Source organism: Psammomys obesus, unplaced genomic scaffold (assembly GCF_907164565.1).
Source record: "Psammomys obesus unplaced genomic scaffold, mPsaObe1.curated_primary_1811, whole genome shotgun sequence".
In the NCBI taxonomy this organism is placed as follows: domain Eukaryota; kingdom Metazoa; phylum Chordata; class Mammalia; order Rodentia; family Muridae; genus Psammomys; species Psammomys obesus.
The window spans coordinates 15,830,239-15,893,859 of NW_026596039.1; the positions used below are offsets into that span (position 1 = coordinate 15,830,239).

The following is a 63,621-nucleotide window of genomic DNA, read 5'->3' on the forward strand; positions in this document are numbered from 1 at the left end:
CCCCACACAGAGATGCCCTTGGAGCATGTGAGGACAGTGAAGGAGCTGGCTGAGGCAGGCTGGCCCACGAGAAGGAGGGGAAGAGTGGGACAGGACATCTTTTCCCTTGTGATTTGGGTCTGGAATGTTCCCTAAGGCTCATGTCTCACCCTTACTCCTTGGGACTAGATGGGAGGTGCCTAATGAAAGGACATTAGTTCTTGGGGACTGTGATATTGAACAGCATATTGGGTTTCAGCTTCTGCTTCTTCTCCACCCTGCCACCATGAGATGAACAGCTTTGCTCTACCACACCTCTTGTTAAAAGTGCTGCCTGTTACAAACCCAAAGGCCACAAAGGAAGGTGACCTGAAATTATGCGTCAACATAAATCTTGGGGTTCTTTGTCTTGTTTTGTTTTGTTTTATTTTTGTTTTTCAAGACAGGGTTTCTCTGTGCAGCCTTGGCTGTCCTGGACTCACTTTGTAGACCAGGCTGGCCTCAAACACACAACAATCTGCCTGCCTCTGCCTCCCTGAGGGCTGGGATCACAGGGGTGCACCACCACACCCAGCTGCCAGTATAAACCATTGCTCTGCTTTTGACCTCAGGCATTTCACCTCAGTGAGGGGAAGCTGACTGCACACTCTTTGTGAGCAGAAAGAGGGCAGACAGCGAGAACACAACAGTATTTTAGGGAAATCCCTCATTGGGTGAATAAAGAATGCAGAATGGGCCAGGCATGGCGATGCTCACCTGTAATCCCAGCACTCAGGGAGGCAGAGGCAGTAGGATCTCTGTGAGTTCAAGGCTAGCCTGGTCGACAAATCGAATCCAGGACAGCCAGGGCTATACAGAGAAATCCTGTCTCGAAAAACAAAAACAACAACAAAGTAGAAAACCTCAACAGAGAAACTGATATACACCGAGCCACAGGGTAAACGTATAGAAGTACGGAATACTCATGTGCTTCTGACTTGTGCGGTTGGATTGGAGGGACCACGAGGAAGGATTGTGCAAGGCAAACAGCGTTTTATAAGGAAAGGGGGAAAGTATTAAGACTATTGGTGGTTTTGCTGTTTTCCCACGTCTGGGTGTTAGCAAAATGGTCACAACTTACTCAGTGCTTTCAACCTTAGAGTCTTGCCTTGTTGGGTATTAACGCTGTGACTCCGTTTGCTTTGTTTATCTGGTATCTTTTTATCCCCTCCTTTACCGATTTTCAACTTTCATTTTGATTTTGTTTTCTGAAAACAGGGTCATGGTGCGCCATCCTGGCTAGCTGGAAAACCAATTACGTAGACAAGACTGATTTCCAGTTTCCAGTGGTCCTCCTGCCTCTGCCTCCCACGTGCTGCCATTACAAAGCTGTAGCACCACGCAGACAGATATTTCTCCTTCTGTCTCAGAGTTCATTAACTCTCCCATCCCACATGGCCATTGTGTTTATTTGTTAGGCTTCTCTATGTTGTTTTTCTCGTTCACTTGAGGTCTCAGCTCTATTTTTCAGTTCCTGCTCCTTGTTTGTCACTCATAATAAAACTCATAGGATTAGTTCATTATGTGAAGATAAAAAACCATCGCCCACATCCTCTGTTCACTCTTGCTTTTCCACTGGCACTTCCCACTTTCACCCAACAACAGGAGAAACCTGTGGAAAACTTACAGTGCCCCTCTGCTAACTTAGCATTTTTAGTTCCAGCCTATTGCTAACATTTTCCTTTAAATATTCCTCTTCTAGTTTTAGTGCCTGTACGTTACACATCATTATCCATCTAAATCTAGCAAAGTCCTTCCTCACTGCTTCCCCCATCTTTTCACCCTCCATCCCAAAGCACATAAGATAATTATTGTCTGGTTAGCGCTTACCTTAACATTTTTTCCCTCTGATGGAAGACGTGGTAAGTTATCCTTTTTCTTGCTTGTTTTTTTGTCTTATTTAGTTTTTAGAGATTGGATCTCATGTACCCCAAACTGGCTTCAGGTTCACTGTGTAGCCAAGGATGACCTTGAACTCTTCACCCTCCTGCTTCCATCTCCCAAGTCCTGGGAATACAGGCTTGGGCCACCATGTCTGCTTTGTGGTTTGTGCTTTGCAAGCTTTCATATCCTCGGACATGTTCCTTTCGGAGATGGCGTCTTGCTACAGGATCCTCATGATGCAGTGCATGATGCAGTCTCCACACAGCCAATCTTCTCTGTTTTAAGTGAAAAAACAAAAACAAAAACAAAAAAACCCACCGATGTTCTGTGAGCCTTCTCTCTTGTGAGCAGTTTGTGTTTTCCTTCGGGAAGACTGAAGGATTTTCTTTTTAACTTTATGATTTCAGGAATTGCCAACCTGTAAATCATTTTTTCTGTCCAAAACATACCAAAACCTTCCGATGAGTATTCAGGACTCTCTTTAGTCTGCGGAGTTGTCCATTGCTCCTTTTTCTTTCTTCTACTGAACTTGTGTGCAGGTTTTATCTTCAGGGTCCAGGAAAACAAAACAAAACACTTAGTACTCCATAAGAAAGTAAGCATTGATGTCATTATTCCCAACCTTTTGAAGTTATGTTTTTAAACTTGGTGCTGTTCTTTACTGCCTCACTTTCACACAAGTGTCTTCTAAGGGTGATGCTATGCCCAGAGAAAGGGTGCCAAGTCTTTCTATTCTCTATGCTCATAGCCAGCGGCTGGAATAGAGACTCACAAGACTCTCTCTACTCTCCTGCCCTCTATTCATCTCCTGGCCTCAGCATGCTTCTACAATACCATCCTCATCCAGCTGGGCTGCTTTGTCAGGGCACCTACCAGTACCCAGGACTTTGGGGGCAAAGCCCAAGCTCTGGAAGCTCAGCCACCTACCCTGGTATGCCAATTATAGAATAAAAGTAAAAAAGCAAGAAAAAATAAGGTGGTTTATTTAATGTGGCCATACTGGAAATAGGAACAGATAGAGGGGTCCAATGATCCCAAGTCCATTGGAGAGTACTAACATAAACTTTGATTATAAACACAGGACATGCTAGGGCAGCCGGGCAAGAAGCATACATAAATTAAGAAACCCCTTCCTTACTGCAGACAGACAGAAGAGAAAGTAAACACCACCCTAGCCACAAAACCTTTGATCTGCAGTCTGTCCTGCCTGCTAAATATACTAGGGCAATGATGGCACGCTGCCATCATATGGGAGTAACCAACTAATCTCTGAGTTAGCACAGAGACTTCTATCTGTCTTGAGAATCAGTAATTGTTTTGAGTGTTCAGCCGCAGATGGGACTCTGGCAGGGCGGGGAGGGTGTGTGTGTGTGTGCAGTCTGTCAACCTTCCCACAGCCCACGTTAAGGAAACATGGCAGAAGGACCGGTGGGAAGAATGTAAGAGCTGGAGGGTGGCGAGTTCTCTCCAACTCTGTCTTCATGGCTGTTGCATACATGAAATGAGGGCAGTTGTGGGTATCACCTCTACAAGACTTTCACAGTTTCAAGCCAGTCAAAACGCCAGCATGGATAGGGAGGGGCCACCAAGAAACCCCTCACCAAAAAGTTATCAGTAGTTGATAGCTGCTGGGGGAAAGAGAGTTACTCTCCTTTGCAATGTGCCATTGGTAGGTTAGCCGTGCCCCAGTGAAAGGTCACACACCCATTCATACACAGGCAGCGTCAACTGGACTCAACAGACATGAATGAGGGATGTGTTGGAGGAACCCAGAGAGGGTCTGAGCGAGGAAGGGGGTGAGTATGATCAAGATATATTGAATAAGCCAGGCGGTGGTGGCTCAGGCCTGTAATCCCAGCACTTGGGGAGGCAGAGGCAGGTGGAACTCTGTGAGTTTCAAGGCCAGCCTGGTCTACAAATAGAGTCCAGGACAGTCAAGGCCACACAGAAAAACCCTGTCTTGAAAAACTAAACCAAACCAAACACATTAAATACACGTACATTTTTAAAAGATAAAGTTTAAAAAAATATATATTTTTTTTTAATTAAGAAGTCCTGGTCTGGTAAGATGGATCAAAGGGTAAAAATACTTGCCAACCAGCCTGATAGCCTGAATTGTATTCCTTGGTAGAAAGGAATGTTATACTCACCTGGTAGAAAGTTGTCCTCTGACCTCTGCACTTGGGCTGTGGCAGTTGCACACGCACGCACACACACACACGTTCACAAATATAGCTAGCTAGGTAGGTAGGTAGCTAGCTAGCTAGGTAGGTAGGTAGATAAAAATATTTTTAAACAAATCCCTATCAAGGTGCGGTCTACTTGGTCATTGCCTAGATTCTTGTTTTGCAAGGTGGTTCAGAAAAATCCTTGTGACTTGATGGGACAAGGTGATTTTCAAGAGATAGTTGCCTCTGCTCCTAGGTTCAGCCTCACCCTCAAGGATAACTGGTTTTATCTAGTGGAGGGTTTGTTTGTGTCTTGCTGGAATTCAAACTGACTAGAGGTTTTGGACAATGACTTCATCTTTCTGCCATCAGCCAAAGTGAAGGAGACAGGGCTGGCCAGACGGCTCAGGGAGTGAAGGTACTTGCCACCAACTCTTGACAATCTGAGTTTGATCCCAGCTAGCTACACATCGAGAGAGCCAGTGCCTGCAACCGCTGTGTCATACACCCCTCTAAAAGGTGTCAATTTTTAAAATTAAAAAAAGCACACACAAAATGAAGGCAAAGGCTTTAACCTTGTAGGCACAAGTAAGGAGCTGATGCTTGTCAGTAAAAGCAGCTTTTCAGTATTGCTCTATAATTTCAGCACTGGGGGCAGGGTTTGGAGACAGATACTCACTCTCACAGCTTTCAGACAGTGTCCGAAAGTTCAGGGCATCTCAGCTCATCTCAGTTCAGGGCACATGATTGGAGCTGAGCTTTTTCTGAGGGAAGGAGAAGCCTTTTTTGGGTGGGGCCTTTCTTCCAAGTTGCATTCTCTGGGCTCTGCCATCCTCTCCGGGCTTATCGCTGCCTGGAACTCCTTGGTACTTCTGCCCACTCTCTGAAGGGCTGAAGTCCATTTTGCTTGTCACTCTGGATTCCAAACTCAGCAAGGAAAGGTCTTGTACTCTTACAGGTCTCAAATGCGTCTTTCCTCCATATTCATGATGAGCTATAGTGACAGCAGCTTCCTCACCTGGCCTCAAAGTAAATCATGTCCTTGTATCATTATCTCTCCATACCCTTCATAAAATGCTAAGTCAGAACCTGGTTCCTTCTCTCATCTGGCTTGTACATGCAACAGTATTCAGTGTTCGCCTGGCTTTCGTCTTCCACTTTTGGAGCCTTTTTCTATCTCACACACCTGAAATCTCCCAGAACCCTGTTCTCTTACTTCTTCCTCATTACCTCAGTACCTCCAGCTCTGGACCTACGTGGAGCAGGTGTGTGTGTGAATGTTTTTAACTTCTTGACTGTGGATGCGTAGCCTTCCTTGAGCCTTGGAGTCTTCATCTGTGGAACTGTATAGGATTCACCCTCGAGGCTAGGCACATCGCTCAGTGGTAACATGCTCAGTACGTGCAAGGCCCTAGATTCCTTCCCTAGGACCACATTAAAAGATTCTTAAAGACCTGCCCCCTCCACAAGCCTTTTACAGGACTCAAATGACACAGGAAAGACCTTGAAAATGAAAGTGCCCTTAATCCATCTCAGGCTTTGTCTATTTTGGTTTTGTTGTCGCTGCTGTTGTTTTTAAATTTATTTTGTTTTATATGTATGTGTATGCCTGAGCGTATGTGTGTGTACCACTTGTGGGCATGAGCCCGCAGAGGGCAGAAAAGGGTGTCAGGTCCCCTGGAACTGAAGTTGTAGGTTTGGGTGAGCCTGGATCCCTGTGTGTATGTGCGTCCTGGTGAGGCTTTGTTTTATCCTTTCAAAAACAGTAGCTCAAGTTCCAGAAGCGGAGCTCTGCAGTATTAACTCACACCCTCGGATTTAGCAGTTTCAGATTCACAGTAATCCTCACAGTCTCACAGAACCCATGCCTACAGCTTCATATTCTAATTGCTTCAGAGCGCAACTCCTGTTCTTCACTGGAAAGCCACATCTGCGCATGAAAAAGGAAAAAGGCTCATCTCTAAGTCAGACCTGGTCATAATTCAGTCTCCAGTGGAATTGGCAGCCCTGTGCCCCACACAAATAGGGCAGTGGATACAATAGATATAGAGGATGTCCCAGGTTCATTCCCCTTCAGGAAGAATCGTGCTTTTCCTGTTTTCAGTGTTAAGGTTAGGATCTGCTTCAGCTGCAGAAAGCCACCTAGCCCAAGGTCTCACCCATCTGAGGACAGCCTGCCTCTTGCCCTGTGACCAAGTAGAACAAGGGTGAGAACCCAGCCAGCCATTCCGGCCTGACACAGGAAACTTTCTTTTGGATGCACAGTCTTATACCCTGGCTGACCTGAAACTCACTGTGTAGCCCAAACAAGTCTGATGAGAGTCGCCGGGCCTCAGCCTCCTAACTGCTGGGATTACAGGTGTGAGCTGCCATACCTGGCATACCACAGTTCCCTGCTCTCTGGTGGGCTGGATAGTTTTGCAGGGTTGAACTGAGTCAGACTTACATGCTAAATGCCAGTTCCCTCAGTCTCTCCTTCACAGGTGCCGATTGCTAAGAAACACCTTGGACCTTGAATGTCACCTCAGTATTGCTTTAGAGAGCTAAGCCTATGACAGTTCGGTGAGCTTTGCTGGGGTTCGGGCAGAGGTTATGTCTGTCATAGAAAAGTAAAGGACAAAGCAGGAGATGGTGGGGAGGTTGAGACGGCCACAGCTACAACCATGGGCAGCTTTGCACCTAACAGTAAACAGACAGCTCAAAGGACTCAGACACTCACCTGCTTGCTGGGGGAGAATCTGTGGGTCCCTGCCCAACTCAGATTCAGATGCCCCAAGGAAGGAAAACCACCAAGTCTTACTCCTAACTCCAGAGACACCATGATTTAATGCTGTCACTTTGAAGTTCCAAAGCTGATTTCTAAGAAAATGGAAGGCATGGTACATTTTATGAAAAACTGCACAAGAAAACAGGGTATGATCGTCCATGCCCAGAATGCCAGCACTTGGGAGGCTGGCACACAAGAGTTGCAAAGACTTTGAGGCTAAAGCGGGGCTACATTGCAAGGACCAGACCAGCTAGAGCTGTATAACAGAATAAACAAAATTAATTAACTACTTCTATTAATTAGTGAATAGAAGCACTGGGTGTTCAGCTGAGGTTGAGCAAAGGCTACGCACATGGCAGCCTCCAACAGGACTCCTTAGTTACGGACCAGGGGGAAGGCAGCTGGGTATGGAGAAACAATGCACAGAAGTCACAGGATAAGGCCAATTCTTATCACACAAGATCAAGGCGCCTTATCCTAAATAAAAGCATTCACTTCACAATCGGGGAAACACGCTACGGGATGAGCTGGAGACTATTCCTCAGTCTGATTTTATTCTCCAGAGCCCAGGACGCATTTTAGCGACTACTATTTAACCTCTGGGGGGAAAAGTATCTGTTTTTTTAATGGAAAAATTGTTCCTCATTGTAAAGGCAGCACATCGTATTCTTGGCTTCTTCGGTCTGGAATAGAGGGAATTTGTGTATCTCTTTGTACCTCTACCGTATCTTGAATCTCCTATGTCAACAAAGCAAGGCCAGACTGATAGCTAAATTTTTTTGAAATTAATAAGTAGAAAGTTCCAGTCCATGAAGTAGAACACCAGTCAGGTCATGGCGTGTAAGCACATCTGCCTTGCAAGGAAGCTCAAGAGGCTTAGGAACTGTGAAGGGCCTCACAGACCCAACCTCAGAGCCAGAGTACCACAGGCCAAAGCTCAAGTTTTTAAAGTTTTTGAAGCACTCACAGTTAGGTCAGCAGTGCATCTCAGGGCAAAGGCACTTGCCATGAGGCCTGGCAACCCGAGTTCCATTCCTGGGACCCACATGCTGGAAGAAAAGAACAGGTCTGGCAAGCTGTCCCCTGGCTTCGATATGCACGCTGTGACAACAGTGCCCTCACACACACATGCACAAAATAAATACAATTAAAATGATATGGATTTTAAATGTGTAGTTCTCAGAAAGCATTAACATATTCCTAATTAGCACAAATCTGAGCTGTGAGGGGCAAAGTGATGTGGATTCCCTACCAAGACCAGCACCGTAATGCAACTAAAAGACTGTGACCCAGTTCAACAGCAGAGAGGCCCGGTCCGTGAGCTCACGTAGCCCACAGCAACAGAGCTAAGCAGAAGTTGCCACAAGCCGAGGACTTCAGAAGCCCTTTCTCACGAAATCTTAACAGTTACAGCCTCTTTAGAGAAGTTCAGTTAAGATGCCTAAAGCCACAGTTCAAAAGTAGTTTCAAGGTCATTTCTATCGTCACCAAAGCCCATGTAGAGGGTCACTGAACCAGTGAGGCTTGCAGAGGTCAGGGAGAGGGGACGCGCGGGCTTGGGAGAGGACTAGCCTTGATGAGGGAACGGCAGCATGGAACAGGTTGGACAAGGAGTAAGGTGCTGCTGTGGTGATCTGCTGCTAGGAGAGTCAGAGGCAGGAGACAGAGGGAAAATATGAAAGAGAACAGGGAAAGGCAGTTGGTTAGAGGAACCATGAGTTAGGAGATAACTGAGCATTGAGCAGAGCTCTCTGGCTCTCCTTTTCGCGGAGTGCCTGCATGGAAAGACTGAGAAAGTGTCTCATGGGAAGGCGTCAGCCTTTGCTTCACCCTTCTTCCACCTCTCTTGGCTCCTGTGCAATAGCCCAGGAACCCCATCCACCGGTCCTATTAGGTGGCCATGCCACAAGTGTCTTCTTTTTGGTTTTCGTTTTGTCTTTCGAGACAGGATTTCTCTGTGTAGCCTTGGCTGTCCTGGACTTGCTTTGTAGACCAGGCTGGCCTCGAACTCACAGTGATTGGTCTGGCTCTGCCTTCCTGAGTGCTAGCGCCTCTACGCCCGGCTTGAGGAGCAGCTTTTTGACTTAAGGATTCTAGCGGATTCTCACCTCCATTCTGTCTCTAGCTGTGGTCCTGACTTAAAAGGAAAAAAAAAATACATTTCAGGCTAACACCACACTTCCAAACATTGGAAACGAGCCTTGCAAAAAAGGTGAAGGCCAGCTCCAAGGCATATGAACATGCCACGGTCATGTGAAAGGCCACGGTGAAGTGCCACCAGCATCACACATACCTGTTCTCCTTAGAAATGTCATCCACAAACCTTTCACTCATTTATTCATTCACCAGTTCATCCCGTAGATAATTGTTAAATATCCATTCTGACTACCTTACCTGATGGGAATGACAAGGTGCAATAAACATGTCGCCTGACCAATGGAGCCCTATATTGTGCTGCTGATGGTGGTAACGGTGGTCCATAATAGCTATAATGGATGTTAGGATAAGGAGAAGCTCAGAAGCAGCCATGGTGTTCCCACTGGTTGCCTTGTTCACACCTGTGTCTTCAATGTCCATCACAGAGGCCGGCACACAGTAAGGGCCCAATGAAGGGTTACTGAGTTAAACAGAGAACCTGGGGTACTGAGCCCCAACTTTGTCTCTCTGTAGCTCAATCCCTTCCTGCTTTCTAAATGCCATCTTGTGTAGCTGCTCTTCTAAGAATACTCAAGTTGGTTGAGGTTTCTATTGAAGCCCAGGGCTAACCCTGGACTCGCGGTTGTAGTTAAGATGGAGCTCCAGTTGTCTTGTGCATGTCCAAAGGCTCTGCCATAGTTTACCCTGAAGATAAGTCTGATCCCGCTGCGTATCCGCTCTTCTGGCAGGAAGACCAGCAGCAGCATGAACTTGATGGTTATAGAGGCAGTCACAAAGCTCCACTGTTCCCTTGTCCTCTTGCCCCACCCTCTATCATCCTACTGTTCTTCCCCCAGGACTGACTCAAATAGCCTTGGCTCTCAGGCTGGAAGGGCTGGAAGAGTCCTTCTCCTTGACTACTGCAGATGAGCTGATGGCAGAGAGCCACTGCCTCTCTGGGCTTTCTGACTGTGGAGGCAGCAATGTTGGCCTCCACTCAAGTCTTCCCCTATGACCAGGGTTCCCAGAAAGTCCTAGATTTCTAGAAAAGTGGTGCCATTCTGAGAGAAGCTGACAAAGCCTTAAGGTCTTCTCAAGAGGCTGTGAAGTGACTCAATTCAAGAGACAGTGTTTTGGAGACAGGGCTCCCATTATTAATGTGTTATCCCATCTGGCCTCAAACTTAGGCTGCTGCTGCTGCTTCAGCCTCCATGTGCACTGCGCGCTGCCATACCTGGCGTGGAACAGTGACTCTTGAGGCACGCCACGCGCCGAGCTTAGAGTAGGTAAGGTTATTGTAAAAAGGCAGGTGTAGTTTAAGTTCCCAGTCCTGACCAGTCTCTCCAGGCCTTCAGCCAGAAAGAACTTCAGTATGTTTCCAGGAATGTGCTTAGAATATTCCAGGTAGGGACTAGAGAAATGGATCAGTGGTTCAAAGCACTGGCTGCTCTTTCAGAGTACCTAAGTTTGAGTCCCAGCACCTACATGGGGGCTCACAGCCCCTTCTGGCCTCTGTGAGCATTAGGCACACACCTAGACAAAACGCCCCGACACATAACCTAAAACAATAAATACATAAAATGGAAGACATGCCTGCAATCCTAGCACTCAAGGGGTTGAAGCAGGAGCGAGTTCTAGACCAGCCTGAGCTATGTAGTGAAATCTGTGTGGCTCAGAACTAGGGCTCTGGCTCCTGCCTAGCAATTGCAAAACCCTGGCTTTGATCTCCAGCGGGGAGGGAGGGGCGGGGGGGGGGACGACGACACAGGACCACACCACTCCCAGATGTCTGGCATTGGCCGCTGGCTTTGGAGCCAGGTCTCCAAAAACTTTTTTTTTTTTTTCATCATCATTGCTGCCTCCCAGGTTTGAGACTGGTGGGAAAGTTCTTAACTCGGTCCTAGCAGTCGCCTTGCGGATGGCCTCTGCTTGCTAAGTGCACCTGGCTTCTCTGTTTTTAATGGGTGGCTTTTTACCCTTCCCTGTCTCTCACCGTCTCTGTTCTGGGAGAGATCTCTTAGAGTCCTCCGTGGCCACACGGCGGCCTTGAGGAGTGATGGGCACCTTGAACCTGAGCCCAAGCAGCAGACCTCCCAAGAACAGTGTGTTTGGGAATGCTTATGGTTTTCTCCAAAGATGACTGCAGGAAGGAGGGGGTGGAATCTAGAAACTTCTCAGGCTTTAAGAATTCCTGCCCTCCTCCTCAGTCTGACCCCGACTATGCCTGTCTGGGCCCTGGCAATGCCCACGGGTAGGACAGCAAGAAAAAGAGGGGAGGCCTGTTTGCTATTTGCCCCTCCTCCGCACTTCTCTCTTCTGGCTTCTCACCCCCTTACTGCCCGCTTGTCCCTCTGGGCTTCTGGGGCGCCACCACTACTGTCCCCAACCCGCTTCGCCAGACGGGTCTAAAGGCAGCTTTGACTCACGGCTCTGCCACCAGTCCACGGCTCGCGCAAGGCTACAAAACCTGCCCCTGCGGGAGAAGGCCCAGTGCTGCCCCGAGTTGTCCAGCCTGAGGACGCAGACATGACCCGAGCCGCAGAGCGAGGCCACGGGGCTGCAGGCTGGGGGCTGCGCGGCGCCTTGGTGGCCGTAGCGCTGCTGTCTGCGCTGAACGCCGCGGGCACCGTGTTCGTGCTGTGCCAGTGGCGAGGGCTGAGCGCGGCGCTGCGGGCGCTGGAGGCGCAACGCGGCCGGGAGCAGCACGAGGACAGCGCCCTACGCGCCTTTCTGGCGGAACTGAGTCGTGCATCTGGCCGGGTCCCCGAACCACCCCAGGACCCCACGAGCGCAGCGCGCAACAAGCGCAGCCACAGCGGAGAGCCTGCGTCACACATCCGCGCCGAGAGCCAGGACATGATGATGATGATGACCTACTCCATGGTGCCGGTAGGCAGGGGCCCGTCCCCGTGCCGCCCCCTTCAGGCTGGGCCGCGGGAGGTGATGGGAGCTAGGGTCTTCTGGCCAAGGCCCTGGAGGGACCCTTGCGTGTAGATGGCTAGCTTCTTAACCCTTTTGAGACCAGCCTCTTCATCTGCTGGGTCTAGGCATGGGCAAGCCTTCACTTCTGACATCTTTTGAGTCTGAAAGTAAATGAGGGCGTGAGCAGTATCAAGAGCCTTTCCCAACTTTTGACAAAAGTTTTCTGGGTGTGAACTGAGCCCCAGCAGCAGCTCCCGGTGGCCGTGTCTCTGAAAGCAGAGAGGTGACTTTTGCCTGGCACAGTCTGGTGGGTTAGGCTTTCCATCTGGCCTGGCACATCCCCGTGAGATTGCGACCAGACTGCCCAGCTAGATGCTGGAAGTTGTTCCTGGCTCTCAAGCTGTTCCAAATGGGAGGACTCCGTGTAATGTAACTTTTATGAGCGTGCGAAAAAGCACTGGCAAAACCAGGGTCCTTGATGTGGCGTCTGTGCGTTGCTTCACAAGCTCAGGAGAGTGGAGAGCCAGATTGTTGGTGTGTTAGAAGTACAAACTTGTACTTCTAGGAAAGGTTCCAGCATTAATCTTTTCTTTTTTTCAATCACTTTGCTTGCCTTTCTTTCTTCCCTCCCTCCCTCCCTCCCTCCCTTCCTTTCTTCCTTCCTTCCTTCCTTTGACAGTTTCATGTAACTGTCTTCAACTGGCTGCATAGCCAAGGGTGACCTTGGACTCCAGATCTTCCAGCATCTTGATGCCAGGATTACAGGCATGTGCCACAACACACCTGGGCCTCTTGACAGCTTCTAAGTCATCCTTTGCACATTCCTTTCCTGAGACTTAAGAAACACTTCCCTAAAGGAAAGACTTTTAAAGAAAAAAAACATCCTTTATTCCAGATTTCAGGTGTTTTGCTTTTGTTGATTCGAATCCAAAGGCACTTTGAAGGGAGCACTTAGCCACTCCTGTTTCCCTTTCCATTTCCCATCCCCCTTTCATTCACTGCAAATACCTATGGTCTTATTTCACTTCACAATTAGAAAATTTTCAGTTGCCACCCCGAGTCCAGTGAGCTATGCTTTGGAATCCTACATGTTGGGAGAGAAATCTACTTAAAACATTTGCTGTTATTAGAGGAGCTTTACAGATATCATGTGTGAGCTTAAAGGCTTTTAAAACTGCAAATACGACACACTTCAAATACATAGCTGGAGAAAGGTCGAGCTTTCCATTTCTGGCTTCACATTTTCACTCAAGTAAACATTTAAAAAATCAAGTCTAAGCAAAAATTTCAAAAAATACAACCTCTGAAGATGAAGCGGAGTGGCTGGGGATTCTAGAGCACTCTCTTGGCTCTACATTCTGCATTTTAAGAGTTGTGGTTTTTTTGTTTGTTTTTTATTTTAACCTTCAGAGAGAAATCCATCTGAGAGCCAACACTTTATATCTTTAATCCTGCTTTTAAGGTAGACAATTTGGATCCAAATTGCAGCCCATTCAGTCACACATAAGAGAATGAGCTCATTTCCATGTCACTCTGAAGCCAGATTTAGCTCCAGGTGACCTGGCAGTGCAGCTGCTGTTACAGATTAGCCCAGAAACTGTGGCGAGCAGGACCCACGGCTCTCACATCTGCAGTGCATGTGTTGGGACCTTTCTGAGTCACCGAGGGAGGTGCAGCAAGACCAGAAGGCATCGGTCACCCTGACGAGCGTTGTCTTCATACATGTCTTCGTGGATGCATAGTCTAAGAACACCGCAGCTCTGCCTTGCACATAGTATCTTGGGGTTGTTGTGCAACGAAGGTTTGGATTCAGATGGTCTAAGACAGTGGCTCTCAACCCCTTCAGGACAGTTCTGAATGTGGTGGTGACACCCACCCCCAACGTAAATTGTTTCACTGCCACTTCATAACTATAATTTTCCTATGGTTATGAATCATAATGTAAACATCTGACAGGCAGTCATGACCCCCAGGTTGAGAACCAATGGACTAAGGTAGGAAAGTTTGCATGGCTAACAAGTTCCCACCCTCACCACTGCTGCAGGTCTGTAGGCTGCATTTTGAGTACTAGAACACAAGTCGTCAGAGAAACCTAAAAACTTATCAATGCCTGAATCCACCCTAGATATCATCCCAAATGGACCGGGCTTTTTTTATAGCGTCAGATCCTGAATAAGTCTAAAATCCTTGGACCAGCCCACAGCCTCATGCTGACACTCTCTGTTGGAGATCTAAGAACAAAGAAGCAAGCTCGATGCAGGTTAATGTCAGCGTTTAAAAACAAAACAAAACAAAACAACCTCCAGAATAGTCTGTTTATCCTTGTGGCTTGTTTCTGTGCTTTTGGCTAAAAAAAAAAAAAAAAAAAAGTAAGTCAGTAGCATAGAGATTCTGAACAGCGCACTCTGGTTGTTAGCTGTACGTGACTTTGTTTAGAAAGAATCTATACTATTGCTGAAGTTCAGTTAATTTGACATAGACAAGCATATTAAAGAATTTAAAAAGCAAGTGAATGTTTTGGAGAAAAAGCGTTGAGCGGGACAGTGGCCAAAGCTTGGGGAGCAACTGGCCTGGCCGAAAGGGGACAAGACATCCGTAAAGCCATGGGGAGGAGGAAAGCGTTGATCTACCTCCTCCCTTCCCGTAGGGCAAACTGCTTCTCTTGTTTCTCTTTCCCACAACCTCTCCCGGCAGAATCAATCTGACCCCCCCCCCTCAGCACACATCCCCTCTCCTCCTGCCCCTCCCTCTCTCTCTATCTTCCCTTTATGGACACTCTGACAGTTTTCTCTGCTATCTTTTCTGAGCCCAAATCTAGAGCATCCAGAAGAACTTTCATAAAAAATCAAAGTAGCATAAAAAACCTGCAGTGCACAAGGCCTGGTGACTATATCTCCATAGTGATTGTTCGCCCTGGATGCCACGCACACTGCTACACTTGAGATATCATTTGAAAGTCTGGACATCTCTCTAAGAGGAAAGTCACTTTTTTTCTTTTTTAAGATTTATGTATTTATTTATTTATTTATTTTACATGAATGCTCTATCTGCATGTACACCTGCATTCCAGCAGAGGGCATTGGATCTCATTATAGATGCTTGTGAGAAACCACATGGTTGCTGGGAATTGAACTCAGCACCTCTGGAAGAGCAGCCAGTGCTCTTAACATCTAAGCCATCTCTCCAGCTTCCAAGAAAGTCGCTTTTTAAAAGTAAATCCAGATAATTTTTCAAGAAAGACAACCATGATTAAACAGCTTTCAGATACTACAAAGGACATTTGATAGAGTTTAAGACCTACACCAGATTGTTATTTTAGACAGAGTTTAGCCATCTCATAGACCAGCCTTGAGCTCTCCCTCCATCTGCCTGAGCCTTCTAAGCACTGAGATTACTAAATTTTCTATATTTTTTTTAATTTTCATTTTATGTGCATTGGTGTTTTGCCTGCATGAATGTCTGTGTGAGGGTGTTGGCCCCCTGAAACTGGAGTTGCAGACAGTTGTAAGCCATCACATGGGTACTGGGAATTGAGCCAGGGTCTCAGGAAGAGGTAGCCATTGTTCTTAACCACTGAGCCATCTCTCCAGCCCAACCCCCCTTTTGAGACAGGGTTTCTCTGTGTATCCCTGGCTGTCCTGGAACTTGCCCTATAGACCAGGCTGGCCTCCAACTCAGAGATCTACCTGCCTCTGCCTCCCAAGTGCTGGGATTATGGTATCTGGCACCACCACCCAATTTTCTACAGTTTTAAAGAATTTTATTTTATTACATGCATTTTACCTGTGTGTATGTATGTGTGCTGCGTGTACGCCTGGGAGGTCAGAGGAAAGCTTCAGTTCCCCTGGGAAAAGAGCTATAGAAGGTTTTGAGTCTCCATCTGAGCACTGGAAACCCAGCCAGGGTCCCACCCAGTGCCCTTAAACACTAAGCCAGCTCTCCAGTACGTTTTAAGTCTGCTGTTATAATGCAAACTGATAGAGCCTCTCTTAACAAGGTGAACTATAATGAGAACTTCTTACCTCCAAAACCAGCTTTCCACTCACTAGCCATCATCCTGTGAGAGCTATCTGTTGTCACTATAGGTAGCTCAGTTTGTCCTAGGATTGGTCAGAGAAAGTAGACAAAGGAAAGGAATCTAAAGGAAGTGAAAGTCTGGCTCTCATCAGCTTACATTATCATATACCTGGAACCCCCACGCCCCCCAAATTTGCCAGTAACCTACTATAAACAATAACAGAATTGAGTGGGAAGTAAAATATTAAAGTATCGTAAAGACATCAGTAGGTTCCTTATATGTAAACAAAAGTTCCTTCTCATCCCGGGACACACCCAGTGCCTCCCAGCCTCACCTTCCTGTTCTCTCCGGTTTCTCTTTTGTAACCCACCGAGTCCAGTAGTGCTGCTAGACCGCCGACACCGACCGATCCCGTTGGCTTCATGTTGTGCAGGTGACTGTAGCTCCTGCATGCGAAGGACGGAGGACGGGCCCTGTCCCGAAGACAGCTGGCTGGCTTCACAGCTCTAGGTTAGGTCTCAAACCAGGAACAAACGCCTGAAGTGCCAATTATATACACCAAAACAGACTCCCTCAGAATCTGCAGGATTCTGCCAGCATCCCTCGGGCCCATCCTGGGACAGGATACCTACCCTAAACTCTCCAGCCTGGGGCCTGGGCTGCCCTTCCCCCAGCTGCTCTTCCCTATATGATCCAGTCATTTTGGCTACATCGCTCCCTCCCCCCAAACCTCCCCCCTTTTGGCCTCTTGACCTCCTTGTCTCTCACTTGTCCCCTCCCCTCCCCTTCTTTCTTCAAGTGGCCCAGCTCAGTCTGTCCTTGTTCACTCTGGACTCTCTCAGATTCCTCTGGCTATGCTCTCCCTCTTATTTACAACAGACTTTTCCTCCACCATAACTAAGAGCAGTCATGCCCTCCTTTTGTTTCTTTTTTTCATTCATCTGGTGTGAGGCCCACCCTCTGGCTCTTACATTCTTCCTGTCCCTTCTTCTTCCAGGTTCTTTGAGCCTTGATGAGGTTGATATGTATGTCCTATTTAGGGCTGCACACTCAAATATCACATATTCTCAACACTTGGAACAGTTAGAAGTTTTTTTATTACCTGCCATCCACTGCAGAAAGAAATTTCTTGGGGGCTAGAGAGATGGCCCAGCAGTTAAGAGCACTGACTGTAGATTCTATTCTCAGCACCCACAAGGCAGCGCACAAGCATCTGCAGCTCCAGTTCCAGGGGATCCAATGACCTTTTCTGGACTCCATGAGCACTACACGGACATGGTGCACAGATATATATGTAGGCAAAATACCCATGCACATAAAAAATTTTAAATTTTAAAACAGAAACTTCTCTGACCAAGATTGAGAGCAGCACTAAGCTACAGATATAAACATAAATATTTAGAAGGCAATTTGACAACGTGTCCATTTTGCAAAACAGCAGTAGTAGGTTAACGACCTCCATTGCCATGGACTTTTGGCCGAGTTTACAATATCAGGCATGAATTCCTTTTTTTTTTTTTTTTTTTTTTTAGCAGATCTCAAATCCAATCAGAATGCAGTCAGTTAACCCCAGTACACTCGTGCCACCGTTGTACCAGTGGGCACATCTTGCCTGGCAAGTTGACGCTGTAGCGTGCAGGGTCCGGTGCGGGCTAAGACAACTGATAACTTTTTTCCTCCAGTGTACTGTGAAAGCTAGACAGCAGGCAGGAAGTTGCCAAACTGCTTCAAAATTGATTTCTTTATGTCTTGCAACCAAAGGGTATAATATCTCCAGCAACAGGGTCTTGTCATCTATAGTGGTGTCATCTATGGTGGGAAACAAAGCAATGGCAACAGTCTTTGTTGTTTTGGGGGCCTCTGGGGCCTCCTTTCCTAACAGTCTGTAGGGAAGTATCCCATAACTGGCTCTGAGATGTCCATTTAGTAGCCCATGTCTTTGGGAAAGCATTGCATTGTCCATCCATCCATGATAGTTCTACTTAAACTGTTTTATTTTATTTTTTTATTCACTGATGAAGAACTATGTTTACACAAGGCTTTTTCTTTAACTTTGGAAACCCACCTACCTCAGCCATTGTCTCCTCTTTCCCCTTTCCTTGTACGCAAGAAATGCAAGCTGCAACTACCCTAAAACTCACTTCACCGTTTGCCACGACTAGGTGATGAAAGTCTGGAGCTGCGCTGCACCGAGGCCGCTGAAGGGAAACAGCCAGGCTCTTGCTGCGCTGTTGGGGTGTGAAATGATGTGGGCCACGTGGAAATGGTTCCCCTTTTACCCTGCCGTTTCATTCATGGGAGTTAGTTTTGCATAATAGACTGTCGAGCTCATGAGTGACGTGTTCTTCCTCACTCGACGCAGAATCTCTGAGAGAACAAAAAGCTGTGGTGGCCATGTTCATCAGTAGAGTAAGAAACAGAACCTACACCACCAGTCAGTGGCAGTGAAACAAGAACGAGGAAATCCTCTCGAACTAATCCCTATGGTACATTCTAAGTGAAGAAAAAAAGGCAGAAAAAAAGTATGTGTTGTATTACCCTGTACCTAAGAACATGGAAAATAAATAAAATAAACATAGAAAAAAAACTGTAGAGGGTAAGAATAATCTTTTTGCTGTTATTTAGCTTTGCACATTTTTTTTAAAATTCTAATTGAATTACTCATTTGTTTTTTGTTTGGTTTGGTTTGGTTTGGTTTGGTTGGTTGGTTGGTTGGTTGGTTGGTTGGTTGGTTGGTTGGTTGGTATTTTTGAGACAGGGTTTTTCTGTGTATCATTGGCTGTCCTGGAACTCACTCTGTAGATGAGGCTGGCCTCAAACTCAGAAATCTGCCTGCCTCTGCCTCCCCAGTGCTGGGATCATAGGCGGCACCACCGCGCCCAGCTACTTTCGTCTTGAGGTGCTGAGAAGACACATAGACCACAAATGACATGGCTGCTGCACGTGAGCATAGCAGCCTCTGGGACAATCCTAGGTCTGAGTCCGCTTTCTGCTCTCAAAACAAAATAATAAAAGTTGATTTGGCTCATTGTTCCCGAAGCTGGGCCGTCCAAGAACGCGGTCCTGGATCCTGAGGACTTTCTCGATGCATCCTACATGGCAGAGCATCCACGAGGCCAGTGCATTGCTAGCTCTGGTCTCTCTTCTTCTTATAATGATGCTGATGCGTCATGGGAGACCTCCCCTCATTACTTCATTCAATCCTAATCACCTTCCTAGGTCCTCACTTCTAAATACAAGTAACATGAATTTGAGGACAAGGTTTCCAACATTTGATTTCGGGGAACTCACTCACACAACCAAATATACCCCGACTGAAGCCTACAGCATGTGCTCTCACTGATGACAGCCACACAGGAAGCAGAGCCTAGTCTTTTTTTTTTTTTTTTTTTTGAGGAGAAGTAAAAACATCTTACTCTTAATGTGAAATGTCTCAACTTTTAAATATTGACAGCAGAGCAAAAAAGAATTAAATAAATAGATTAAATCAGAAGAAGAAATAAAGAAAAGAAGAAAGAAAAAAATTAGTTGGTTGGAACAGTTTTGCCTAAACAACATTCATATTGCTAGAAGCCATCTTATGACATCCAGTGTCCTAATTGTAATAGTTGTGTCTTGGGTGGTTCTGAGCAAATTTGATTTATTTAGCTTGGTCACAGCCTTGTTATTTACAAGCCTGATTCTGGACACTGTGGTTGTTGTGACATTTTGCTTGGCTTGCTTTGATCTATTTTTATTTGTGTGTGTGTGTGTGTGTGTAGATTTTATGTGCATGTGAATGCAGGTTCTCACACAGATTATCAGAGGAAGGTGTCAGACCCCTGGGACCCTAACGTTTTCCATGTGCAGGGTTACTGAAGTTTGCTGACCCCATGCATACAGTCATCCCTGGAGAAGGGCTGGGCTGGTGAGCTCCAGCTGCTAAATTAGCATTGCTTCTTGGATGCAAAACAAAGCCACTGTGAGGGTGAGGCTGTGCTCAGCAGGGCTGAGCCAGGCGGCTGGCTTCCCAGATGAAGAGCAGTCAAGGTTGAGACAGACTCTAAGTGCTCACTCACCCCGAACTCTATGCCTTCTTCACATTCTGTTCTGTTCAATTGGAGGGGACAGCAGAGACCTCCTGAGCTCCTGTTATGCAGAATGGACATGATAGATCAGCCAGGTACGAGATCGTACAAAAGAGAGGGTAGCCGAAATCGAAAGCCATATGCAGACCTGGGAGGTGGGTTTCTTTATCTTTTCTTGTGGCATCATGAGCTCATTTGTGCTTGGGATGCCAGGGCGGTATTCTCAGAGCACACCCGGTACCATGTGGGTAGTTTGGATGTCAGAAACTGTACTGGGTGTTAACGGTGGAGTGAGAACTCAAGGTTACTCTGCTCGGATCTTGTCTGTTGGTTGGTCTTGATACTTTGAACACCCCTGTAAATCTGGCTGTGACTCAGGTGATGCAGGCATGTTTAGGAAGACAGGAGAGCTGACCCCTTCACTACAGCCTTCAGACCCTTTTTCATGGGCACCTAACTTGGCATATGCACTAAGAAAATACTTGCTGTTGTTACGCTCCGTTCTTCTACACCCATCAATTCCACATCTTCAGATGTAATCCGGCACACATTAAAAATAACTGAGGGCTCTCTCTCCCTCTCTGCCTCAGTTGCCCTCCATCTTATTGTGTGTCTCTGTGTATCTCTCTCTGTGTGTGAGTGTTGCATGCACATGACTGTGCAAATGTATATAAACGTATGTGGGGGCCACAGGAGGCTGTCAGGCATGCTTCTCTGCCACGCCCCGCGCCTCCACCTTCCTTTGAAGACAGGGTCTCTCCTTGATCTGGAAGCCGGCTAGCCAGCAAGCCTCAGGGATCCTTCTGCCTCCACCGCCCTGCTCAGCCCCATGCTGGGATTGCAGGCACACGGCTATGTCCAGCTTTTTATAGAAGCTGAGGATTCAAACTCATATGCTCAGCTTTGCTCAGCAACCGCATCCCCAACTGAGCCATCTCTCCAGCCCTGTTTAGTTTAGTTTATTTGAGACAGGTCTTGTGTAACAAAGCTGGTCTCCATCTTAACAAGCTGAGGGTGGCCTTGAACTTCATGGTCCACCTGCTTTCTGCCTCTGAAGTATCAGTTATTACAGACACGTGTCGCCATACCTGGTTGAAAAGAATTGTTTCTGTATTAAGTCTGTAGAGTTTCTTCTTGCCACTCTTCACATGTTTTCAAGCCCATAGAAGCGTACGCACACCCTATATACAAGCGCTGTGCCGTCTTGCACAGGGACGCCAGCATCTGTGGATCTGGCGGCAGGAGGTCCGCTGACAGCGTCTGTGGGACAGCTATTTAAAATTGCCATGGCCATCCAAGGACATATGGAAGAAATAGTGGGTCAGGACTGAACATCTGGAGCCATGAGAATAGGGAAAGGGTGTTGACCAAATGAATGGCAGGGAAGCCATGCGGACCTGTTCCCACAGAGCTATTAAAAGAAAATTAAGAACACCCACCTCAGAGTTGGTCTGGTCTCTTGCCAGCCAGGGCGGCAGAAGCAGCAGGAGTCAGTGAGCTGAACCTCAGCAGAGCAGGATGCTATCTTCTAGAGGCTGCTGAGTCATCTGTTCTCACCATCCTTACCCCCACCATTTCCCTGCCTTCTTCTAACCAGCCCTGTGATCATGCTGAGAATTAGTGGATTTTTGTCTTGGAATTCAAAGCCATATAAATCCTAAAAAGTGCGTCTTCACCTTGGGGAGATCAGCCCACCTGGAGCCACACCAGATCACACGCTGAGGGTGCTTGACAAAAGATTGTCAAAGGGTGGGTCCACAGCCCACAGATCCTCTCGGTGACATTGGCCCAGGATCTCCCTGTGAAGGGCTTAGGCTCCCTGCTATGATGTCAGCCCCCTTGTCCCTGCTCATAATTTGAGCAATACAGCATCCTTCCTTGGCTGTTAGGTGCCCATCCGGATCGTATGCCTGAATGATCCCTGAAGTGTGTAGGAATAAACACAGAGCACATGGAGGTCAATGGACTCCTGGCCCATCGCTGTGTGACCTCGGGCATCTTTAACTTCTCCAGGCCTCGGTGTTCTCGTCTGTAATGCCTGTCTTGTGCAGTTTCTAGGAATTTTGAAGGTAATGTAAACGCAGGACCTAGTATCAGAGTCAGGCCTTCAGTAGTCATTGTTTCTATTCTTTAAATCCCTGGGCTGGGGATGAAATTCAGTGGTAGAACTCACACCAGGCATGTGAAAAGCCCCTATGCTCAATTCAATTCCCAGGACACAAACAAGCCAAAAAAAGAGGCACTCTCTTAGTCTACTGAGGCTTCTGCGACAATGTACTGCAGACTGGGTTCTTTTTCTTTTTCTCTCCCATCCCCCCTCAGGACAGGGTTTCTCTGTACAGCCCTGGCTGTCCTGGAACTCTTTAAACCAGATTGGTTTTGAACTCACAGAGATCCACCTGCCTCTGACTCTCTGCTCTGGGATTAAAGGTGTGCACCACCACGGCCTGGCTGAGACTGGGTTCTTTTAAACAACAGAAATTTACTCCTCACAACCACAAGTAGCAGAGAAACCTAGGTTCTACGTGCCAACATAGTCAGTGTCTGGTAGACCATCTTCTAGTTCATAGGTGACATCCTCTAAACACAGAAGTAAGGACACATTTTGAGTCTTCCGTTTTGTATCACTGCTGGACTGTGGTCACACGTACCTTTAATCCCATCACTCAGATGGCAGAAGCAGACAGATCTCTATGAGTTGCTGACAAACCTGATCTACACAGTGAGTTCCAGGACATCCGTGGCTACAGAGTGAGATTCTGCCTCAAACGAAACAAAACTCCCATTTTATTTTTAGAAGGACATTAACCTCACCCTTGAATGCTTTGCTTTTGTGTCTTCATTGTCTTGGTGTCCACCGTGTCCACCACGCTGGCTCCTATTACTTCCTATTGCTATTAAGTTGTTGCCACATAACAACTGGGAGGCAGGAGACAGAAAGACAGCCAGAGTGTTATGTAACTGTGAGCCCTCTAGCCCAGAGCTCTGGGTTTACTATTGCTCCCAAATTCCTTCAGCATTCCAGATGTCTGTATTCTGCTTTGGGGAACTATGTGGCCTCTAAAAATTTAGATTGCCATCAAAATAACCTAACTCTTCATGTCACTCACAACAAAACAGGGGACAGGATGTAGCTAAATGGGAGAGGGTTTGTCTATCATGCAGAAGGTACAGGGTCCATCCCAGCACCACCAAAAATAAGCAAGACAGACTTCTTCAAGGTGCAGGATTCCCGGCCCCCTACCCTTCCTTGGGATACAGTGACAGGCCCGACACCTCCAAAAGCCACTGTTTTTCCTGTCTGTCTCCTCTACTGTTAACTTCTGCTGGTTCCTATTAGTGGCTCCAAAAAACAAAGAGATTCTCGCTTTTATTTGGAAAATCTAGACAATCTGAAGGGGAAAGGGAACAGTAAGGACTTCTAAAAGAGAAGGATAACTTCTTTCCTGGGGGTCTTTTGTACCCCAGGATGTGGTTGGTTACCAAGGTGGGGTCACCAGAACAATAGTCATTGAAAAACACACTTATGTAGCTGTTACTTTAATTTAACTCTAAGACAAATTTTGCTCCTACATTCCTCATGCCCTACCCCACCCCCCACCATCAGAACAGAATCCTTGGCTAAATCTAGTTGACATTCAAGCTTAATTTACATGCATTTTACCTGCAGACTAAAGGTCACGTTGTGCTAAAGAAGCCGAAGCTTTTAGGTTGTGATTCTGCCACAAAAAGAGCATTTTTCAAGCTCATTAGTTGCTTTTATGTAGATCTTTGAGTTTTAACAGTGCTGTGTCTTAAATAGGTATAATTTGCTTCTAGTTTAACTAAAGTTCAGGACACAATTTTCTTTACTGAAAGGTAGAGTTAAAACAAAAAGACCAGCTGAAGAGCATTCAAACTGCAATTTGTGAAGTTTTGTTCTGAATGCAACTCAGCAATCTCTTCATTTGCCACTTAGAAAGTTTCCTGTGTTTGCTAAACTACTGGGAACTTTGGGAGCTCTTCCTGGGCTCCAGCTAAGGACTGTAGAGGACTAGGAGTGAATTGTGGGTAACTGTGTCCAAGATACAATGCCGAGCGGGGGGGGGGGGGTGCAAAACATTTCTACAGTTTGTTTTCAGTGACTCTGCAGGTGATGGGTACAGTCTAGAATCTCATTCATCAGAAGGAAAAAAAAAAACCACCACCCCCTTTGAGTACACTGTATCAAAATTTCTGAACAAGATCTTTGAAAGGAGATTTTTTTATAGTCATGTGATAAGGACAAGGACCATCCGGAAGAAAGGAGCTCGGAGGCTGGGCATGTAGCTGGTGACAGAGCCTTCACTAGGGTGTGCAAGACAGTTTTATGAGCCTGGGCAAGAAGGAGGGCAAAGCGTTTCAAGCGCAAATCATGACATGACTGTCCAGGGTCTGGAATGGCAATAGTGACAGAGAAGGAGCCTGGCCACGTTTCCCTAAGCTGCAGACCTTCCGCAGGAGAAATGCAATCAACGTTGGCTGGCTAGGCTAGGAGAAACATTGATTTCCACTTTTAAGAATGAAGCCCGGGAGCGATTGGGAGCCGCTGTGCATCTTTATCAGCGAAAGTTGTAAAGAAGATGGCTTCCCAGGATGAGATGCTGTGGCCTGAGGTGTGGGGCTGGGCTCTAAGCAAGAAGAAACTTAGGAAGTTCCTACATTAACATAGGCAAGGAAAGGCTCTAGTGTGATCAGGATAGAAGTAGAGCAGACGGCTCTACTTCTGCATTCTAGAAATACCAAGAGAAAAGAGTGTATTGAACTTGGCAGCTAGACAGAAAGAAAAGGAATCACTCTTCCAGATCTAGACAGGGGTCAGTGGGCCTCAAAGACAAATGAAAAAGGACCAAAGTGAGCTAGTTCAGAAACAGGAGGATGCTGAGTATGCTTGCAGATTGAATGTGACCTGAAAAAAAAAATGTCACAATGAAACTTGTTATAAGGAAGTTTTCAGGGAAAAGAGAACACCTTGATTCTAGGGAGAACTCTGTCTTTTCTGTGAGAAAGATCTTTACAAACCTAAAAATTATCTCAGTGGAAGTGGACTTGACTGACATACGTATTAGCCAGGTTTTATCCCCAGCACACACCACACAAAAGTCTAAATATGAAAAGGCAGGTCTCTATGTGACCCAACCCCCACTAAGAACGTAAGCACTGGGACTGGACAATGCCTGGTTAGCCGTGTGACCGAGTATCAGATATTATACGGGGATTTATAACAGCAGCAAAATTGCAGTTACAAAGTAGCAATAACACAATTTTATGGTTGAGAAACTGTATTAAAGGGTTGCAGCATTAGAAAGGTTGAGAACCACAGCTCTGAAGACAATAACAAAAATGTTCTAACCTATGAGTTAGCAGAAGGGCTCCATTATATATGCCATACAGGGACCACGAATGCTTTCTGGAACTTGCTATATGTCCACTGCTTAATTTTTTTTTTTAATTTTGGCTCTTTATTTAAAAGGAAAATAAGTTTTGGTTTTATTTCTCTCTTCCTCAATGTTCTTTTTTTAAGTAGATACGTTTCTGTCTTATATTGTTCTTCTCAGTTATTTCTTTTTCTTCGTTTTACAAAACTGCTTTGAGTAAGAATTCTAGACTGAAATCTGTGAGGGGGGAGGGGTGTGAGTGCTGGGGGTATACAGCTTGGGGGCGGAGTGTAGGTGAAGCATGCGTGAGGACCTGAATTCAACACCCCCTCCCCAAACAACAGTACAAAAAATAAAAAGAAAAAAACACAAGAAAAGGGGTTTTCTGTCAACATTCTAATGATGCAATCCCCACTGGGCTCTCACTTGCATTTTCTGATGAGAAGGATGTTATGGTCAGCTTGCTCCTCGTATGAAAGATGTCCTTTCCCTCTACCTTGCTTTAAACATTTATTGAATTCTATTATCTTGCACTTTTGGTGTTCTTTTCCTCATGATTCTTGCGTTTGGCATTTATTAATCATGTTGGATGTATTTACTGGTTTTTTGTTTACATTTGTTTTTAGAACTTTTTTTCTTTTGTCATTGAATATTTTTTTTTCCTTTCACGGCAGCCCAGTTCCTTAATTATTGAGCTTTTTGATGTCTCACACTCAATGACTTTGTGGCATTTTGGGGTGTGGTGTGGGAAGAAATTTTTTTTTTTTTGTAATACTTGGGCTTGAACTTGCACACACCAGGGTTATGTTCTACCACTGAGATTTTGAACTGTGAAATGCAATTGAAATAAGTACTTCATTTTCTTTCTATACGAGTTCCCTTTCGGTGTCACTTCCGGTTAGAGATCCCTTGGTTCAGAGGCAGCTCCTAAAAGCTTCCAAATTATTCTGTTCCTGAGCACTCAAGAAGACAGCATGTGGAGGCTGACACACACAGGAAGACTGAAAAAGACCAGCCTGGGTGGTAGAGAAAGACCCTGCCGTTCATAAAGAAATAAAGTACTCAGTTTTGGCAAGAGACCACTGTGTGGCTTCCTGAGCTCCAGTGGCACCAATGATACTTTCAGTAAGGAAAGCCAGTGTGAGGGTTGAGAAATACATCCCTTCCCTGGTTGAGCAAGGGTTTCCTGAGTTCCCTAGTCTGAGCATGCTGCTTTTCCAGGGCTGGTAATGCGAACACCCCTGGACTGGATAAGCAGCCCCTCTCTGTGAGAGCCCAGCTGAGGAGCTGGGTAATGGTGATGAAGTAGGCTAACAGAGATGTCCCTGGCTCAGAAGGAGGGGTTCTTGAGGATCCCAGGCAGAATGAATGACAAGAAGATGACAGGCTCACTTGAGCTGACAAATGCCTGATGCCTGGGCCCCACTGATTTTCTTCCAGGACTAGAACTCAGCACCAGCTGGGACCTAGACCCCAGAATTGCACTGTTGAGCCTTAGGCCAGCTCCATCATACAAGATTAGAATTTCAAGAGCTTTTTATAAATAAACCAGTTCATGAGCTAAGAGACTTTATACCAGAACAAATTTTTTTCATCTCCCCTCCACACACCCTGTGTGTGTGTGTGTGTGTGTGTGTTTTCCTGTAACCTGACCTGGAATTCAACTTGTGAGGCTCCCACCTCCACCTCCCTCATGCTAGGATTACAGGTGTGCACCTCCACACGTACTCTTTGAAGGCCAGAAGCTCATTAGACTGCTTATCTGCAGCTGCTTTGTTTAGCTTCATCAGCCCTTGCTGCCAAGGACAGAGTACTTTGTATTTATGTTTAAGGTCAGGTTTGGGGAGGAAGAGGTCAGAAAGACTTTAAGTTTCAGTTAGGTGGCTACAGGTGGCTGGCCTTGAGTTTCGTTCTCTTTCTCTTTTCTTTTTTGTTTTAACAAAGGCAAACTGCATGTTCCCATTGGAATTGCAAATTCTCTTCACACAGTGGCCTCTTGGAAGAGCCTGCCTTTCTTAGCTGAGCCCAGAGTCTCTGGCCATAACTTCAGACATCTAGGTAGAGTTTCGACATCTGTGGCTTGAAGGTCCAGTAAAAAACACCGCATTCGGTCCTTGTGGGGCTCCTGTCCTCTCCAGGTCATACTGACTCCCCCTTCTTTCATATGATTCCCTGCACTCTGCTGAGGGTTTGGTTATGAGTTTCAGCATCTGCTTTGGTACACTGCTAGGTAGAGTCTTTCAGAGGTCCTCTGCGGTAGGCTCCTGTCCTGTTACTTGTTTTTCACTTCATCCAATGTCCATCCCATTTGTTTTTCTAAGTGAGGATTGATCATCTTACCCCAGGTCCTCTTTCTTGTTTATCTTCTTTACGTGTACAGATTTCAGTATGTACCTATAAGTGAGTATATACCATGTGTATATCTGGGCACAGAGGTCTTTTATGAGACTGTATCTCCAACCAAGGACCATGTATGGATATAACCTAAATGTACTACTCAGATGTAGCCCATGGTAGCTCACTATCCAAGTGGGTTCCCTAATAAGGGGAACAGAGACTATTTCTGACATAAACTCAATGGCTGGCTCTTTGACTTTCCCCATCCCCCTTGGGAGGAGCAGCCTTGCTAGGCCACAGAGGAGGACTTTGCAGCCAGTCCTGAAGATACCTGATAAGCTAGGGTCAGATGGAAGGTGAGGAGGACCTCCCCTATCAGTGGACTTGGAAAGGGGCAGAAAGGAGATGAGGGAAGGATGATGGGATTGGAAGGGAATGAGGGAGCTGGATACAGCTGGGATACAAGGTGAATAAACTGTAACTAATATTAAAAAAAAATAAAAAATTAATAATTAAAAAAGAAACACAGCATTTTTGTGACCTTTTGTCTCCAGCCCTAAGAATCCGCTAAGAGAGGGGTAATTACCAGATGCCGTGGGGTTTTGTTTGTGAGGCCGTTTACACGCTCATAATAGTAACTGACACGGCTGAGAATGGCCGGAAGAGTGTCCGCTGTGTAAGAGACAGGGGACTAAGTTATGTTTGTTTTTATTTTCGTTCTTGTTTTGGGGGTTGAGACAATCGATGTAGTGCAGACTGCTGGGATTAGAGGTGCACTCCAATCTGATTTTGTACAGTTCTGGGGGGTGGAATCCAGGACTGTTAGAGAGTGCACAAGCATTCTACCCGCTGAGGCACACCTCCAGCCCCTCACCTGGCATTTAAACAATATTCCACTGAGCAAAGAGCAGGTCTGCATGGTAGAACTTCAGGGATACCCCAGGGGGCCCACTGTTGTGCTGTGTGGCTTGGGCTAGGTTTTGCTTTTCTTCTATAACAGTAGGCCAAAGCCATTATTCCAGAACGTATATTTTCCAGAAGAATGTGATCCATCACATTCTTTTCAATATAACCGGTCATCAATATGTTATGTTAAGGTTGTTTGCTACACAAACCACGTTGCAATGAACATTCCAGGCCAGAAATCCTTGTCCACTTTTCCTATCAGGAGCATGTGATGACTAACTTTATAAATAAGCAATACAGCATTGGCTAATAATAAGTGCTACCTAGATAAAATAAAAGCCAGTTGAGGGCACAGGAGTATCTGGGTATCACTTAGGAGTTAGGGAAAGCCTGACCGGAGCCTTTAGTGGGAATGACAGAAAAGGTGTGGTAAGACAGAATGACTGGCGACAAGGGGTGTGACAATGATGGACAGTGGCTTCCAACAGGGACAGGGACACACTGTAGACAGAGCTGTCTAACTCCCCCGGGGTAATGGCTTCAGAGGCCTCTTCCGCTCCAACACCCTCAAGTCCTACATCAAAACCTAAGAAGCCTTCTATACCAACGCGACCTTTGATTCTTAATTTTTAGATTTTCGTCCAAATTCTTAATCATTGTGATGGGGGCGGGAGAGATCACTTCTTGCTTTATGGCTACACATTTTCATGCAGAATGTTTCATTTCAAATACAGCTTTATGGCGCCTAAGTTTATTAAGACAGTATTTCTGAGAAGATTAAGATAATTTCCTATAAAGCATGTAAATCGACACTCAGTGTATAAATGCAGTCAGCGGGTCAGGAAATGAAAACTCCTTCCCCGCAGATTGCAGCTGTGTCTGTCCCGGACCAGTAATGAGTGTCAGGAAGAAGGGCTCATTTTCCCTATTGACGCTCCACTGTGGCAAACTACTTCTTCTGTGATCCCCCAGGCAACAAATGAACCATTGTGAAATCTTTTCTGGTCTTCTCAATGGGCAATTATATATATTTTTAAAGACAATAAATTTTTTGTCACGGTGCAGCTGATTACATTCATTTATAAGAATAACTAAAATGCAGGGAATCCAATTTTTGGGGTGGGCCTGGTCATGTTAAGGTACTTATCAAAGACATTATGGAATACGGCGGGCGCCTGGAGTTGAGCCTCCCCCCCGCCCCTCCCAGCAGACTGTGTGCCCTTGAATAGGCAGGGGCGCTCCTGGAAATGAGCACTGTCCATTATGCTTCAGTTCAGGGAGCTGTTGGCCAGCAGAGGCACCTGAGACAGTCACCTGGCATTGGTTAGTTTCCAGACCTTAATCTAGGGTGGAATATGTCACCGTCTACCCACTGCACCCACGGGGCATTCATTCTAGGACCCTTCTTAAATACCAGACTCCTAGGGCGCGCAAATCCCTCCATGTAGAAACAGTGCGGTATTGGAATACTGCATGCACCTACACACTTCTTGTTAAATCGCCTCTAGGTTGCTTGTGATAGCTAATACAGCATAAATGCCGTGCGCATAATTCTAGTAAGCGGTCACTCGGGGAATGACAGAAGAGGTTGGCACATATTCAGCATAAGCACGATTCTTTTCAGCCTGTAATTGGTTGGATCTATGAATGCCGAATGGGAGATAAAGAGGACCCAGTATTTGTGTTTTTTGCATAGTTCAGTTTTACTACGTTTGTGTAGATGTGTGATAGGCATTCAGTGGCTCAGGAACCTCTTTCTACTACACTCAACAGATATTGTTGGCATAAAATAAAATAAAATATAAAATAAAATAAAATAAAAAAAGGATGAGTTTCCCTCTGGATCCACTGACAAACAAAAACCCCCCCCCCAACACAAGAAACTCAATCACCTTCTCTTCAAGTCAAAGCATGATCTTTTTAAAAAGTTATTATTATTATTATTATTACTTTTAGTCATGTGTATCTGTATGTGCCTGTGCCAGAAGAGGCTTTTGAATGCCCTGGAGCTGGAATTGCAAGCAGTTGTAAACTGCTGGTCAGACACGTGGGAAATGAGCTCCAGTGCTTGCAGGAGCAGCCAATGCTCGGAAACACTGAGCCTGCCTTCCAGCCCAAAGCATTATCTTTATTTTTTTAACGTTTTCTTTTTTAAAAAATAATTTAAGTGAAAGAGCAATCAGTGAAGAAAAAAAAATTAAATGACATATGGAGCTTAATGCAGTTTCTTCCACGCTGGTTCTCCAACTCCACCTGGTGTGATTTTGTTTGTTTCTTTGTTTGTTTTGTTCTGTAATACCTTAAACTCACCAGTGTAAAGCTATGTGAAAGCCTGATTGCACGGCTGCTTTATATTAACAGAAGCATGTTCTAACACCATCCTGTGCTCCACATTTTATCACGTATTTACCTTTCTATCTATCAACCTGTGGATTTGAGATCATCACACGTGGGGATCAGCCCAGAGAACAAGAGCAGAGCAGAGCACGGGGGAGCAGACATCAGCTCATCCTTTGTGGTAGTGATTGTACAGGCTGTTATGCTGGGAGTCAGCAGTATCCGGTGGTCTGAGGATCACGGCCAACCAGGGCTACTTTGCACGTGTTAGGGGCTAAGTTAGCTCAACCCTCAAGGAAGGTTTTGTAGATTACAAAGTTTAAACACCCCCCTCAGTGCTTACCGACCTGCTCAGTGAGAACTTGCTCCTTCTCCAAGCTCTTTCTGAAAGGCATAGCAAGCCTTTCAGACTTTGGGAGTCTGCTCATCAGCATAGTGAAACCTGGATTTGGTCATTTCCCACGGATCCCCTCTGTCTTCCCAGAAGCTGAAGAAAATCAAGGGTGTAGGTTTACTTTTTAATTTTTAAATTCTTTTGTTTACATTTCTTTTATCTTTTTCTCCCTTCTCCACCGCAACTCCTTCCAACATCCCAACACCAGGTAGGAGACAGAAAGGGTTAGTGCGGGGGGGGGGGGGCTGTTTTTTCTTAGCTGCTTCCTGCTGGTCAAGGTCATCGGGTTCCTTGGAACCAGTCTAATCCTCATTTCAGGAGATCTTCAACTTCTCGTCTCAAAACAGCAGACAGGAGCAGCAAAGGGGAAGCAGGAGCAGCCTTGTTCTTTCTCCCCTACCCACTCTCTGGACTCTGGCATTTATTCTCTCTCTGGAGTCCTCAGATTTAAACTATCTGCAGCCGGCAAAGAGCTCCTCTCAGAGCCCACACGAAGCAAATAGTCTGCTGCTGTAGACCATCTGAATCAGTCTTATATCCCACACCTGAGACCAAAACAAAAACAAGTTTATAGCCACAGCACAGGGGGGTTCTCTAGATGAGCTCTCATATCAAATATACATAAGTCTTTAAAAAGTTTCTTTGCAGTTTGATGCTATTCTAGGGGCCGACGTGTGGCCTCGTGCTAGCTACACAGGACTCTGCCACTAAGCTATATCCCTATTCTTTAACTTTAGTTATAGGGTCTCCATACATTGACCAAACTGGCCTTGACCTCGCTCTGTAGCCCAGACAAAGCCTTGAATTTGCCATTCTCTTGCCTCAGCCTGTGGAATGGTTGGGATTACTGGCCCTACTCCACCATGCTTGACTCTTCAGGTCGTTTGTTTGTTTTCTATTTGTTTGGTTTGCATATGTGTTCATCTTGACATTATAATTACATAATTTTCCCCTTCTATTTCCTTGTTTCAAACAAGCCTCCTGGCTTTTCCATGGCCTCTTTTGTGGTCAATTGTCATTGCACAACCTATATGTATATATACAATATTCCTAAACACATACATGCACCCCGCTCGGTCTATATGATGTTACTTGTATAAGTGGTTTTAGGGCTGACCAAAATCATATAGCCCACTGGTGTGCTCCTCCCTGGGGAAGACTATTTCTCCTGCTCTCAGAATTCCTTAGTGACTTCTTTTCCTCAGACATGTGCATATTACCCTGACGTTGCTTCGTGGCTTTTCCAAGCTGTTTTCTGCTTGTTTGAATAAATGATATCTTCTTCCAAACCCACTGCCTACTGTTTGCTACTAATCACCCTCTCTCTTCACAGATCCGAGTGATGGTGGACCTGTGCAACAGTACGAAGGGCATCTGCCTTACAGGTAGGCTTGTGCGTGTATCAACACAGGGGCTAGCCAAAGAGCCAGGGGCAGAAAACGTACCTTAGGGCCCTTGGTTACAAAAATGCTTCTTCTTTCTTTCACCAGATGTTTTTAATGGAAAGAAAACCAATTGTAATATGATTATGAAAGTATTATTTTTCTGGTATTGTCACAGAAATGTGGCCATGGAAAATAACTAGGACTTGAGTAATTAGAAATGTGTGTGACCCTAAACAAGGGCCAAGGATTTTCTTCAACCACTAGCTTTAAAGGGGAAAATAAAGAAGGGAAAAGAGCTACAGGGCAGAGCTCTCTTTTATGAGAAGTGCTGTGACGCCCAAGATGTAATTCTTTCCCTGTATCAGGTGTGCAGCATAGACAGACAGTTCCGGACCAATGTGCCAGGCCATCACCAAGCACTGTTTCTCTATTTTTTCCCATTATCTTTATGTCTGTGGGGGAGGAGCATGTGCATGCCATGACGTGCATGTCAGGGGTCAGAGGACAACCGTACAGAGTTGGTTCTGCCCTTTAACCTTTACGTAGGTTCCGAGGATCAAATTCAGGGCCCCGGGGTTGCACACCAGGCATGCTGTCTGCTGAGCCACTTCCACGCAGCATCTCTAGAGCTGCATTCCATATGCTAGGTGGGCTTACCGTCTGGCTGTGCCGCTTGCTTATTCCTGCTTCCAGTGGCTCAGGGACACATACAAAAGAGCCAGCCAGGAGGGGTATCAAATCCTGGGTCAAGGAATGGATAAAAGAAAAATGTGTGTGTGTGTGTGTATGTGTGTGTGTTGTGTTGTGTTTTGAGGGAGGAGGTTGGTTTTGTTTGTTTTTAACATAGGAGCTTGCTCTGTAGCCCAGGCTAGCCTCAGATGTGTGACAGTCTTCCTTCCCCAGCCTCCTGGGTTCTGAGTTTGTGGGTGTATACATGCCCAGTTGTGGTGTGGTTTTCTGGATGTAAGCCTGGAAGAAGCCTGCTACTAAGGTGAAGGGCCTGCCCTGTGAAGGTGAGGGCAACCAGGAGGTGGAGGCAAAGGAGAGCCCAGGTTCAGAATAGTCACCCTCACTGACCCCTAAGCGGAGGGACACTCTGCCCTTCCAGAGAATGGTAGCATTGTGAGGAGAAATGGAAAATAATTATGTTCCCATTAAAAATAGTAGAAACGAAGTGAAGAAACACTTCAGTGGACTCTAGATGATGTCCACAAGGCCTTGAGGACAAAAGCTTTTGCAAGGACTCTGAGGTTGCTGTCCCAGGTGCCGGGGAGAATACTTGAGCACCTCACAGGGTAAGGAGGTCCTGCACCGCCAGTATCCAGATGTCAGGGAACTGGCAAGTTTCTAGAGCATTTGCCTCAGTTTCTCTCCTTATGTGGGAGTGAGTTTGTCTAAAGGATGAACTTGTGGCTTACGTGAGTGAGTAAATAAAGATGGAACCTCAACTCCAAGGCTAACTCTTGTTCCCTTATTTTGGCCTCAGAGAGGAAAGCTGTAATCCTGTGGCTTCTTGGGAAATGCTAATTGAATTACTTAAGTGACATTCGGCCCTCACAGAAAATGAAATATCTTCAGAAAGCCCCAGTCCTTTGTCCAGAAACTCTCGTGGTGGAAGCGCCTCCCATCCATCTGTGGGAGTCCCTCTTTAGAGCTCCCACATGTGACAGTAATGAATGCTACAGAAATGCTGAGACGACCGAAACAAAGGCCTTGAGAGGCACAGAAAAAGCCTCTTTCTTATTTTTATAGAGACCTGAGAGGCAGGCTCACGGTGAATGTGCGGGATGGAGCTATTGAGACCACTCAGAGGAGGGTGACGACGGGGACGGGAATGGTGGAAATGGGTTGAGTAGGCAATTTTTTTCTCACCTCAGAACAGGCTTTCAAAAGCCAACACTCTCTTCTTTCATGCCAGCTTGAAATTGAATCTCCTTTTGCACAGAAGCTCTTCAATTAAAAACTTAAGTATGAAAAGTGTAAGTTTCAAAGCAAGTAGATGCTTTGGGACAAACCAGACTGTTTGTATTGGGGGTGGGGACAGAAGGATGAGCAGCAGAACCCAGGACTGGATTGGGCAACTTTGGTGGTCGGCAGAGAGCCTTGGTCCATGGACTAGTGTGGGTTCTGGCCAGGAGGGTAATCTAGGTAGAGCTGGACTCGGGCCCCCGAGATGGGCCTGATTCTATAGTAGATTCATCTTTTTATCTCAGGGGGCTGGAGAGGTGGGTCTGAGCTTAAGAACACTGGCTGCTCTTCCAGAGGTCCTGAGTTCTATTCCTAGCAACCACATAGTGGCTCGCAACCATCTATAATGAGATCTGGCGGCCTCTTCTGGTGTGCAGGTGTACATGCAGACAGAAAATTGTCTACATAATAAATAAATAAATCTTTTTTAAAAAGAACATGCTCTTCCTGAGCCCTGGCTTTAATTCCCTGTACCCACACGGCAGCTCACACCTGTGTGTAATTCCAGCTCCAGAGCTCCTGGCACGCTCATACATGTGCACATGCAGTTGGGAAATAACTACACAGACAGAAAAGCCATGCCCCAGGGAACCCTTGCTGGAGAAAAGCGAGTTAGAAGCCGGACACAGTAATGTAATCTGCCTGTAAAGGCAGAGGCAGGCAGATCACTGTGAGTTCAAGGCCAGCCTGGTCTACAAAGTTAGTCCAGGACAGTCAAGGCTATAGAGGAAGCCTGTTTGAGAGAGAGAGAGAGAGAGAGAGAGAGAGGGAGTGTGTGTGTGTGCGTGTGTGTGTGTGTGTGTGTGTATGTGTGTGTGTGTGTGTTAGGGCTGCAGACCCCAGGTTTCCTCAGGTCTGTGGAGTATGTCTCCCTTTAGCTCCCTCTAAAACAGCAGACCCAGGCGTCACCATCTGAGGTGTTTCTAAATCAAACTTTGAAAAGTGTGGGTGCTTTCTCTGTGGTCATTGCTATGCTCATAGGCACCTTGGCTCGGGTGAACGGGTGATCTCTGGACAGACGGGAGTTACAGATACTCAAGGAGTTGCCTTGATTTGAAGTGTGGTTATTGTGGATGTTGCCGAGTAGTGCAGAAACCTGCAGAATTATCCTTGCCCAATCTTGAGGCTATAGCCTCTTTATTATAATTTTCCCATAACTGTAAAAAGCTTGTATTTCTTTCTTTTTATTTCTAATTTTCACTCTATATCCTGATTGTAGCCCCCTTCCTCATCTCCTCCCTGTCAGTCCTACCCTCCCTTTCCTTTTCCCACCTATCACTGACAGGGGAGCCCTCCTCCTTTGCTATCAGGTCTCAGCAGGACTGCCTGGATCCTCTTTCTCTGTGGCCTGGCAAGGCCACAACACAGGTGGAAGTGACCAAAGAGCAGGCAACAGAATTCACATCAGAGACAGCCCTTGCTCCCCTTACTTGGGAACCCACAAAGAGACTGAGATGCCTGGCTGCATCTGAGAAGCCTATATTTCTTACCTGCGTTAAAATTCTCCTGTTCCTGCTAGTAGAAACCCACCTACTTGAGAAATAGCAATGGTATGGCCTGTGCCAGATCATTATACAGCTAGAGGAGTACGTTTGCCAGTACAAGTTAGGTCAGTCTTTGGTTAGCAGACAGTAAAACTTCAGTGACTTACCTCGCCAAAAGTTTTCACGTCGCAAAGCTCAGCTTGATAACCCTCCCAGTCCTGCTCCCTCTGGTAACGCAGAGCACCACATTGCTACCTCAAACCCCTGTCACCTCAGCGCAGGCACCACGTACTCAAGAATAGAGTGCCTGCATGACTCTCAAGTCTTACAGGCCAAGGCTAGATGTGCTGAGCTTCCCAACGGAAGCCCTGCTTTCCAGGGACCCCCCATTCACAGGGGCCCTTTTAAGGATGTGCTAAATATTTTTCTAGAAAACTGCCAACTCTTAGTGGCTCTACGGCCATGCATGCCATTCACCAGGGCGACCTGGGGAAAATGAAGGTTCTAGGCCTTCAACCCAGAATGAACTAAACTTTCCAGGTGGCACCCAGATATTTAATTTTAAGAAACCTGGTGGGCCAGTCTCAGGCTTCAAACAGAACTGCAGCCCGAGTGTCAGCACTGAGGGAACTGTGATAGATGCACTCCATTACAAGGAGAGCTAACACACCCTACGCACAGCACTGACGGCGCCTCACTAAAGTTCACCCTGACGTGATTGTTAGGCTCTCCTGGACGCCCCCGATGCCCACTGGACACGGTCAGCGTGCACCTTCCAGGGTGTCCCTCCATCATCCTGTGCCTCTCAACTCGTGGTACATCCTGTAGAGAAACTGATTAGCCGGTCTTCAGCCCCCTGCTCGCTGTCAGCCCTTTCCAGTGTGTGCACGCGTGCCCCCTGCTGGTAAAGTCACCACACTGACTCAAGCCTTTTCAGCAACGTGCTGCCAACTTTTAAAATTGTGTGTGTGTGTGAGAGAGAGAGAGAGAGAGAGAGAGAGAGAGAGAGAGTGTGTCTCTGTAGCCCTGGATGTCCTGGAAGTCCCTGTGTAGAGCAAGCTGACTTTGAACTTTCAGAGATCCGCCTGCTTCTGCCTCTGCCTCTGAGTGCCGGGATTAAAGGAATGAAACATGAAAATAAATCTTTTTACTGAAATGTATTCTGATCATGGTTTCCCCTTCCTCATCTCCTCCCAGATCCTCCCTACCTTCCTACCCATCCAACTCCAACTCCATGCCATCTTTCTCTCTTTAGAAAACAAACACGGGGAAAAAGAAAACAGATTTAAAAAATAAAAATAAAAAGCACAACACACCCATCAAAACACATAAAAACACAAAATCAGAAGACATAATATAAAAGCAAAAACCCAGTAAGATTTTAACAAACTGTCCAGGCAAAGCTTCATGAGACATCAACAACAAAAAACCTCCCCAAATCACTGAGCCCATTTTGGGTTAGCCTTCTGCTCTTGGGTGTGGGACTGCCCTGAGGTGTGGTTTGCGAACCAATTTTCTTCTCCACTGAAGAAAACTTTTTCATTTGCAATCAGTTCTCGGTTAGAGGCAGCTTCTTGGCAGGGATGGGAGCCTGTGCCCACTCCACAGCTTTGGCAACGGTCCCAATCTGGCTTGAACCTGCGCAGGTCCCGTGCGTGCTGCCACAGTCCTGCTGTGTCTGGAAGACGCTGCTTCCCTGGAGTCAGACAACCCCTCTGGCTCTTACATTCTTTCTGCCTCCTCTTCCACAGAGTTCCCCGAGCCCTGAGGGTAGAGGATTAGTGAAGAAATCCCATCTTATGACTGAATAGCCCAAGGTCTTTGACTCTCTACACGTAGACCAGCTATGGGTTTCCACCTGCTACAGGAGGAAGCGTCTCTGATGGAGGCTGAGAGGCACTCGGATCCATGGATACAGCAGAATGCTGCTAGGAGTCATTCTATTGATTCGTTCCTTTAACAGAGCAGTGTTGTTTGGTTTTCCCCTATTTGAGCAAGAGTCCCTATAGCAGGATGCAGAATCCTTTGGGCATACGTGAAAGAGTGGTAGAGCTGGGTCCTGAGGTAGATCTATCCGGAAGACTCCCATACTGACTCTCTCAGTGGCTGTACAAGTTTGCACTCCCGCCAGCAATGGATAAATGTTGCCCTTTCCCCGAATCTTTACCAGCATGTGCTGGCATTCGTTTTCTTGATCTTGGCCATTCTGACTGCTGTAAGATGAAATCTCTACGTAGTTTTGATTTGTGTTTCCCTGGTGGCTAAAGATCTTAAACACTTATGTCTCAGCCACTTGTGTTCCGATTTTTAAGAGCCCACTGTAGCCTGCTGCTTTGTTCAAATGATGGTGTGATATAGAAGCCTTCCGGTTTCATAAGGTCCCACTTCTCAGCTGCCGTTCTGAGTGCCTGTGCTGACTGTGGGTACCCCGCTCCAAAAGTCTTTTTCTGTGCCAATGAGTTCAAAAGTATTCTCCAGTATTCAGAATATCTAGCCTCAGGTTGATGTTCTTGATCGATTTGGAGATGAGTTTTGTGAAGGATGATGAATATGGATTTATTTACATTCTCCTAACATGCCTCCATCCAGATTGGCCAGCACCGTTTGGTGAAGATGCTGTCTTTTTTCCAGTGTGTGTTTCTGGCTTCTTTGTCAGAAATCAGGTGTCCATTGATGTGTGAACTTAAGTCTGGGTGCTTGATTCAATGCCATTGATCAGTGTCTGCTGTCTTTATTTCTATAGTTCTGGAGGACAAATTGAAATTGAGAATGATGATGTTTCCAGCAGCTTTTCACGATTCAAGATTGTTTTTACAAATCCTGTTTATTTTGTGTTGCCCTATGAAACTGAAAACCGTCCTATCAATTTCTATGCAGAATTATGTTGGAATTTAGAAGGGGATTGCATTGACTCTGTAGATTGCTTTTGGGAGGATGTCCATTTTCACTATATTTCCATCTTCTGATATCTTCAGTTTCTTAAAGTTTTTATTATACAAGTCTTTAACTTGCTTGGTTAGAGTTATCCCCTCAAAAAAGTTTCCAGGCCATTGTGAAAGGCCTGCAAGTCCCTGAAAATCACTGCATTTTGAAAGACACCTATTCTTCCAAGAATTCTATGTCCCTAGATGCTATCCATCAATGCTTCTGAATTCATTTATCTAAATTTCTCCCATCTACTTCTAACCGGACATGGAGCCTTCCTTATTCTGTGGATACACTCTGAATTTTGAGCCTTTTCTGTAGCTCAGGAGGCACATTCACCCACAGCTTTGCCCAACTCCCACCTCATAGGTCTCCCTATAGTCTCCCCAATGCACCCCTCTCTGTTTCTCTGTGCCGCCCATCTGTCTCTAGCTCACTTAATTTAGCTGTATTCATCTTCCAGCTACGAAGAACATCTCAGACCTGTACTGATGTCCCAGGAACACACTCTAGCCGAGAACCCGCTTCCCAGAGCCTCTGCATCTTGTCATTCAAGTGCTTCTATCTGTCCAGCCCACCCCCTGCCTTGTCCAGCCGTATCTCCACCCAAGCATGGCCAATCCTTTCGTTCTTTCTCCCACCCTGAACCTTAATAGTTCCGCTTCTGGACCTTGGTGTCTGTCTGTCCCTTGCATGAAATGTTAGGTCCACATATGCTGACTTTTCAGTCCCATTGTTTCTTCAGGACCATGGTTCAAAGGTCACCTTCTTGGGATTTCTTCCCAGACTCCAGTGTGCCCAGAAACTTGTCCCATAATCTGGGGCTTATTTCTTTATCGGCCTCTCATATTGCCCTGTGGTTTCAAAGGATCAACCTTCCTCACATGAACCACGAACACAGCAGATACCAGTATTGAGATTTCTCAGTGGAGTTTGGGAAATATGTTTAGAAATGCTCGCCTTCTAAGTGGCCAAAGGCTCAAATTGGGAGTCATTACGTATCATCTAGAGAAACACCAGAAACTCAGCCCTCTCATATCCCGGTCTTCTCGTGTACTTACTGGCTCACCGCGTGCACAGTCTAGGTGACAATAAGGCACGCCTTTTTCTGGAAGCAAAATCGTTTGCTCACTTCTGTGTAAATGATTCATCCAAACCACTTAGGCCCTTGGATCATTTCACTCTAAAGAAGGTATTTGTCACCTGACCTGAGCTCTCAGACTTTCTCAGGCTATTTCATGCAACAAAATACAGGTCTATAAAGCCAGCATGTGCTAGGGTTACTCCTCAGTGTCCTAGAGGAGACAAGTTGGCTGGGGGCTCAGGGGGTGGGGGGCTCTTGGGAGTGTTCCAGCAGCAGTCAGGGTTCTGCTCTGAAGTGACAGAACCTCCATGTGCCGACACCTGTCCTATGCCAGGGCTGCACAGGGATCTGTGCTTCCATTGGCCCCCAGATAATTAGTCGGATCTCTTCTAAGATAATTAATGTATGAATCTATATTTAAGCTAGCCCAGAAATTATTCTAGGTCTGTTGAAATGTAAGCAAAGCTGGTTTGATTAGCAAATGCGTCTTTGCTGTTGTTTTTAAGACCCTTTGGGGAAACATAAGCTACAAATCATAAACAGTGTGGGATTATTTTCTTAGCAGGTAACTAAGACATTTTTAAGGAGGGAAGGCACTTGTGGTACAGGTTCCTCTTCATACCTCCTGTGGCTTATCATCTAAATTCCCCTTTCTGTTGCAGGACCACCTGGCCCACCGGGTAAGTACCCATTTTGAATTCTCCTAGTTCAAGGACAGCTATGGGAGACTGGAGGCCAGGGACCTAAGGACCAGAAGGACCAGAGGCTGTAGAGGGGAAGAGTGAGGCAGCATCCATATCCTTTTCTGTGGCCCTAACTTGAGACCCGCCCCCTCACCAGGCCCTCTCCCTGTCCCTGTTCTAGAAGGAGTTAACGAAAAAGCAGGAAGCCATGGAAAATGGCACAGATGCTGGCTGTCTCGCTAGCTAATGGGAATCACAGCACCTTAGGTGAAAATGTTTCTAACTGTTTCTGTTTGATGCTTGGCACAGGACCCCCAGGAGCTGGTGGGTTACCAGGCCACAACGGATCAGATGGACAGCCTGGTCTCCAGGGCCCAAAGGGCGAAAAAGGAGCAAATGGGAAGAGAGGAAAAATGGGTAATTGGGCAGTTCTGCCAATCAATTCCTTTGCTTCTTTTCTCCATGACCGTTCAGACAGGCAGCACTGAGAAGTACTGTGTGGAGGAAGGGCGCTTCGTGGGCTGCACGGGGCGCTGATGGAGCCCCCACCTTGAAGTTGCTGTGTTAAGGTGCCGAGCATCTTCTTTTTGGTCCACATGTTTGTGTCAGAATGGAGGGGACAGCTTCCTAGGAACTGACTTCTTCTGCAGCTGGAGATGTACGGGGGGGGGGGCAGCCGTGTGGTGCCCTGTGCTCGCTAACACCCACCTTCACTCAAGGCTCCATCTCTGCTTTGCGTGCTGTTGCTGCCTTCTTTCTAGCTGCCTGCTGCGTTTGGTTGATCATCAAAGGACTGATGATGGCCTTTGTGGAGGATTTCTCTGACTGGAAGGGCGGCTCCTACTGCTTGACTAGAAAGGCAAAGCTCAGGCCTCCCAAGGCTGGCACTTAACTCAGGGTCTTCTCTTAAGGAAGCTTTCAAAGGGATTCCATTTCTCTGAGGCAGTTTCTCTGGCCTGTTGTGTGAGAGCTCAGTAAAGGGCCAGAGTCACCAATGTGTCTGCTGTGTGCAGGGAGAAGCAGGGGCTGGTGTGGGGCCTAACAGGAGGCCTCAGGGTCAAGGCAAGATGATTTTTAAAGATCTAGCATTACCATCGTGGGGGCCTGTGGAGATAGACTAGAGGAGAATCCTCTGAAGAAAACTGGCACATTGCAGACACTGGAAGGAGAGACTTGAGGCTCATCCCCCCTTCAGGCAAGGCCACTAGTTTTAAAAAAAAGGCAGAGAGAGGCTGCTCTTAGCCAGAGACTCCACCAGGTCTTCTGTGTGTGGCCTCTTAGCGCCACAACTCTGGACAGGTCCTGGGCTAAGAGAGGCACTCGCTTCTTTCGAATAGCACATCTCCCCCTCGAAACACCTCTCCCGGCTTCTCCTGTGAGCAGCCCTGGGGCTGCTTCCACAGATGTCAGTGAGGGCCAGTGGAGAGGGAGGGAAGTGAGGAGCCCCTCTGCCCTCAGCAAGCCCACCTATTGTGTTTCCAGAGGCAGCCTTGCAGATGCCAGCCAATGCACAGGCCTCAGCCAGGTCCAGCCAGACCTCACCAGGCCAGCAATTACAACTGGGGTTACAGAGCCAGCTACTAATTAGCACTGCCAGTGCTCATCAGCGTAGAATGATGACAACTATGAGAATGTGCAGTCCTTTGCTTTATCCTGGGAAGACACCAAACTTGTGATGGAGGCTAGAAAATTGATATTCTGGGGGGTAGGCTTGGGGTGGGGGAGCACCATGCCAGAAGTGAACAGCGGACGCATATAGAAAGGGGGCATTTTCTAAAAGATTTGGGACAGAGCCCTGGTCTTGAGGACATGGAATTAAGCAGTCATGTCCTCACACAACCACAAGGAGGATGGAAAATTTTCATCAGTTTCTGGAAACCGTGCTGCTTATGTGGCAAGTGCTAGTCTAAACGTTGGTTCAAAAGTGGCAAAGATGATTAGCCTTTGTAAAGACAAAGGGAAGGTCCCCCCCTCCCCACACACACACCCTGAACATTCACGGAAACACTGGCCAGGATAACTAACGGAAGAAAAGGCATTAACGTTACTCACATCCTGGCAATCACTGCCATCCCCGTTCAGAAACCTGCAGACCCCCTTCCAGTGATGACCATGGAGAACAAATGGATCCGGGACAGAAATTAGCGTACATAAAGATCCTATCCTGAGTTTGAATGAGCCCCAGGGACAGCCATGATCTCGTAAGGAAAGTGGATATGGCTCTTAGTCTTCTTTTCTGAGACAGATAACCCACATCAGTGCCCATTCGGGTGGGGAAGGGCACCTATATCTTTCCCGATGCTGTCTAGTCTTTGTGCAGATAACAGCCTCCAGAGATCCTCTCCTTGAGCTTGGGCAGTTGGAGGACCTTTATTCTAAGCGTGGGTTGGAAGCTTTTAATTTCCCTTATATCAAGTTGCTCAGCATGCAAAAATACGCCATGGTGGAGGCGATGGTGCTCCGAGCCACAGCACCTTCCTGAAGCTGCCACTGTGAGGGGGAGAGGCAGGGAGCAGTATATTAAGCAGCTAAGACTGCTTTAGATAAAGAAAGACTGAGGTTATCTGGAAAACCAGGCCTTGTGGAAAGAGATGGCTGGAAAGTTGCTCAGTTCTGTCAGTTCTGAGCCAGCTCAGGTTTGAGAGAAGGGAGGCATTGTCCCGGTCACCCAGAATCCGATCCTTGGATCCTTCCTTCTCCCACTATCCCTGAGCCAGTGGAGGGCTTTGGGAGAAGAGGGGAACCGCAAGGCCACGGGAGAGCCCACCTGCATCTGGGGAGCAGTGAGAGGCCCCTGAGGGGTCTCAAAGCATACCTAGATAGTCACCCCAAGTGCTTGTGGGCGAGTATGGGTGTGACCACTAAGGGAGGGCACAGGGCCTTGAGAAACAGCAACATCTAGTTAGAACTAGAGGTGGGTGAGCAACAGGGTCAGCAAAAGACTGGGACAATGTTAAGCTGGGGAGGAGTCCTGGGGGGCCAGATTTCAGCTACTAGAGGGAGCCCCCAATCTGGAACATTCTGTCTTTTGAAGAAAGCTGACATTCAACAATTAAGAACACCATGTCACAGGAGGCTATGGTCCAGACTGTTCTGAGAGAGGGGAATGTATACTTTATTATTGCTGTGATGAAACACCACAACCAAGACAACCTGCAGAAGGAAGTGTTTCTTTGAGGGCTTACAGCTCCAGAGGGATGACAGCCCATCACAATTATGGCACAGACTGTGGCAGACAGGCCGGCCTGGTGCCAGTAGCAAGCAGACATGGCAGTGAGCAGCAGCCAGGAGCTCACATCTTGACGCACAAACAGGAAGCAGAGAAAGCTAACTCAAACATGGCGTGGAGCCTTTGAAATCTCAAAGCCTGGCCCCCAATGACAGTTCTTCCAGCAAACCCACACCTCCTAATCCTCCCCCAACAGCCACCATCTGGAGAACCAAGTATTCGAATGCTCAAGACTTGTGGGAGGAATGTAGTTTAGGCTGGCCCTGAACTTATTATATATAAGAGGGAAGGGTGATCTTGAGCTTTTGTTCTTCCTGCCTCTCAGTGCCAGGATTCACAGACATGTGCCACACACCCAGTTTCATAAAGTGCAAATCCAAGGCTTCTTGCATGCTAGGCCGACAGTCAAATTACATCCTTAGCCAAGGAGATAGATACTTGAAGGAAATGGTGCCAGAGGGTCAAGGGGAGAGTGACCCGGAGGAAGGCCCTGCCTCTGTGACTGGCGGGACTTGCAGTAGGCTGGGGCCAGGCCCGTTCAGACCTTAGCTTAGCAGCATGCTGTCTCCTTGACAGCACCGAAGAAGGTACTGCAGGGTTTTAAACAGCTGTGAGCAGTCCTGTGTGACTCTGGAGGAGGAAGGGTGTTCATTGATCATTCCTGGCTTGCCAGGTGAAGTTGAGGAAGGAGAGAATAGAAACGCTTGCCAGAAGAAGAAAACGGTGTGCAAAAAGGAGCTACATTCCACAGAGATGGGGACCTGGTCAGGGCGGGGTGTGACTCTCCCAGAATCTTCTCAACAATCAAGAATGGCTGCCAAGGTAGACCAGGCACCTACTGAGTGTCTAGCACATAGCTCATTTACCTCTCACCGCACTCGGCTTTTTCTGTTAGCCATGTTCTTTCCAGATGAAGAAGTCTTCCACCCTTACCCAGGGACTCTCGTATGGTGCGCTCACTGCCCAGCTGCCCAGCTGCCCAGCTGCCCCTCTCTGGGCTACCCCTTCCGCCACGGTATCACTTCTCAGCTCAGATGCCACCTGCTGGCCAGGGTCAGCCCTTGCCCCCTACCAGGCTCTGCTTCACCCGCCCAGTCACTGTCCCTTCTCTGTCATGGTATTACCCCTTCCATGCTGTTTACGGTTGGTTGGCCACTATTCTAAGTGAGGCCCACGAGAATGAGCCAGGCCTGTCTTACCCAGGCCTCCATCCCGTGTCTAACAGAAAAAAGCTAATAAGGGAGACAAAGGCCCACATGCCTGTGCACCAGCCCTCGGAGAAACTCTAGTTCAAGGGTAGCTTAAGCTACAGCTAGACCCTGTCTCAAAAAAAGAGAAGCTCCAAAGCGAAGCAAGTTGGTCTTGGTCCTGGTCTGTCTGATTCCTACAACCCTGCTTTTATCCACACAGTGACACTCATCTCCCCTGCCCAAGGGGCTCAGGATCCAGTTGAGTACAGGCTTACTGAAACATACCATAGGTTGGTAGCTAGCGGCAGCAATCCAGAAAGGAGCCCAGGGCCCTAAAGACTGATGCCACTAATTGTGGGAGGTATAGGAATTTGAACAGCCTCCAAATTGAGCCCCAACTCTGAGACCAACAGGAAGGGCTGGGTGGGGGAGGGCTGGGTGACTGTCAGCATTCTAGACAGACATAAAGATATGCAGCTGACCAATAATGGCTTGCACTTCACAGTCGGGTTGTATAGCAGCGCTCCTTTGATGCGTGGGGATGGTGGGGGGGGGTTCTGGAAGACCTGCCTCTCTTGGGCAAGTCACTACATCCTTAAGGCCCTGACCTTCTCCTCTAAAGACAGAGAAAGTAGTATTACAACCATGTCATACTTTTTGTTTGTTTGTTCTTGTTTTATTCGAGACAGGGTTTCTCTGTGTAGCCCTGGCTGTCCTGGAGCTCACTTTGTAGACTAGGCTGGCCTCAAACTCACAGAGACCCACCTGCCTTTACCTCCCAAGTGCTGGGATTAAAGGTGCGCCACCACCTCCTGGCCATACTTTTAATTCTAAATAGTCCTCTACAGTGTTGGCCTGTGAAGGCTGAGTCTTTGTCTTGTAGATTTTACTAATCCTCTCATCTGTTAGTTGGGACCTAAATGGATGAAGAATGCGTGCATAAATGAGAATGTAGCACAGAGCCTGTCTGTCTATCTATCTTATGAACAAAATGTAGTCAATACCATTTATTCTGATTGGAAGATGGCTTTGTACCCCATGACAGACAATACTAGTATAAGGAGAAGCCTGACTTCCCTGGACAGCCTTGAGCAAACAAGACCCTGTGTAGAAGTTGGCTTCTGCAATAGAACTAAACTGAAAAGACAGGCAGGAGAAGTGGTTAGCATCTTGGATATAAAAAACGGGAAGGTCCCAGTGAAGAAATTGTGGGGAAAGAGTAGAAGCCCTGGGTTTGCAGGTTCTGAGGCCCTGGTTGAGTATGGGTGGGCACCCAAACTAGATAGGAATGAGCATAGGAGCTAACGGCCTTCACAGCAGGACTAAGGGTGAGGAGGAGCCAGTACAAGCTCTTGTGCTCCTTTGGTTTTCACCTCTATGACAGAATAGCTGACACAAACAATGTGAAGGAGAAAAGGTTTGTTCTTGCTTGCAGCTTAGCATTTTCCATAGCAGCTGGCTATGTTTCTGGACCTGTGTCAGACAGAGCCTCATGGTAGAAGGGCATGGCAAGTGAGTAGAGAGAACACAGGAAACACCGAGGGACAGAATGCCCTTCAAAGGTATGATCTGAGTGGCCACTTCCTCCATCCAAGCCTTACCCACCAGCACACCAGGAATGCCATTCCGTTCTGAATTCATCGGTAGGTGAAGCCACTGGTGACAGCAGAGCCCTCATGGTCCAGTCACCTCTCTATGGGGGGACCAAGCCGTCAACACACAAGCCTCTTTGGGGAAGCTTCATATCTAAAGCAGAGCATCTGTAGAGGAGACTGACCCAGTGAAGCAGAACCTAAGACTGTAGCCTAAATGTTTCCAGAAGAGTCAACACTTTCACAGCTTCCGACTCCAGACAACCAGAGAACAAGCCCAGACTTGGAGCCCAGAGGCTCGGTGTGGGCCCTGGCTCCACACTGACCACGTGTGAACCCTTGAGCAGGTTACAGGATCACCGTCCTCCAATGTCCTTGTTCATAAAATAGGGGTAGCGATCCCATTGACCTCACAATCGTTTGGGGAAAGAAAAGTTAGTATATATAAAGTCTTGGGGCCAGACACATGGTAAATTCTGTATTAGCATTAACCAGCATTTTTTTTCTTCTACTTTCTGTAAGACAAGATCTCCAGCTCAGGCTGGTTCTTATGTAGTTGGGGATGACCTTGAATTCCTAGTCCCCCTGCCTCCCTCCCAGGAACTGGAAGTTCAGAGATGTGCCACTGAGGATGTGTAACATATAGCTGGAGATGGAACCCATGGCTTTGTGCATGCCAGGAGAGCACTCTACATCTGAGCTACAGCCCCGATGGCTAGTATAATTTTTTTTTTCTTTTAAAGGTGGAAGAAAAACTTGGTTTTAGTTGAAAAAGAACTACTGTATCATATCCAACTTCTAAACCATGTAATTTATAATTTATTTTATTTTAAATATATATTTCATTGCATTTTAACATAGTATCAATATTTAAAACATATATACTATTAATACCACTTTTAATTGATATATATATATATATACACACATATATATAATTATATTATAGGGGTGTTCTATGGAATTTCAGTACATTTTAAAAGATGTAATGGCCAGATCATGGGTACTGACATATTAATTATCAAACACACACACACACACACACACACACACACACACATGCAGACCTTCCTAAAAGCAGGAGAATCAGGGTTTCAAGCCAGTCTCAGTCATACAGTGAGTTCAAGGACAATCTGAACTACATGAAACTCTCTCTTTAGAAGACTATATAGTCTCTTTGTGTTGGGAATATCCCACGTCATCTCTGTTAGATACTTTTAAGAATTCAATCCAATTCATCAGCTACTGTTACCCAATTACATTCCTATAGGGTAGAGTTATTTCACTCCATACAAATCAGTCTCCCTTCCTAGTGCACCCAAGCCTTCCCAGGTTTTGGTAAACAATACTCCACATTCTACTCCTTTGGGATCAACTTTACCTCCGTATATAAGTGAGAGCATGTTGTACTGTCTCTCTGAACCTGATTTATTATCCTTTGTGTGATATCCTGACTGAAAGGAAGCTGGAAATGTTCTGCATGAGGCTGGAAACTCCATCTTAGCTTTAGTTAGGGCTGGGAGACTTGAATATTGTCAGTTACGTGCCAGCATCTTCTACGAAGTCTGAAGTTCTGGGGCCTCAGAACCAAGCGTTTTGGTTCCCCCCCCCCCTTTTCCATCTGTCTCATATTTTTTCACATAGGAGTTAATGTTACTGTGTTCTCTAAAAATCAAACCTTCAAGTCAAGAAAACCAAAAACAATGCCCTTCTTCCAATACATGGTTTGAGACTGGGTTTTGCATAACACTCTTTAGCCTCCTGTCCTTTGCCTCAGTCACTGACAGATGGCACTGCCGAGAATAAATTGTCCTCCCTCGCACCTTGATGTGAAGACAGTGGAGCTGACCCCAGTGGAACTGTCTGTTTTGAGTGGACGATGCCAGAAGAAAAGAAGACAGCCATTTCTCCCTGGGGAGTTAGGCAGGGATAATACGACTTTTCTTCTCTAGCAGGTTGTCACTCAGAGCCAGTGAAGAGTCGTGGGACAGGTGGTACCAGACTGCAGGTCATGCTGTGTTGCAGTGTCACTGTGCAGGGCTGGCAGCCTTGGCCTAAGCTCACCCCAGCGAATGGTGGTTGGGTGGTGCCAAGGGGTAGCCAAGGTGAGTTACCAGAGAGAAAGCTTTGTCGCATGGGATAGCTAAAGAACAAAAGCAGGCATAATAGTGCACTCCTGTAATGCCACCTGGAGAGTGGCGGGGGCAGACAGAAAGTTCCTTCCCTGGAGCTTGCTGGCCAGCTCGTCCAGCTAAAACAGCAAGTTCCGGGCCCAGTAAAGAGACCCTATCTCAAAAAGCAAGATGAGACCAAAGATAAGGCTTAGCAGTAAAGATGCGTGCTGTACAGGTCTGACGACCTGAGTTCGATTCCCAGGGCCCACTTGGTGGAAGGAAAGAACTGACTGTTGCAGGCTGTCCTCTGACTTCCGTGCGTGTACACCTGCCACCTACCCCCAGCACACGGTAAACCTTTGTTGTTGCCTTGTGTTGAGACAGGGCCTCTCTACATGGTCCCTGGCTGGCCTGGAACTCACTATGTATGAGTCTGGGCTGGCCTCAGACTGAGAGTTGCCAGCCTTCTGAGTGCAGGGATTAAAGCTGTGTGCTGCCACGCCCAGCTTTTTTTTTTTTTTTTAATTAAAAACAATAGGGTGAAGAGTGATAGAAGAAGATACCTGATATTGACATGTGACCTTCAAACACACACACACACAACACAGACACACACACACACATACATACATAAACACACATGCATAGATGTACACACACACACACACACACACACACACGCACGCACACAGTAAAGACAGACTGCATGATAGAGACAAACCATCCTCCACTGTCTTTTACCAAAAAATGAAAAGTGGCCGTGCACGCCCTAGTGCACACCCTAGCTAGGAGGCAAAATACTCCCTCAGGCAAAGGCTCCAGCAGGGCTCCGGTATGGATTGAACATTTTCCTGTTGCCCATGTGGCTTTTCTGAGAAAGGAACAGAAAGGTACGTGAAGGAGGAATAAGACAAAGGAAGGGAAGACAGGTGATGGCGCCGACACACTCTTGAGGCAGAAAGAAGGTCTGGGAAGCCTCGAGTAAGCAGCAGACACCATTTCCCTGAGAGCTGCTGAATGTGGGTTGTGTAAATCTTTGGGAGGTGTCTGTGACGCTTGGCACACTGCAGGCAGAATGCTATAGCAACCACCCCGTCTTTTGTCTCCTTCAGATAATATGCCCGGCTGCTTGTTAAATACTGACAAAGGGCTGCCTTCTCAGGCAGAGGGACCCGAGAAGGGCTTTTGTCACTTTACAGCCAGGAGGCCTAGTGTCAAGAATGACCCAGAGCCATGGGCTCTCAGTGCTGTGTGAAGAGTGGCCCTGCTCAGTAACAGCATCACTGTATTGTTTGTGACCATAGATGTCAAGCCCACAGCAGGGCGCGTGCTGCTGACGGGGGAAGCCTGTCCCTCTTCCCGTCCTCCTCCACTGTGCTCTCTGGGATAGCTGGATTTCACGTTTTTTCATCTGGATTTGTTGTTGTTGTTTTCTGAGACAGGGTTACAGGCAGCCCAAGCTTGTATTAGAGTCTCTGTGCAACCGATGATGGCCTTACACTCCCAACCTCCATGTGCCATCGGGTCGGTCCAGCTCTAGATTTCTGTTGTGATTTGTTGAAATCCAGCGAGTAGTATTTTCCTTGCTGCATCTTGATTTGGTGTTTCAGTGATGCCGGAGATTGAACCCAGGGCCTACATTAGGCAGGCACTCTACACCGTTCCTAAAGCCCCAGACCTGTGAAGCATTCCAAAGTGAAAACTCTCTGTCACTGCAAAGCCCTGAGATGAGTCAGGCATGCTGGGGCGCATGTTTAATTCTGCGCTCAGGGAGGCAGAGGCAGGCAGCCCTCTGTGAGTTCAAGGCCAGCCTGGTCTACAGAGTGAGTTCCAGGACAGCCAGGGCTACATACAACAAACAAACAGAGCTAACTGGATAGCAGGGAGCAGGGAGCACAGAGAAGCTTGGGGACTGGATGGGAAATTGACCTAAATGAATTCTACAGTGCCTTCTAACCTGGAATTTTTTTTTTTTTTATTCCTTTAGAACAGTGGCTCTCAACCTTCCTCACACTGTGACCCTTTAACTCAGCCTCATGTTGTAGTGACCCCAACTGTAAGATTATTTTCATTACTACTTCATAACAGTAATTTTGCTACTGTTATGAATTGTAATGTAAATATCTCCGCTTTCGGGCAGTCTTAGGTGACCCCTGTGAAACAGTCATCCAACCACTCCCAAGGGGTTGTGACCCACAGGTTGACAAATGCTGCTTTGGAACAACTATGATGGAATGCGACATGGTTGGCTTGAAGTAGGGTGGTCCAGATATGGTGGTGAAACTGGAGAGCAGGCCAGAGATGTGACTAAGATGGTAGAGCAGCCATCTCGCCTGTGCAAAGCCCTGGGCTCAGCCTGAAGCCCAGATGGAGGCAGGAGGATCGCTGTGAGTGTGAGACCAGCCTGGATGTATAGTGAGAATTAAAAACAAACTGGAGGACAAAGTTCACCATTCCCCAGAGTGACAAATCAGGGATTAGTCAGATTAACGGAGCACAGGAGAGGGGCAGAGGTGTGGGTACTTTGGTGGCGTCCTCAGAAGGCACAGGAACTGGCAGTGATCGCCGAAGACAGAGATCCCACTCCATCTTGCTATGGACACTGAGGAGAATGTTAGGCTCACACTGACGGCTCTTCCCTGGTGGCTGCCATCACTCTGAGTAGCATTACAATTAAGTGCTATCTTCAGGGAATTCTTATCAAAATGAACAATCATTTTTTGAGATAAGGAGTAGCACGTATGGTCCATTTCTAACAATGTCTTTGTGCGCCCACTTTCCCCTCCCAGAACTCGGAATGCTTGTGTCCTTGTGACTTCAAGTTGCTCCTTTTTTTTTTAATTTTTAAAATAGATTTCTTGAAATTTTCTACATAAATGACCAGGCCACCTGCAAATTAAGATGGTTTTGATGCCCACTTCTCAATCAGTGAGCCTCATATTTCTTTTTCTGTAGACTATCGTGTTTTCTACACCCAGAAGAATTAACCAGAATGGTGAGCATGGCTGCTCTGGCCTTGCTCCTGATATTAGGGGAATACACGTAGCCTTTCACTGGAAATGACGATGTCAGCTGTCGTTTCTCACACACTCTGTCTTGCAGAACGAGGAAATTCCTTTTTATTCCTGTTTTGGTGGGGATTTCATTGAGAATGTATGTTGAATGCCATACAAATGCCTTTTTGCACCCATCGAGCTATGCTTTTCCTTGTTTGTTAATATACTGAATTGTATTTCCTGCCCTGACCCAATTTTTGAAGTCTATGTTGTCAGGCAGTTAACTTTAGGGTAACTTGGATTATGGTTACTTAATTTTGGCTATAAATGAACACTTAGAACATTTTCCTGGAAGCTGAATTCTTGTTTCATGTTGGCTGGAGTGTTAGATGGAGCCTTGGGAGAGTCTTCTGCTGGCAGTGAGCGAGACAAGTCCCGGGAAGAGGCGGCCGTGGACACAAGTAAAACAAGCAACAAAGCCAGTCTGGAAGGGCCAGGCTGATATGCAGTCAGTATTAACCATCACCAGTTGGCCTTACTCTTCGTGTTTTCTGATTGTGTCTTGCTGTTGCAACAAAACAGCTGTCAGAAGCAACTTGTTGTGCTCCTCAAACTGTCATCCCCTCCTCTCTTGCTTCACTCTCCAACTTAGTGGCTCAGCCACATTCCCTAGAAGGAGTCGTCCAGAGCCACCTGGAAATGCCATCCCACAATGCGTGTCCAGCACCATCGGTGGATGGGTGGTGAAGACTGTGGTGGTGGTTTTACAAAGCTGCTTACAGAAGTATAGTCATTAGAAAGAGGAAAACAGAATCGTGTACACAAGTTAATATGTCATTTTTTTTTTCCTCACAGGGTTACCCGGAGCCACGGGAAGCCCAGGAGAAAAGGGAGAAAAGGGAGATGCTGGAGAACTGGGCTTGCCTGGAAATGAGGGCCCGCCAGGGCAGAAGGGTGAAAAGGGAGACAGAGGAGATGTGTCTAATGACGTGCTGTTGACAGGTAGGCCGGGGTTCTCCTGACACTGGGGCACAGTGGCTGCCCTGCCCAAGCCATGGGCTGCCCTGGTGGCTTCTCTCTTCTCCGGACTGCTCTGCTCTGTGCAGGTTCTGGAATTCTTTCCTTCCTTGCTTGAGACAGAGTCTTCTGTACCCCAGGCTAGCCTGGAACTCACGGAGTAGTAGAGACTGGCCTTGCCCAATCCTCCTGCCTCCACCTCCTGCGTGCTGGGACTATAGCTGCGGACCACCATGTCCAGCATGGCGGTCTGTATTTCCAGAGCTGTGCATGTTTCTCCATGTGGGCACGTGTGAGTCTGGTATCTGGCTTGAGTATAACTTAACTCTTTCACCTTGGTTGGTAGGGTGTAGCTCCCGCCTGTAGTCCCAAGCATAGGGAGGCTGAGGCTGCCGGGTTGCTTCTGTGCTGAGACCAAGGTCTCACTGTGACCAGAGCAGAGTCTAATGAGGCTGGTCCACCACACTCAGAAGAGCTTCATGACAGTCCCCACAGGCATTCCAACGGTCTCTGGGATTGAATGGCAGTCAGGGTCCACGGGAGATGGGGTCGTAGCGCAGTCATAAAGTGTTTGCCTCGCTTGCAAGAGTCCCTGGGCTAAATTCCCTAGCATAAGAAGGAAAATGGGCAGGGCAGGTGGGAGAGAAAGGGGGAAGGTGAGGAAGAAGTAGGGGAAGAGAAGGAGGAGGGAGGGGAAGAAGAAAAGGGTTCCTCTGAGATTTTTAGGAAACCAGAATTGGGTCTGTCCCCTCTCCATCTCCCATTTTGTTTCCCCACCATTCTCCCCATCCCCCGCCCCCACCTCATCCCCTACCCCCTGCCCGCAGTGACAGACGCCTGGCTGTACTGAGAGCTACTGGGCGGAGGTCCTGCTCTATTCACTTGTGACCTTAATTGACCACCGCTCCCTCGCAGAACTTGCCTGAGAGGATCCCACTACCACCTCTCACAGGGACTTGGAATAATGAAGGATAGACGGATAAAACTCTTGGCACAGATCTTACTCATAGCAGATCATCAGGACCTGCTATGGTAGCTCTTTAACCTAGTAAAGACAGTATTAACCTAAATCATCTCTAGGAAGGGGTGCACACAGCAGGGCGCCAGAGCTGCCCACTTCTCTTTCCCTAAAGGGAAACTATCTCTGTGCAAAAAATTTCATCAGTTTGTCCCTCTCCTCCTCTCTAGGTGCCAAAGGTGACCAAGGACCCCCTGGCCCACCTGGACCCCCAGGGCCTCCAGGCCCTCCTGGAAGCAGAAGAGCCAAAGGCCCTCGGCAGCAAAACATGTTCAACAGCCAGTGTCCAGGTCACCAAGCCTCCACGGAACCCACTCCTTATGCTGATGACACCCTCTTCCAAACTTTGTGACCAAATTTTGAAAGGGGGAGACATTGTCTTAAAAGAGATTCCTCCCTGCAGTATGCTCATGGGAAATCTGAATACCTACTCTGGGAATGAGGACTATGGACTGGTCCAGCACTGAACCTAACAACCCTTCCCTCACCTCTCTCCCAGCACCTACCTTCATACTCTGTTTTTGGTTGGCTATACAACCCTCTCACTTCCCCTCTTCCTTTCCCTTCCCATCTTCCTCTCTCTCCCTCTTTCCTTCTTCCTCCCCTTTCCCTTCTCCTTTTCTCCCCCCTCCCTTTTCCCCTCCCTCCCCCTGGAGCAGTGTTTTATTTGGTTTGTTTCTGATTATTATTACAACTTAAAAACACAGTGTCACTAGGTCCCCTGAGGGCAGCATCTTGAGGTCTAAGCTGTTAACTGTAGCACCAAATTCCTGAGAGATTGAAAATCTAGAAGATAGTGGGGCAATCAAGTTGGCTAATTCCCTGCAGAGAATAATTATAGCAGCTCCATCATTATCAGTGCTGTGTGTTGTGGGAGGAGTTGAACTCAGAGCCCCATGTCTACCATTAAGCTATATCTGTAATCCTCCACCCCTAAGTTTTAAGTGCTGATAACAGTGCCAGGCATGGTGCTATATTTCTTCTGATTCCCATGACTATCTTAGAATGCTGGCATGTGTGTTTCTAACTTACAGATAGAAAACAGACACCCAGGGAACTCCCTGGCCCAGCTCAGTTCAGAAGTTTCCTAGAAACAAAAGATCATAATAATGGAAAATATTTCTAGAGTGGATTTAGAACTTGAGAAGTTACCCAGAATGCCTTGCTTGTCTTAAACCATGAGGCACCCCTTGAGCTGTCATTTCAGCAGCAGACATGGAGGAAGACCCTGACTTTCTCCAAACACCTGCCTTGCTCAGTGTTATTTCTAGAAGTTGTTTCCAGGGAATGGACCCAACTATCAGAGTGAAACGCTGGTTGGGAGCGCTAAAGAGCAAGCTGCCAAAAGCCATGGCGGAATGTTCTAATGGCTATATTTGGCACTTTTCAAGGAAGTGGAGGTTATAGACATAAAGCCATAAAATCCCACTGTGACAACAGCATCTGCTTTGATTGTTGTCCTTTTAGGTGAGACGTGTGTCATCCCGAATGATGATACGTTGGTGGGGAAAGCTGACGAGAAAGTAAATGAACATCATTCTCCACAAACAGGTACAAAATCCAGCACCCTGGGCTGGGGTGTGCCTCAGTGTTGGTGTGCTTCACTAGCCTGCACAGGCCCTAGATTCAATCCCCAGAACCACACACAAAAGTTTGGAAATTCAAAACTGTCCGGTAAGTAACTGTCTTTTCTTCTGACAGAATCCATGATCACTTCCATTGGAAACCCAACCCAAGTACTAAAAGTTAGAGAGACTTTTGGGGCTTGGATAAGAGAGTCTGCTAACAAAAGTGATGACCGTATCTGGGTGACTGAACATTTTTCAGGTACTTCCCTCCAGAGATGGCCCATTTGCTGTTGAAATCGTCTTTGTGGCTTACCTTCAAGCTTATTCTATACCCACGTCTGAGGTCCCCGCTAGTGTTAGTCTCAGGCTCTGTATTTTAGAAAGCACAACTGAATGGGCTGAACACTTTCGTAGTTTGAATGTGTTGGTTGCGAGCTTTGTAGTCCAGATCCCAGGAACATGGCCACCGCAATGTAAACTATCCAATTTTAACACAATAGCCAGAAGAAACAAAGAGCATGATACCAGGTTTTGTCAAGCAGTCCAAACTGTGGATGCCATATGAGACGAATTATGCCACACAAGCCATCTGGCTCTAAGGTCTGGTGTACGTTGGGAAGATATGGCCTTAGATAGAAAAGACGAATTGCGTGTGCACAGTGCGCTGCTCTCTGAGTTTGATGCCATCTTATGAGAGTACTTTTGGCCATATCTCCCACGTGTTTGTTGGGTGGAGCCCGGCGGGAGAAGGCAGAGAGTCATTTCTCAGCCTCCTCATGCCTGAACTGGTCATACTGTCCCCAAAGGACGTATGGTTGAAGTGGCCAGTAGGAGTGGCCTCATTCAGAAAGGTCTAACCGTGCACACTGGTTGACAGAAAGCCAGGAGCCACGTTCTTTATCTTTATCAACACCAACTGATCATTTCAGTGGCTGATCATTTCAGTCAGTAATAACCTCTGTCTACCGGGTGGAGGGCATGGGACTCAACGGAAAAGAAGAATAGTGTAAAGGAGCAGCAGTCTTGGCGGTCTTGGTGGGTAGGAAGGGGTAGGAGGCAGCAGGCAGCAGCTATGGAAGCACCAACTGTTTGTACCTGAGGCAGGCTCGAGCTGCTTGATTTCATAAACACTCTAGGCTGGCGTAGGTGGGAGGGGACAGTTCTCTCAGCAGCCTGACCTTTCCTGGGCAGGGGTGTGGTTGCTATGGGTAACAGCCTCCCCCTTCCCTCCCACAGGCATCCTGGTGAAGGAGTTCAAAGACCTGCCGGCACTTCTCAATGGCAGTTTCACCCTCACCCACCTCCCGCACTATTTCCACGGCTGTGGGCATGCTGTTTACAACAACTCCCTCTACTACCACAAAGGGGGCTCCAACACCATCGTGAGGTGAGCCGCCCTGACCCCTGTGCCCTGTGGGTCTCCTCTCGGGTCTCATGCTGCGCCCACCGTGTGTTGTCTCCTGCAGTTGGATAGGTGTGTTTTGTCATCTTCATGTGCCTAGGTAGGTCAATCAGGGGTTTGTCCTCCAAAGGAATGGCAGAGGACAGTGAGGGAGACCCACGCCCTGGCTTCTGCCTGGGCTCCTGGGGTCATTTGTTGCTGATGTGGCCCCATGGCTAGATGAGAAACAGGGAGAAGGAGACATGGAGTTACAGCCACTGCAACTCCCACATCCTTTGAGACGGGAAGCAAGCAGTCAGAGCTTTCCGGCACAAAGGCTCACTCTCACATGGGGGCTTGCTTATTTTTCTTGAGATGGAGTTATGTTGTTAAAAACTCTCTCCCTGGGGAGACATAAACAACCCCTTTCTTTTCTCCCAAAGCCCCAGTGACTAACAGGCACACTTCCACCGAAGTTCAGTCTGGGGAACCAGTGGATTCATTAGGCTTGCGTACAGAACGATGGGTGAAGGGTCACAGGCGGGTTACAGCTAATGCGACGCTGGAGAGTCTACACCAGCATAGAGAATGGCTGCCCCTCCCCCTAGTTCTCCTCCTCCTGTTTACTCTAGCCCCTCCTCAAGACCCCAAGGCCACGTGTAATCAGGACAGAACTGCATATAACTGGTTGGCAGGATGGCTGGATACTCAAGTGAGAGACCCATGACTGTCCCCCGACCCTCCAGCAGTCAATGTGCCCAGCTGTAACCACCTTTTGCAAACAGACTCAGCCAAAATGCCCTTTCCTTACCTCACTCTCCCTTCCCGCTTTCTCGCCATCTCTTCTCTTGGTCTCCTCATCACCATTTTGGCACTAGTTACCGATACTGGTAGGAGAGGAAAGAACTCCCCTGCACTGGATGCCCTGGTGCCTGATGTCTGTTTAATGCAGCTCCCCACTACCATGTTACCAGGGGTCGAAGCTGTAGGAGTTAGGAGAGTTCTGGGGTGAAGAAGCCCTAAAATGAGAAATGAACTCTCTCTCTCTTTCTCTCTCTCTCTCTATATATATATACATATACATATATATACATATATGTATATGTATATATATACATACACCACTACCATGCTTAGGTGAGCCTGTAAAAGTAACTTTTATTCACTTGACTAACCTAGGCCAGTGCAGGAAGCTTCTAGCCTCCATAAAGTGTAATCTAAGTCTAGAATGTTTTCAGCCTCTGAGACTTACTGCTGAATAAGCTCACCCTTTCTTGTTCTTTCTGAGCTCTGGCTGGGTGGTTTAACTCAGCTGTTCTGGCTCAAACTCCCGGCTAAGCTGACTTATTCAAACTGGCTTCTCCCAGCTTCTGACTAAATTGCTCAGCTTGACCTCAAACTAACTTTGGCAGAATGTTCTAATCTTCCGGCTCCTTCTCATCCTCTGGTTCATTCTCTCTTCAGCTTCTCTGTAAAACTGCTTCCTCTCTCCCTTAAGTAGTTCCCCTTTCTCTCCCCCCTATTCTGTCAAATGTTTCTTTTTTTTCTGCCACTCAATTAGACATCATTTTCAAACATGGGTGCTTCCTTCTATAAACTAACTTTACCTTCATTATTTGGTATTAAAAGTGTGTACCACCACGGCTGGACCTAAGCATTTCTTTACCTGAAGCCTTGAACTCAGAGATCTGCTTGCCTGTCTCCTGGGATTAAAGGCCTGTGCCAACACTGCCCAGTGTGTCTTCATTCCAGCCAGATCACACAGACCTAGAAAGTCTTTAGATATGATCTCTTGCCAGATCGGCCACGTTCTGAATTAAAGTTCCTCTACCTGAGCTGTGCTGACTGGGCAGGGAAGGCATCCTCCCAAGCCTAGATCTCTGTGAAGCCACAAGCCTAGAGAAGAAGGAGGGGCAGGATGTGTCGAAGTGTGCAGCTCCTGTGGGACAACTCCTCACCCCCACTTTCTTTAGGCTCCTTTTCAGCTTAATTCAGGTTTTCTAGTCTGCTTTTTCTCTTGCTTCCTAAATGCCCATCACAGTGAGACAGGCCTCTTGCGCTCAATAGCGCCATCTGGTGGTTTAGCCTACCATTCCTAAATTCCAGATTTAGGTAGCAGTTGACTCATAATTCACTTTTTGATACTATTTCAGTTTGGGGTCTAGGAAATCAGATCCCAGAAGCTAAGGGACATGGGATTCCATGAGTGATTGTATTTATAAGCCTCTTATCCAACAAGAAAATTCTCTTCATAGCCTTTGCTACATCTCTTCTCACCTGGTGAGACTTTTCCTTAATTTAAATTGTCTTTTTTTTTTTTTTTCCTTAAAAATTCAGTATGGAGGCCGGGCTTAGTGGTGAATGCCTTTAATCCTGGCACTCCCCCAGGGCCCTACACTAGGCAAGTATTCTACACCTTTCTAAAGCCCCAGGCCTGTGATGCATTCTGGAGTAAAAACCTCCTTGTCACTGCAAAGCCCTGAGATGAGTCAGCCATCATCAGGTATGGTGGTACACACATTTAATCTCAGCACTCAGGGAGGCAGAGGCAGGGGATCTCTATGAGCTCGAGGACATCCTGGTCTACAAAGTGAGTTCAGGACAGCCAAGGCTACACAGGAAAACCCTGTCTCGAAAAACCAAAACTAAACAAACAAACGAGCAAACAATTCAGGATGGAATAAAGGAATAACCATCAAACTTGGGAGTTTTAAAACCTAATTTTAGGGCCTACAGATGTATCTCAGTTGGAAGAGTGTCTAAAGTTCTGGTTTTGATCTCAAGCAGTATAGAAACTTGGCAGGTAGAGACAGGAGGGTTAGGTGTTCAAGGCTGTCCTCAGCTACATTGCTAATCTGAGGATGATCCTTAATGCCACACTACTGTCTCCCTGTCTCCCTTTGCTTCTGCTAGCACAGGCTAGTCACTGGCCTTCACATCCTTGCTGCTCAGAACATCAGCGAAGGTGAGCAGAAAAGAAGTTTCCTGGCGCTTTTTGGCAACAGAGAACACTAGGCCTGGTCCACCCTTGCTAACTCAGCATAATGAGAGTGTAACAAACCACCGTGTCTGCAGACAAGGCAACTCCACTCCAACTCACTCTCTCTTTTTTTTAAACATGTTTCAGATTTGAATTTGGCAAAGAGACACCTCAAACTCTGAAGCTTGAAAATGCTTTGTATTTTGATCGAAAATACCTCTTTGCAAATTCCAAGACTTACTTCAACATAGCAGTGGACGAGAAGGGCCTCTGGATTATCTATGCTTCAAGTGCGGATGGCTCAAGCATCCTTGTAGCACAGCTGGATGAGAGCACATTCTCTGTGTTGCAGCACATCAACACCACATACCCTAAATCCAAGGCTGGCAACGCCTTCATAGCTCAAGGAATCCTGTACGTCACGGACACCAAAGATACGAGGGTCACGTTTGCCTTTGATTTGTTGGGAGGAAAACAGATCAATGCAAACTTCGCTCTCAGAATGTCGCAGTCTGTTCTTGCCATGTTGTCATACAACATGAGAGATCAGCACCTGTATTCGTGGGAAGATGGCCATCTGATGCTCTATCCTGTCCGGTTTTTGTCGGCAGCATCAAGCAGCCGGTAGGCTGCCGTCTATTCCTTCGTTATACTCCACGTGTCTTCTAGGGCTTGTTCAAGTCCAACAGAAAGCTCATCCGTAAAGGATACCCAGGTCCTTGGAGCATAACCCCATGCCCGAGGCACTTGTGCAAACCGCAAGTCCCCTTTAAACCAGGTTGCTTAAATAGCTACAGATTGGAAGCAGAAATGGATGAGATCTGGTGATGCCTCCTCAAATTCACCAAGTTAGCTCTCCTCCTTGGCCTTAGTTTCCCCATTGGTAATATAAGACATCCAAGTATGATTGATAACACTTCTGCTGTCTGCATGAAATTATGTGACTCTTGGCTGATTATATATTAGATTGCTTTCTGTTTTTTTTTTTTTTGGGGGGGGTGGTTTTTTCTATACATGTAAACAAGTTTATCTGCAGCTTGAGGGGTGAATTATCAGTAATGACTTATGTTTATTTGATACTGAGGGAAGGCACACTGGCTCTTAAGGCTTATAAGGCATAATATTATATATAATTTGTTATTTTTCTCTGAATGTGCACCTGCTACCACAGAATGGCGATTGTTTTCAGCTCCTAAGCACAAATCTAAGGTTAGTTAAGAAAAAAAAAAAAAAACAAAACAAAACATGAATAGCTGCAGGCTCAGGTCTCAAAATGAAACTGCATTGGGCCCTTCTAGATGCCTGTCAATTTCTGATCCTGTCTGTTTGCTGCTGGGGATCACAAACAGAATCCTCAGCCGTGGCCACCTCTGCCAAGGCTATGGGACTGTTACCAGAGTATCAGACACCAAGCGGGCGATAATCTGGCGAAAGCCAAGGAGACATGATGGCTTTTCAGAAGAGGGGCCCCATTTGCAGTTCTTCTCTAGAACAAGGGAAGGCAATGGTCTCAGAGGCCACTGCCAACGTATGTCCCACTCCTGCATGTCACATCGCATTCCTGCACCTAAGAATCATACTGCTGACCATGACAGCAGTGAGGCAGAGCAGCTCTGCAAACCCGTCAGCATCACTACCTAGTCCTTTACAGAAAGAAAGAAAGAAAGAAAGAAAGAAAGAAAGAAAGAAAGAAAGAAAGAAAGAAAGAAAGAAAGAAGCTGACCTTTAACCTAAGGCTTCTTCCCTGGGTCCTGTCTGGCTTTGTTCAGACTGAGAAGTGGCATTTTATGAGATTGGATTTTGGCAGAGGGGAAAGCTAAGAGCAGTATCAAATGAAGTAAGGGAACCTCCCATCTGGGAAGTGTTCACCCCCAAATGATCCTCAAGATTGGATATGGTCCTCTTGGATAGTAAGAAAACAATCTAGTTTAATTGGCTCCTATGAGACCTTAAGTAGCACGTTTTCTGCCAACTCCTTCTGCCTTGCACCGAGTTCCTGGCAGGGTCATGGGGCTTCAAAGGGTAACTGGGAATTGCATCGGCCACTGAAGACAGGAAGAGAAACTACAGAAACTGTCCAGAAGAGACTGACCAGCAATTTGTTCCAGTGTGTGTTCTTAAATATTTTCTCTGGGCCCAAACCCATTCCCAGTGGCCCTGTGACCTGGTTTAATCTTTTTAGTAGAGGTACCATCCAGGCAGCTGTCAGTGCTCACTTGTTGAGTTCTCAAGGTAATGGGTTCCAAAGCTTCTCACGTCTCGATTAGATTGGTTGTGTCTGTCAGTCATCGAAGCTCTTAAAAATATTCTGTCAGATTCATTTGTTGCAATGAAGAGCTCTAATGTTTTATCAGTGTGTCTAATGAATGGTATTGTTCTTTTGAAGTATTCAAATATATGGTACTCTTTCTGAATACAGTGGGCCTGGATATAAGTATATAATTTCATTTACTATTACTTAGTAGTATTGCTGAGAATAGATACAGTACTAATTGTACATATAAGCAAAATAGATTAGTTATTCAATAAGCTCACAGTTTTGATATTTGAACTATCAAATATCTTAGCCTTTCTTTCTTTCTTTTTCTTTCTTTCTTTCTTCCTACCTTCCTTCCTTTCCTGAAAGAAAGTCTGTGTTTGTGCAGACTGATCTTTAACTCCTAGGACTAAGTGATCTTCCTGTTTCAGTCACCTGAGTGCCAGGACCACACACAGTGGCTCTTTGGCCCTCCTAATTGTGGGTAGGCATTCACACATTCGCTACGAGAGAAGCTCATGCTAAGACTTTTGTTTCTCTTCATGGCTGTTTCCTTGTGTTGTCATGGTATAGTAGGATTAGAACAAGTAAGGGTGACTGCTGTTTTATGAGTTTGTCTTTACAGAAGGAAAAGAATTAAGTTTTTTTTTTCTTGTGAATAGTACTCCATTCTATATCACTCAACACACACACAAGCGTTCATACTCACTGCTAAAATAGGGTACACAGTCTTGCATTTTGAAGATATTGTTTTAATCATCCCCACTGTCACTTATAGCCAGAGTTGTTCTAAAAGAACTTTGCAGATCTCTGTATGAGACCAAATGATTCTCGAATTCTTCCCAACTCTAAAGTAGATTCTGGCCCACTAGAAACCATACCTTCCAGCTTCAAATCTAGGCCAGACCCAACACACCAGAGCATTTCTTTCCAACGGATGTTGCCGAGGTGGCTGAGCCTCGCTGCACCTGAGGTGATGGGACAGAGGAAGCACCCAGGCTGCACATTTCAGGTTGGCTCTGGTCTCAGGTTCCTTTGAAGTCTTTTTACCCTCAGAATCAAAGGTGAAATGTCAATGAGAAAGCACAGTTCTTGAAACGCCAGCCATCATCTTCCAGGCAGATAGAGTACTCTTGGGCTTCTCCTGTCTGCCGTTGAGCTACTTGAAGGAAAGGTGAGGGATGGAGTTCTTCGGTTTTTATCAGTGCGGTGGCCTTGTTTATCACACACTTTCCCATCTGTAACCACAGATTTTTAATGACCAGCAAATAAGAGTTGTAATTAGTAAAATAAAATTATCCAGAATATAATCACATGTAGACATATGTGTATTGCAATTTTTACCTCTTGGTTCACACACACACACACACACACACACACACACACACACACACACACAC

The 63,621-nt window shown here is 46.7% G+C and overlaps 1 protein-coding gene across 1 annotated transcript; it reads left to right on the forward strand.

The window, feature by feature from the left end:
• The first annotated feature begins 11,499 nt into the window (after positions 1-11,499).
• On the forward strand, positions 11,500-60,592 carry Gldn (gliomedin). Its single transcript, XM_055622289.1, has 10 exons — positions 11,500-11,862; positions 32,684-32,735; positions 40,859-40,876; positions 41,189-41,296; positions 52,856-53,002; positions 54,206-54,325; positions 55,503-55,586; positions 55,737-55,862; positions 56,840-56,990; positions 60,112-60,592. The coding sequence occupies exons 1-10, from the start codon at positions 11,500-11,502 to the stop codon at positions 60,590-60,592; spliced, it is 1,650 nt and encodes a 549-aa protein (XP_055478264.1).
• The last annotated feature ends 3,029 nt before the right edge of the window (positions 60,593-63,621 follow it).

Excerpts from the sequence above, each read along its gene's own strand:
- Gldn (XM_055622289.1), top strand. The coding sequence starts at position 11,500 with ATGACCCGAGCCGCAGAGCGAGGCCACGGGGCTGCAGGCTGGGGGCTG. Across the intron at positions 53,003-54,205 it reads TAATGACGTGCTGTTGACAG|GTGCCAAAGGTGACCAAGGA; the intron begins GTAGGCCGGGGT and ends CCTCCTCTCTAG. Across the intron at positions 56,991-60,111 it reads GGCTCCAACACCATCGTGAG|ATTTGAATTTGGCAAAGAGA; the intron begins GTGAGCCGCCCT and ends AACATGTTTCAG.